Raw genomic sequence first — 50,902 nt, forward strand, 5'->3', positions numbered from 1 at the left:
ATGAAAGATGTTATATTCTGTGAGAATAATGAAACTACAAGATAAGGTTATATTATTCCTTTGGGAATGAAATAATATCTGTAGATTCCTCCAAATTTTCAGTTTTCTCTAACTCTATTCTGTTTAAGTTACTACTGTGCAATTTTTTACCCAGTCATAAGAAATGTCCTTATTTCTATGAAAAGTATCTATCAGCGTCAATGCACCGTAAAATAATTTGTAGAATAATTAGTACGCCACCCATTTTTGACACAACTGATGATGGCTCTTCTAGGCGGGCAACAAACTCTCAGATTTTCAATGTTACAAATAAATTGTTAATATGAAGAAGCACAACTTAGAGTATTGAAGCTGTTCTAGGATATAATTAAAAAAGGAGAAGATTCTTCCAACGAGATAAGAGAGAATACATAAATTGCTAGAACTTAAATGTTTTATTTTCAGCCACATTTTTCACATTTACAGTAAAATCTCAAATGCAATAAATTAAATAAATAATGAGCAAATGTACAAAAGGTTTATTTACAACAACTTTAAAAGAGGAGGTATCATGAGAATCAGTCTTTTCACCCGAAGTTGACCAAAACTCAACTCGTATCCATTAATTTTATTTTAAGTCATTTTTACTTCAACTTTTACTTCATCTGGAATTCCTTATTTCGTTCTTAAACTTATATAATTTGCATACAATTATTTAAAATCAATAAAAAAATTAATACCTCCGTCTCTAAAAAAAAAAACGAAGAAAGCCTCTTTTTAAGGATTTACAATTTTTGACAAAATTCAGTTTTGAAAATATCTAGTGAAATATTGAACTATTTTTAGAGTCTCTGTCATAAATTTGTGCTTTTAGGCAATTTCAGAACCACTCCGCTGGTGGGAAGAGCGGTACAAGGACATTAAGCAGATTATTTTTTATTCTTCCTGATAATCTCTTCGCTAAAAAAGTACTTTATTAATCGTGTGTTTAAAAATCACAGTTATAAATACTGCGAGTAAAAATCAGTCAACTTCAGGGAAACAGCACTCTGATCATAACCTATGGGTGCTAGGTTAAAGACGATCTCTTACTTTACAAATTATTGAATTTTGGTAAATCTTTACACTAGAGCTTTCTTTGGGAACAACATTGAACTAACTTTGGAATCCATCATGAACCACCAAAGTTTCAAGGATAGAGCAATCACAAGGGTCGAAATTTTAGGAAGCAGTTTCAAGAGGTAAAGAGGCTGAATACAAATCAGTATGCCCAATTTTTTCCAAAAAATATGTCGAGTTTCTAAGTCAAAAGCCCGCTCTAAAAACTTTGCATGTTGAAATGATTAAAACAGTCGAAAATTAAGTATAAAATAAAATTTGAGCTTTTTCTGTATTATTAACTATTTTTTCTGACGTGGTGATAATTAAATAGTAAATATTTCACTTAGAAGATAACTGCGAGCTTTTCAATGCTGGAGTTACACAACTAAGAGCCAAAATTCAGACTTCATCTCTCAGGTGGTAAAATTAAAATCGAGACCCTTGTGCTGGAGACCGTAGAAAGTTTACCCGTTAGTATTTGGTTGAACTGGAGGAGCTGGCGCCGATGGTCGAGTAGGCGTTATATGCTACTTGGTGAGGGTCGTATACCCTCGAGTATTGGTTGTTGCTAGCGGAGGGGGCAGGCTCCCAAGACGAGGGGGCCTGGTCGTAAGAGGAACTGGAGCCAGCCGGTGAGGAGGAGGCAGGCGATCCGTAGGAATTCGAGGGCGGCGCCCCGTACGAATTCATCGGAGCCGTTGGCGGGGGCCCGTAGGCGCTCGAGGGGGGCCCGTAGGCGGATGAGGGCGCTGGCTCTACTGACATGGCGCCCATTCCGGGAGGCATCATCATCCCTGTGAAAAAATGGAGAATTATCAATCCGGCGAGTCGGAATAGGCTCGTAAAGCCCAATTCTCACTTTCAAACTTTTTATTCGACTCTTGAATGCAACTTGTCGTGATGAAAAATTGGATAGTGTGATGCTGCGAAAAAACAACGCTTTGATGAAAAATTGAATGGAAATTTGAATGCGATGGCACATTCAACTTTTTGTTTTTCGGCGGTCTGTTTTCGTTGCTCAAGTCTTCAACTTTTGGCGGTGCAAATTGGATGGAAAGTTGACCGGAGAGTAATGGAATCAAATTTTTTTGCGTTGACCTTTCCGTCCAACTTTTCGCTCAATTATGTTGGATGAAAAGTTTGATAGTGTGAATTGGGCTTAACGGAATTTTTGTTTGAGAAATATTTAGCCAGAAATCAAATGACTCAAACACACGCAGAAAAATTGAGTAGTTCTTACCATAAAAAGGAGAGATGGCAATCGAGCCACAAGCCAAGAAAAAAAGAAATTACACATATTTATGAAACACAAATTTTTGAATACACATTTTTTTTGGCTTGTAGCTCGATTATCATCTTTCTTTCTTATTTGATAGCTTAGCCAGCCAATTGGCATTCAAATTGGATCTTACCATACTTCAACTTGAGTTTTTACGCAATAGTGGGATTTGATAATTTCCACCTAAACTGTTATTATAGTAACGAGAGTTTAGTTGAGAAAGCAAAATTGAACATAGCTACTCAATAGGGTGGCTCGTTGTTGCACCCTTCCGTAACTAAAAAAACGGGTAGTGAAAAGTTGGTGCCCCCCAACCGTCCTGATAAAAAAACCTTTCTACGGATTTTAAAAATATTGATATTTATAGGTCCCACAAGAGTGCCCCTCGCCCCTGTTTTGGCACATTTTTCAGTATCGATTGGCATAGTAGATTCTTCAATTTCGTAAAAGGAAAAGGACAGTATATTTGCGAAAATTCCATGTATTCAAAGGAAAGAAATGTATTCAAAGGAAACCGTACCTAAATTTAATTATGAGATTTATAATGCTAACTCAAAGTTCAAGTCCACATGTCAAATCATTCTTACCGTGTTTTTTACAAAGCTGCATGAAGAGGAAGACTCCGACTAGAAGAATTGCTACTTTGCTGAGCACGAGGGCTTTCATAGCTTTCATACCAACCATCATCATGATGACAGGAGTGATCATTTTCGACATCATCTTCATCATCATGAGAAACGGCATAACCATCTTGTGCTGCATGTCCTCGCGAGCTGAAACAATTACAAACCCAGTAACTCTTCAGTGTCACTACATTTTTATACCGTTCCACGAAAGGGCAACCCTTTCTCCACAGACTCAAGAATTGAAATAAAAGGGGTACGACTTGCAGCCTTTGAAATCTCCTTACATTGAACATTCTCAACCTTAAAGCAATTTTGTCCGATTATGAAGTGGGTGCTCAATTTGGAGCAAGTAACGTCTGACCGATTATTAAAAGATCATTTACCTATGAAACATATCCAAAAGGATCAAATTTCTAGAGGTTACATTTGCTTTTCCATTTCATATTTGGAAACCAGGACGAGATCTCTAAAATAGATAGCCTCCGGAACTAATCATTCTTGAATCGATATCTACCTATACAACGCAAATGTTAATTCGGCATAAGTGGAATATTTTGAATATTCTTTTGTTTTTAATGCAGAAAAATGTATCATCTTTTCAGAATATTCTCAAAAAACTTCTTTTTCAACTTTATTGAATTCTCGTTCGTCCTCACACGCACTAAAGATCATCCCGAAAAGGACTTGCAACAATTTTACTGTTATCAGTTATAGGCAAAATTAAACATTTTAAATTGAATTAACACGTTCTAACTTTAAAAAAATTGTTGACTGCTTCTCCAGCAGTCAAATTATGTGCTCCCCTCTGCATGCCCACTCAGGAAATGTTGATCTTGTCCTCAAATTTTCCAACCAAGCACTACCGTCCGTCCCGCAGAAATCATTCCCAAAATGTTTGCAGTCTCAGAACTCTGTTTTGTCGCGATAGTTTCCTTACACAAATTCAAAATTGAAAATTGCCTCCCTGCTTTCAAAGTTCAAAGCTTTTTAAGAAAATCGGCTAAAGAGGAAAAATAAATCATGTCCACTTTAATCCCACTAACGAGGCGACGACGCGACGGGAGAAAATCCTGTCGAAGGACACAAGTATTTCACTTCGAGTTGAATTTTTCAAAAGTGAAATAATTCTGTATAATTGAAGAAAATTTGGATATTGACACGAAATGGCAAGATACTCCCACCACGGCTTACATACTAACTGGGATTATTCTTCTTAAAGACATTGTAATACTTTAAACCTTCAAAATGCAAAAAAAGAAGCCAACTAATGGGGACTAAGCCTTAAGCTCTGCCATTAATTAATACGTCTATGAGAGCAAGCGTATATCAGCCGTTGTAATGAGCTCAAGAACGAAGTATATACCAGGATTGCGTTCGGTGAACTTATGAATGCAATTTCCTCGAGCCCAATGAGTAGCGGAACTAATTTAATCGAGAAATCAGCGTCAAACTCATCATTGATCTGAAGAGCTCTTGTACACACACAAAGGCTTTCTTTCATATCATTCCAAGCTTTAAAATGTGCCCCATTATTAAAATGCATCGTGGACAAACACATACACAAGCTAACTTGCATTTTAGTTAAGATGAATGCGCTAACGGCAAGATATGAAGTATTACAACGTCTTTGGTTATTTTGCAGAAGACGAAATGAGGGGCTTGGAGGACAAGGCGCGTAAGTGCAGTTTTTGAAAAAATTGAGATAATCAAGAAGTCAACTAAAACTTGTTTGAAAGCATATTCTGTGAAAAATTCACAACTAAAATCCAACTTTAAGGCATCCAAAAAAGAGTTTACACTTCCTTTCCGCCATAAGGCTCGATGTAAATTTGAAACTTCAAACACGCATTTCTCGAAATGGCAAAAACTTCACTTATGCGCCTTGTCCTCCAAGCCCCTGAAATATCAAACACTTGAACATACCTTGAGAAATAGCTCGGCTTTCGTTTTCGCTGGGAGGCGGGAACTCGACGTCGAAGTCGGTGAGCGCCCTGGAGGCGGGCTTGAAGACGAGGGTGGCCCTCTGGAAGAACAAGTCGGGCATGTGGAGTTTGAAGTCGTGCGAGGTGATGTACTTCTTCACCCTGTGGACGATGGCGCTGTCGAGTTCCTCGTCGGAAACCTCGTCCTCCGCCTCGAGCGACCTCTTCCCGCCGTTCAGACTGACGTCCAGGTAGTCGAGGACCCTGATCTTGAGACACCGCACCACACTCTGATCGCCGGCGAGGCAATCGTTGACCACCGCGTTCACGAGTTCGTCCCCGGAGCCGATGTAGCGGCCGCCGCCGGAGGTCGGGATGCTGTTGTCGAGCTCCGAGCCCAGACACAGCCCCAGGAAACCGAGGATCACGAGTCGTCTCATCTTCGTCTGATCGGTCAGTCGTCAGTGCGCCATTTGTCGCGGCTCGAATTATAGTGAATGACCTCTGGTCACTGGGGAAGGGTTTTATACGACGAGGCGTTTTGACTCTCGGGAGCAGCGGCCCGGCCCGGCCTGGGGTGGAATATTAATCGTGGGTGCTCGCGCGCGCGCGGCCCACTTCGCCGGCGCACGTACCCGCATTGTGTTTCACCCGGCGTAGCGCCCCGGTGCCGCTACCGGTGCGCGGTGTCTCCCCGGCTTCCGATTCTACTCACCGTAAGGTCCGGTTCGAAAATGCAAGTATCCAAGTCTTTCGTCGCCCCAAAGGAGAGGAGGGCGAGGGCGAGGGGGAGGAGGAGGGGAGGAGGGCGGACTTTTGGCGGGACTCGACCTTATGATTTTGGAGTACAACCAACCTGAGCCACGCTGAGCTTACACACTTTCACTTCATCTGTTGATTCTATCGATGGGAATGGCTTAGTCAGTCAGAAGCCAACCAAAGAGCCTTGCAAAAAGTTGCCTCTTTTCTCGGGATATGGACCTCTAGGTAAGGTTCACTGGAAAAAGAACACATTGAATCTAGATTCCAGACTCTTGAAAACATTGACAAGAAAAAGGACTCTTGATTCAATCAGATTTAAGCTAAAATCAAAAGGAAATCCGCTCAAATTAAGAAGCTTGGTTCTTGATTTAAGCTAAAATCGGATTGAATCAAGAGTATATTTTCTTGTCGATGTTTTTAAGAGTCTGGACTCTTGATCCAATGTGTTTTTTTCCAGTGTTAAGAACGAAGCATCGCAGAACTAGAGATTTCATTGAAATTTTTCGCAAAACACAATGAGCATACTTATAATATTTAGCTCAAGATTTTGCTTTTGGTGATACGGAAATCCGATTAATTTTAAATGTTAAAAAAAATAACATCTTGAGCACAAATCCAAGCATTTTTAAATGCTAAATGAAATATAATTTGCAATACTGTATCACCAAAAACATTTGTAATCACTGGTGGCGGTAACTACCTTGCGGACAAAGTCCAAACAGAGCAGCAATGGATTCAGGCTGAAGCTTCAACTAGGGACTTGTATCATCAATCATCATAAGGTTTCATTTTGGCCACGTTTCAAAAAAGTTTCCAGGTTTCCCGGCGAGGGGCAATGGGAGTCTCATTTTTTAATGGATCATTATTCGCATCCATACATTTACACACCAAAAAAAAAAAAAAAAAAAAAAAAAAAAAAAAAAAAAAAAAACCAATCTTTTCAGGAGTTTAAAGACTGGAAACTCAAAAACTTCAAGAATTGGTAGTTTTCTTTTTTATGCACGAAGACTTATACCAATAATCGGAAACTTTGTATGAAGGTTTAACACTAATCACTACTTTTCTTTTTTAAAAAAAATCTCAATACATTCAATAAATTAAAAAAAAAAAAAAAAAAAAAAAAAAAAAAAAAATCTTTAGTTATGACCTTAAAATCTCAGTTTCCAGTTCCTACGAAGCTTTGTAGAAACTTTTTCTTTAAAGAACTCACAATAATTATTTGAATATCGACGGTGAAACTACCAAACCACGTATCTCGGTTTGCGACGTCGCAGACTTCCGGTCATACTTTATTTTTTAAATGAAAAACTACTTAACTTCCAGTCTTGAAAATTTCTGTGATTTTTCCTCTTTGTGCGGAGAAAATTCCGTGAAAATTTCAAGGAATGATATTGATTTGGTCTATTTCAAAAAAATAAAATGTGAGCGTAGATTTTTAAGCACCGCAAACGAGATACGTGGTTTGGTAGTTTCACCGTCGATATGCTCTGATTCGACCTTATGCTACACTACTTTTTGCAGAATAGCACATTATAGACAATTCGCAAACTCAGATTACGCAGTAAACAGGTAGCTTTCTCTTGTATTAGAAAACAAAAGTTGATTTCACGTCGCTGGATCAGATCCAATCTTCGCGTGAGCGTACACGTCAGTCCGTCCTTACTAAAATCAATTGAATTTCCATTGGACTCGACTGACTTTCCTTTAAAGTCACAAACGAAGAGTTTAAATCCACGTTGAAGATGGAATGGCAATATGTAAACGTAGCGCATTTATCTCCAGACTTCAAAGTATTTATTCGAAAATGTTGCAATTTTGGTGATAAACTGTAAAATAATGCATACTCAAACCAATCGCTTTTTCGTTTTTTCTTGGAAGACCGAGGAATATTTGCATTTGACTGAATGGGTCAGCTGCGCTGGTCACAGAATCGTGTTTTGATGCTTAAATCTTGTAGATCAGCTAAAATAAGATCCGTCCAAACAGCAATTCTCAAAGTTCAATAAGAACCGAGATATCGCAGTTTGAAAAAGTTGGTTTATGACGTCATCCACCGCGGTAGTGACACCCTTGGTTTCCTCGACCTTGCTCTCATCTGAGTAACGCACTGGAAAAAAAAAACATTAGATCTAGAGTCAAGACTCTTAAAAACAGCGACAAGAAAAAATACTCTTGATTCAATCAGATTTAAGCTTAAATCAAGATCTCAGCCTCTTAATTTGAGCGGATTTCCTTTTGATTTAAGCTTAAATCTGATTGAATCAAGAATATTTTTTCTTGTCAATGTTTTCAAGAGTCTAGACTCTAGATCCAATGTGGTTTTTTTCCATAGAGTACATAGAGTCGTAATGTAAATGGGAGAGCTGGCGCCATATTCTGCTCGACGAATTCCGAGCCCGGTGTGCGCCGAGTTCGGGTCGCTTTTTCGATACATTTTCGATCCAAAATGGCGGTGTGGAATACGTGTAATTCCTATCTCCTCTGTTGTTGTTGTTGTTTTCATCGGATGGCCGGGTACCCATGTATCGCAAACAATCGATTATGTATCGAAAAAGTGACCCGGCGTCACACAGGAGTCTCGGAATTCGGGACATGGAAAATGCTTAAAAGTGGCGCCAGCTCTCCCACTTACATTACGACTCTATGTACTCTATGTTTTTTTCCAGTGCAGGAGTAACACGTTGAGTAATCAGAACGAATGAGTGTTTCCCTGACTGATAAAAGCAAGGTGGAAGCAACCTAGGGTGTAGACGTTATAAACCGATTTTTTTCAAATCGCGATATTTCGGTTCATGTTGAACTTTGAAAGTTGCTGTTAGGGTAGATCTTATTATTCTTAGGTGATCTAAAAAATCAAGCATCAAAACACGATTCTATGACCAGCGCAACTGACCCATTGAATCTGATGTAACATGCAAAATGTTACTTTTTTGCTAGTCGTTTTATTCTGTGTACATTTGTACCGTCTTATGTATATCTTTTGATCAGAAAATGGTAAAATAGTGTTGAGTCCGCACCATTTTACAGGAAAAGCAAGACCAGAAAGTTCAAAATTTCAATCAGAGTAAAGGGGGTTGAGCTGTGATGAGTATACAAGACTAAGGGTGGGGAGTGTTCAGCTAAAGCAGATACATTGTTTTCTAGCATTGTGCTTTCGGCGCAAAATAGCGTGGACCCAGCACTGTTTCACTATTTTGTCACATACAGTTTCATACAGTTCGGGTCATAGTTTTAGCGTTATTTTCATTTGAGATAACATGTTATCGGGTTTTGTCTTTTAACCTCACCAGTTATCGATTGACAGTCTTTTTCAGCGACTGAAACGCAGCATCAAGAAAGTGAGCCGTAGATGTATGACAGCCCGTAGTTTATGGATGGTTTGATTCATTAATTTCAAAAACATACTATTGTATACCTATTATCTGCATAAGTTTCCTCAGCCTTACTACTTCCTATTGATTGATGAAAGAAAAGAAAAAACTTTCCATTAATTGCAAAAACATACTATTGTACCTATTATCTGCATAAGTTTCCTCAGCCTTACTACTTCCTATTGATTGATAAAAGAAAAGAAAAAAACTTTCCATTAATTGCAAAAACATACTATTGTACCTACTATCTGCATAAGTTTCCTCAGCCTTACTACTTCCTATTGTTTGATAAAAGAAAAGAAAAAAACTTTCCACTCGAAAATATTCAGAGGATCCGTATTCAGATTTCGAGAGTCGGCATAGCTTTCTGTTGTGGTGTGGGTCCTAATTTTAATTACCGATTTTTACAGTTAGGCCGATTCGGTTGACCCTAACCTTCATACCTCAAACGGATCCACGCCGGCCGCTGCCCCGTCATGAATATCAATCGATTGATCGGCAATAATCCATGATGCCTATTATAATCCTTATCTATCGGCTCAAATATGTACTTCACAATGAGCACGAGATGACCCGTTTCACTTTTTCGATCCCACTTTCTGAAGTCAGCTCTTAGGTGTGGGTGACAGTTCTGCCGTGCTTAGGAAAAACTCATGTATTTCTCACTTCAATACTGCTGCGGCGGCCGCGTTGACTTCCGACCGGGGAACTTCCCAGAAAAGCAATAAAAAAACAATTTAAAAAGCGGGTAACAAGGCTGAAATTTCACATACACAAAACCAAAACGTTTCGGCTGAAAATTCAGCTATCCTCAGTTGGATAAATCAAAATAAAAATGGTTACAAATCTAAAATAGTACCTGATAAGTACCTGATTTTATTTTGATTTATCCAACTGAGGATGGCTGAATTTTCAGCCGAAACGTTTTGGTTTTGTGTATGTGAAATTTTAGCCTTCTTACCCGCTTTTTAAATTGTTTTTTTTATTGTATATCTTGTCCCAAAAAAGCGCAGAATGACAGAAATAGAAGGAGAAGACTGCCGTGCTAAGGAAAAACGCCGTATGAACTTTCAGGCGTTCCCAAATTTCCTTTGATAAAACGCGAATTTCCTGGTAAACTTATGAATATTTTCCTCCCAATTTTTCAGATAATTGTGTTCGCAATTTCACTTAAAGATTCTGAAAATTTAAGGGCAAAATACTCTTAATTTTCCTCAAAAATAAACATTCTATCGAGGGAAATTGGGCAACTCTCGAATGTTCATACGGCGTTTTTCCTTAGCACGGCAGAGTTGACATTCAACTGTAACCGTAGAGTAATTTAAATGCTGTTTATTTGACGCTCAAATGCGGCTACTTTGGACAAATGCCGTTTTTTTGGTGACACGAACCCAATAAAAAATTGTAATCTACTTTTAAGTACTTGAAATTCAAAATCTGATTATATTATCTATTGACTGAAGTCTGACTGCCAAGCTTCTTGCATAATATAAAAAGTGTAAATTAAACTGAATATTTTCCCAAATTGGAAAGAGTTCTACGTTTGTCGAAAACATGTCTTAGTTAGCCATCAGTATTTTACGAAAATTAAAGACTATTAGATTTAGATTGGCGGAATACCTTTAGTGTCACAAGTAGAGACATAATATAACGCACGTTAATTATGCGCCACGAACATAAGTTTTACTTACTTTCATTTTTCATCAATCACTGAGAACTATTTAAACGAGTCTAACTATAGGTTTTGAAGGTTAATACTTTTCAAATTTTGTGAAAATATATATAAACTAACCTAAAAACTGTACCAATGTCCTTTATTGGAGCCGCATTGTTCTGGAAAAAATTGTGATGTCTACTTTTTTACCATGAAGAACATAATTTTCTCCCTATATATGCGCCTTATCAGTAATGCGCGCAAAACTGATCCAGCATTATTGCTACGTAAACAAAGATATCGGGTGCACCAAATCGGTAGATGGAGCTCTACCCAATTTGTATTTCAAATACGATGTTCACGCTCATTAATAAAGCTGAAACGAAGAATTTGAGCTATATTTTTTTATCATCAGCCAAACGCAGCCCATCAGGCACAATCTCCAAAATGAGATTTTTATAATGAGTGCAACTGATTTTTGGAATATATTCTCATTTATTTAACGGTTTCAATGGATAATGTAACTTTTGGTTTTATTCTAATTTTATTGATAACGATGGCTTAAACCGAAGAAAAATCTAAATTAAAGTTTTCATTGCGAGGCATTAGAAATTGAGGAATATTTTGTACTTTCCAATATTGTGATGGCATTTCAAAACTAATTTAGAAAAGCTAAGAAATTCACTTGCATATTTTTCATCATATTTTTCTTATGAAAAACGAACGTACGCAAGTTGCGTATGAGTTGACACACTGAAGGTTGAATATGATATACCTTGGAGCGCATGCGCAAAGCAGAGCTATCTTTGGTCAAGGCCTGCTACCATGAATGATGTATCCAAAAAGGTTACTAACATTTTCATTAAAAATTCTACAATGATACCTTAAGTCCTTGTTTAGTATTTAGGGGGGCTTCGTCACTAAAAAGCTCGAAGTCCAGTGCAAAATCACTGTCACGTAATTTGACATCGTTCTTTGTCTTTTATTCCTTTTTTCCTCCTTCTCCCAACAACTCAATTTGTAAAGAGACAAGGATCCAATGCAAAATTCCAGACAACTGCTGAGTGCTAAGAGGACTTTTTTAAAATGTTTGTTTATTTTAATTTTAAAATATCTGGATTTGTCCTTAAGTCTTGGTTTGAAACCAAGACTTAACCGAAGACCTTGAAGGTTTGACCTTGAAAACAGAAACATTTGAATAGCTATGGTGTTTGTTGAATTAGTGTGAACGATGCGGAATATACATTAATAACAAGAGATATAAGAGGAATTAATTTAATTACATAAATACATCAAACTATATTTGTTACATATGTATGCATTTAGGACCTTTTTCTGTCGATAAATTTGAATGCTCCACATCAAAGGAAGGATATGTTCCATTTTTATAGTTTTTGTATTTTCTTTCCTTTACTTAAATAAGACTTTAAATCTAGAATTGAAAATATTAAGTTCCTTTAAATATTTTCCAGGTTTTTCATTTCATTTTCTCCTATCAGTTTTTCAATATTTCATTTCTTTTTATAGCGCCAATTTTTGTCAACTTCTCTCTCGCACCCAATTAAAATAATTAAAGCATATTTCTAATGCACGAGTGGAAAAAGAACATAATTTGCTTAGGGAAATTTTCAGCTCCTGAAATTAGGTAAAAGTGGCTGCCATTAAAATTCTCTAAAGTCTTCAAATTGGTAGATTTCATAATTACCGAAAACCTGAACAATATTTCAGGGAGGGATTAATTTAATCACCTCGAAATTTTACTTGATTATGCAAATCTTTTATGTTTTAAAAGAAGAAATATTTTCAACAGGAATTATTTTGCAGCAAACTCTCATCAAATGAAAAAAAGAATATCTTGGACATCTTACGCACCACAGAAGGTGTCCATTTTGTTACCAATATCTCGCGTGGATCACAATGGATTCATTGAATTAATCCAATTCTAACTGAGATTTTACCGTTAATTGCATTTATTAGTTTAAATTTGAAATCGCTAAACATTCGAAGTATACTTTAGTTAAATTTTTTACGAAATAAATTTTGATACTTTTTGCCATAAATCATAGAATTCCATTGTGCTGAATTAATCTTGACAAATTCAGAGGCACTGTTAAAACACTGCCGGTGTTCGAAGAAAGAAGAATATTTTTGTGAAACCAAACTCTAATTATTCGCTGGACGTACTATAGTTCGTTATCAGTAACCGCCTCAAGCTACATTGTTTTTTTTTTTTTTTTTTTTTTTTTTTTTTTTTTTTTCGTAATCTGGAGGTCAGATCAAGGGCGCACTAACAAGTTGATTTTGGATATTTTGAACAAGTTTAATTCATTTTTTTGAGAAAACCTTTTCATGTTACTTCAATTCTTATCACCACTAGTTGTTCATTCTCAAATCAAATGGACCATGAATTAATATTTTATGAGCACTTTGAATAAAAGAAAAAAATATTTGCAGAAATGACGAATTTTACAAATTTTAAATTTTATTGCAATAAATTAATGTACAATAATATTACAGGACAAGTAAATAACACAGAATGTCGCCGGTCTTTGGTCAGGAATTGTCGAGCCGTCGGTGGCGTCGCGTCGATACGGTGAGTCGAAGAAACAAGAGGAAATAAATTAAATGTCTTTGTACAAAGTTTTGGTAAAATCAGTCACAGGGCCCAATGTGGGTACAAATCTTCCTATCCCGCCGTTTAGGAGGTTCTGAAACAAACAAAACACACAGAATACATAAAAATCTTATTCAAAACCTTACATTGAAATACTTTCACTCCGGTGTTAGGGCAGCTGTTTCAGAAGTGGGTTCAGTAAGATTTCTTCACTTTTTCAATGGGTATTAAGCTGGTCTCCAATGGTTTTTTCTTCAACTTGCAAGAGAAGGGATTGGTTTGATCAGCAGAGTTGTATTTTATCAAGCAAAGAAGAGAGAGAGTTCAGACAATTGTAGCACATTCTCTTGAATTTACTAAAATTGCTTAATACAAGAAAATTACATTTTTAGGCCCTTTGGAGAGGGTGCAGGCCCTGTCCTTCGATTTCGAGAAAAAACAAAAGGAAAGAAAAAATTTTCATTGAGCTTGAATTCCAGGTTTAAACACCTTTAAATTTCCCGTTCTTTAGCTATACCTTTCCCCCTTAGAAAAACCCGTATTGTAATTAGGACCCCGCCATTTCAAAACCCGCGCGATGACAGTGTTTTTAAAAGCGCACATCTTCTTCTTTTCTTTTAAAATACCTAATATATGTACAGTATTAATATTTACACAATTATGTTCATTTAAAATTCATAAGTTTTTGGTGGGAGGAAGAAACTATACGCTATTCTGAAGGAGTTTTTAGATAATTATTAACATTTTTACAACACTGTAATCGCGCTGGTTCCTATTTATTAAATGCGATCCATCTATGGACGACCCTTTACATAATACTCCTGAAATGATGTTGACTTACATCTCCTACGCGAGAGAGCGTTGTAGGCGTTGAAAGCTAGATCCTGAGCATCCGGGGAGGAAGCATCGGCTGCGGTCAGGGGTTGTTCGAGTTCCTCTGGGGTGAGGAAGAGATTCCGGGCGGCGGCGTAGTGGTCAGCCCACGGGTGAGCGGTCAGCTGAGGGATGGCGTTGTCGGCAGCGATCTTCTTACACAACTGGAAGATGGCCAGCGCCACGGACACGACGAAGGAGAAGAAGGACAGCTGGAGGGCGTTCCACGCCTTCAGACCCAGGACTCCGATCGCCAGAGGGATGAGGGTGAGAGCCTTCAGAAGGATGAAGACAAGGATTGGGATCAGGATTTTCTTCAGCTTGCTCTTCCGCCCTGCGAATACAAAAGATTTTGTAACATTGAAAAGGGTTTAAGGTTAGTTGTTTCCAAAATTTGCACAATGCCGCACAGTACCACACACGTAGAAAAGGTCGGACATGATATTCTTGACTAAAATTTCAAATTTTAATGTTTATTCCGTCTTAGATTAAATTCCAATGGACACTTCTGAGGGGTACTTCTAATTTTCTTCAGCTTGCTCGCACAGTACCACAAACGTAGAAAAGGTCGGACATGATATTCTTGACTAAAATTTCAAATTTTAATGTTTATTCCGTCTTAGATTAAATTCCAATGGACACTTCTGAGGGGTACTTCTAATTTTCTTCAGCTTGCTCTTCCACCCTACGAAATATAAAATTTTGTAACTTTGTAAAGCGCTTGGAATTAGTAGTTTTCAAAGTTTACACAACGCCGCACAATGGAACAAATTTAGAAGAGGTCCGACATGAAATTGTTGGCTATTTCTATTTTTCATGTTTATTCTGTCACAATTTCAATTTCAATGGGTATTTTTGAAGGTAAATTTCACGAAAAAGCCAATGGAACCACTTTTAAAAATTTTTGTTTCATAGTTTCGAAAATAAAAGTTTTCAAAGTTGTCAAATTTTGTACGACTTCTTCCAAGGACTCGGTCCAGTGTGCGCCGACGAGTGATGACTCCAATTTTCTCGAAGTCGCGATTTGTCATTCTCTCACATTGAAATTATTTCAAAAGGGTTAGTTCTTCCAACTTAAAGGTCATGAAAGGACATAAATGGAGAATTTCTTAATTGTGATGAATTTTTTTTCGTTTTTTCACGAATTGCTCTTGATCCTACAAGACAGGTGTGTACCACGTTCTATGAACTTTGTTCTATAACGAGAGGACGATATATTAATTTTCAGAGAAAGACACCGTTATACGGAGTATATTTTTGCCCATGAATTGCCTTCGCCTAACTAACTACTGCTGCCTTTTGTTATAGCCATGCAAGAATTATTTTTCATTCTGAAAAGTATTTGTGTTCAAAATAAAAATTTGAGTATCCATCCATATTTAAACCAGATCAACGTGCCAAAAATGTAAAACACATTGATGATTTTCATGCCTTTACGTTAAAAACGAACAAACGATTATGAATCTGTGAGGCTGCAAAGCCTAGTTTTAAATTTTAGGCACACCTGACAAAGTTTTAGAGCTGATTCTACGGGTAAGGATTCTCTTCAGATGGCTTAACTGAACCGTTGATAGAGCTAATATGTCGCAGCCAAATTTATGAGTCACCTCTACCTAAATTTATCGAATAATATTGCAATGAAATATATTTGTGGAACCGCCTGTTCCCTAGCCTTTAATGTTTATCTCTACCGTGCTGAGAAAAACCGCGTGCAAAGAATGACTAGCCAAATATTGCAGACATTTCTCCACTTAACATATTCACTTGCGAGAAACGTTATGAGAATTCCTCCCCGAAAGTTTTATAGACCTTCAATCAAGTTATTGTTAAAATTTTCAGAAAAATTGGAAGGAAAATATATCACAATTTTCAAGAAAATATAGGGTATATCGAATGAAATTTGACAACATCTAAAGGCTCTTACGGCGTATATCATGGGCATAACAGATCTGGACTGCATTTTGCAATAAAGAACTACTATTTCTGGCTAAGTTTAGAAAGAACGCAACGTGTTTAAGTATCATTAGGTTCCCTATGCATAGAGGTGTGTTTACAGATGATCCAGAAATTTTAGTTCCTAATTTCAAAATGAAGTCCGTCTAGACTCCATCATTTTGCACATACCGCAGATTTTACCACTCTTGATATCCTCGGAACTTGTTTTTCTTTTTCCAAAATAAAGAAAAAAGAAAAAGTAACCATTTAAAAGATGCAATCCTAAGAACTATAGTAAATATTACTAAGAAAAAGTGAAGGAAGTTCGAACTGACGTTTAATAATACCTCGGTCGGTTCCCAAGGCTGAGTTTTCCTCCGACGGGAGTTTCACGCTGAGGTTCAACTCGTCCTTGTCCAGATTCCTCGGTGAGAAGGTGAGCACTGTTCCTTTGAAGAGCGAGCCAGGGACTTGCACCTCTACATCGTGGTTCTGGATGTAGCTCTCGATTTGGTCGCTGAAGCCTCGGGACTCGGTCTCGGATGTGCTGTCACTCCCGCCGTTCTTCACAATTTTAATGTCATCGCCCACCTAATAAGACAGATCAGTGATGTTTTACTCAGAGCAAATGCACTGAAAAAAAAATCTTGGTGTATTTACTGAGAAAAGGGTAAAATTACCAAGAATTCAGGGTTCTATTTGAACCCAGTTTTTTCTTGGTAAAATTACCATTTATGGATTGGTAATTTTACCGAGAAATCTCGGTAAAATTATTGACTTTCTCGGTAATTTTACTGGACCCCGGTAAAAACGCCAATATCTTTTATCGACTGTGGTAGAATTAGGTACCGAGATAAAATGGCAAAGTTACCGGGAATTGATCACCAATAAAAGTGGTATTCTTACCTGAAAAAACAGTAAAAATACCGGTTTTTAGGTAAGCTTAACAGTCTGTCTTGGTAAAATTACCAATAATTGGTAAAGAAAGTGGGATGGTAAAGGTACCAACAGACCGTGGTAAAAACGCCGAGAAGTTTTTTCAGTGTGTTTGTGTAATTTCAATGTAACCATTGAACTGGATGAGCTTCTTTATAAAAAAAAATATCGCAAGTTCGTAGTTCACATATCGATGGCCAAAATGCGAAATCACGTATCTCCATCGCGGTGTTTGAAAATCGCCGTTCTTTAGTTACTTTAACGAAGAGGGCCCAGTCAGGTTTCTAGCTTGAAATGTATACTGAATATTCTGCTGACAGAGAAAAAAAATCTACGAAGTTTGCATTACATGTGAGGATGGTCGCTTTCAATTTATTTCCACACTAGCATCAACCACCGAGTAATATTTGATCCAAGGGGCTCTCAAAACTTGAAGAGTCGTCTGATCTCCTGAATTGTGATTTGAAATCCACCTGAATTGTTATCTCGATGGCTAAAGTGTGAAACCACACATCTTCGTTTGCGACGTTGCAGACTTCCGCTCATGCTTTATTTTATCTTCGGCTAACTAGTCAACGTAATTTCTTGAAAGTATCCTCGATTTTTCTTCTCGGGTAGCAGAATACTCCACAAAACTTTCAAGTTGTATATTTGAATTGTTTCACTTTACAAAAACAAGATGAGAGCAAAGATTTTGAAAAACCGTAATGGATATACGTAGTTTCACACTTGAGCCATCGATCTTACACCATGTCTCTCCCAAGTAGCATAGTGCAACGAAAATATTGAAATCAAATTGCGATTTGATTTCAATAAACTTGTAATTTTTGTACCATTAAATTGCAATATTTTTACATCATTTAGTCGATCTATGCCGATTTTGAAGAATCAACAAGGTGAGCTCCATGGGTCAGAAAGATAGGCAATAGGCAATGCAACGAAAAATTGCAAATTATTTCAATTTTACTGAAATGAGTTTCAATAAGTGGGGAAGGAGCTAGGGCCGTTCAAGTAGGAGCTGGGCAATATACACAATACTCAGTGGAATTGCAATATTTTTACTATGCAATTGCTACTTATTGAAATCGGTGCCACTTGGGCTCAATGATACTTGGACCATATTTTGCAATAAGGAACCACTATTTCTGGCTCATTTTAGAAACAACATATATGCCGTCGAGTTCCCTATGCAGATAGGTTCTTTTATGGAGGAGTCAAAGATAGTGGTTCCTTATTGCAAAGTGTAATCCACTTGATTAAAAATGAACACTTACTTTGAATGAGTCCTTCCTGAGGGCCTGGTCGAGGAGCCCGAGGACCTTGAACTTGATGCACGACACCCCGTCATTCTCCCGAGCGCACTCTAACCTCAAATCCTCGACGACGGCGTCCATGGGGGTCCCGCTCCAGACGGAGTTGCTCTGGGGGGCAGAGGGGAAGCCTTGCGCCGCCACGACCCCCAAACATAGGACCACCCAGCAGAAGCCTTTACGCACCGACATCGCGACAAAATCCAAAAGCCCTGCCTAACGTCAAAACACTGAATGAGTTCACCGCTGGGCGCGGGGGTTTTATAAGTGTTCGATTTAGTGCTCGGCGCTCCGCCCACCCGGCCCCCGGGCGCCTCCGCCTGAATCCCAATGAATCTGCAATTCCCGCACGTTGTGACCCACAATGCACCGCCGCCAGACGGACCCGCCGCTCGCCACCGGACGCGCGAGAAGGGGAAAGTTTTGGCACTGACCGTTGCGTTGTGCTTTTGGTTTTGGTTTTAATTGAGCCGCCGCTCCGTGAATTTGAATTCCGTCGCGCCGAACGGACAGCGACCGCGACCGTGGGGTGAAATGGGACCTCCAGCAAGGTCGCCGACGTAGGGTCGCTTCACGGCTGCCGAGACATTACCTTCCTTGGGGTACACTGGAAAAAAAACCACATTGGATCTAGAGTCCAGACTCATAAAAACATCGACAAGAAAAACATACCCTTGATTCAATCAGATTTAAGCTTAAATCAAGAACCGAGGCTCTTAATTTGAGCGGATTTTCTTTTAATTTAAGCTTAAATCTGATTGAATCAAGAGTGTTTTTTCTTGTCAATGTTTTCAAGAGTCTGGACTCTAGATCCAATGTGTTTTTTTGCCAGTGAATTTATTACTTTCTTAAAGGAAAGCAAATCGACATCCCTCCTTGAAGTTTTCGCAGAATTTTCTTCGCACAGAGAAGAAAAATCACGGCAGTTTTTAAGCAGTACCGTTGAGTGGTTTTCCATTTTAAAAAATAAAGTATGACAGGAAGTCTGCGACGTTGCAAACCGAGATACGTGGTTGCGGACTTTCACCGTCGAAATGTCGAAGACATCCAAAAGCGCAAATCGTCAATTCGTACTTTTTGATAGTGGCTCGTTCGCGCAAATGATAGTATGGTTTTGGGGCGTCAGAGAGGCACAGAAAGAAAGGAGAAAAAAATAAGAGGTCAATGTCTGGGCTAACCTGACACAAGATTAGGTTGGGTTAGGTTAGGTTGGTTTCCACGTTTGCGCTTTTGGACGAGTATTTAAGTTTGAATGTTGAGCTTTCGGGCACTAGCGCTTTTACATTGTATCCCGCAAATGTATACGTGGTATGATTGGTATGGTCATGTTCAGAGAATGATAGGAGACAGATTGTCGAAGGTGGTCTTGGATTGGGTCCCTCCTGGGAGAAGGCGCAGAGGGCGCCCATAAAGCAGGTGGAGGGATCAAAGAAAAATGTCAAGGTACTCGACTCTTGAAGGGTTGTGGTTCTGTAAGGACAATGGCGGTTAGGTGTCGTAAAACGCCAGGGACACACCTATAGAGCGACATGTGTATTGTATATGCAGATCGCAAATGTTCGACTCGGTGAAACAACTTGAGTCTATAAGGGAGTTACGTTGCAATCTGTTGCTACGACGAAAACAGGAGTTGCTTCTTGATCCCTCAAAAACCACGAGGGGTCATCCAAAAATGATATTAGGTACTTTTATTGACAAGAGTAGTCTGAACGTACCTTTTTTATTTATTTATTCATTTATTTTTTTAATTTTTACTTTGATGTGCTTTTACCCAAGGTGGTGTCTAAAAATGAGCCCGAGTCCTATCTTTTGGTCCAGCATGCGAGAGAATATGGCTGGAGGTACCCATTGAGTGTTAAAAATGATACTAGAGGTACATACCTGCTAGGTGTATGGTTCCGGAGGATGAGGAGGGTTAAAAAATTTTAAAAATCAGCTGAAGTTATTATATTGAATGACCCCTAATTAGTTTACTGGCAAAGTTTGTAATTAACCTTAAAATTTGCGTGGAAAATTCATCCTCTCTTTAGCTTTTCACCTTTATACGTAAATCTTTCAAAATATGAACCTGGTAACACAAAAATATGAGTGACCATTGTTCGAGGACTTGGCTCCAAACTGCCACCCTGCAAAGGAGCCCCAGCCTCTAAAATGGAAACTCATTTTTAAGATACTTCCTTTCATCAACCACCCATTGTTTCTTAATTTGCTGATTGCGTTTGATAAGAAAACATTTTTTGGGGAAGAGGGGGAGGGTGGTTAAGGCGCATAAAAAAATAGAGGCTATTTTAAGCTGTAAATAGCTTTTGAATTTGAAGAGGAGTTTTTACTCCTCTCATCATCAACTGACCCATTGATCAAAATGCTAGGAGAAACGAGTGTGCATCAAGTAAATTGAAAAAAATAAATTTATTATATGTAAAAATCATTAAAAAGTATTGTGCCAGACAATAATGAAACATGCAGGAGAAAAACACAACCTTCGTCGAGTTATATTGATGAAAGAATTTCACGCGTCTGTCATTTTCCGAAGAGTATGACTATGCATAAAATCTAATTCGCTTTAAAATCATTGAATTAAAATTATTTCTGAATCCGTACATCCGCGTGTTACGGGATTAAATCCTTATTGGTGGTTAAATTATCGGAAACAGCCTTCCTCATTTGTACTGAAATGAGCATGTACGTTGATGTGATACCGAGTACCTGAAATCAAAAAAGACTTTGAAAAGAAGGATTTTGAAACTATTTTAATTTCATTCGCTGCGCACAGACTTAGTGGGTACAAGTCTATACAGGAAAACATTCTCCCCAAGAATCTAGTGAGCGGCTCTAAAATCCTGGCAATAATAAAATAAATAATGAATAAATAAATAAATAAATAAATAAATAAATAATAATGGCATAATGTTCATCAGTCGCGTTTAATGCATCTTTATTATTTCTTGTGCATAGTAAAATCCCTGCATATCATTGCATTTATCTCCTAGTAAGTTTCTTTTACCACGCTGCTCACTGTGAACTTCTATGCGTGCGGAATTTGTTTTCAAAATTGAATTCGTGCCTCATTTCTTTTTTCTTTTTTATTTCCAATTTTAATAACTTAGAATTCAGTATAAAAGGGCCTGGTGCCGGTTTGAAATAATTAACTATAAAACTACTTCATCTTTCATTTACAGTAAGAGGGCAGGTCTTTTTGCTCTAAACCCATACCCATCTTTACACGAATCATGTCTTCAACGTGATTTAAACCAGGAGGCATAGAGAATAACCTTCGGAAAATTAATTTTGTCAAAACCTATCACGAGCTCAAAATGACGAATTTAATGTATATGTAATGTTCTTTAAGTTCAAAAGAACCACTGAGGAGTAAAGATTTATATTTTCTGCAAATGGTTTTAAAAAATTTTCATTGCAAGGCAACGCTAAGATGTAGAGTTTGTTTTGATAATGGCTCTTCAACGGTGGCGAAGCGTGAACGATCGACTATCGACATTTCCACATTTATAGCTGTAGTGCAGAATCGATTATGAAGGTGTTCGTTGTGAACACCCTGTTTATCGATCATTTTCCATAGGTTTAAATGGCGCATCAATCTATGTATCGCATAGCACGCCATGTCACCAGTCTTCAAATAGTCGACGGAGAGAAGACGAGAGCTCCCTAAAAATTTTGCGTTTGTTTATATTGGAACAAAAACTTCTTTAATTGAATACCTCTAAAAATACCCATAAGATTTTGTGTGTTTAAATATACGCACGGAGGTCAACAGAGATAGTCTCAGTTTCATGACATGCGTAGCTACAAAGTCGAGAATTGTAAGCTTTTGACGAAATACGAAAGTTTTCAACTGAAACATAATGTAAAAAATATTAGTTTCCAGTATTCACTCAACGAGTATTAAGATAATTGCACTCAGTATTTGCCTTTAGATGCCCAAGACTTCGTTCATACGCAAAGTGCCAGGTCAGGTCAAATTGATCCGTTACATACATTGATTTTGATACTTTTTGAAGTGTTATCTATGTCATCTCCATGTTTTTGAAGGAAATGAATACTTTATTGAAATTTCCGACTTCTTGGTAATTGACATACTGGCACTTTCTTACCCCCTCCTCATCCGCTGTATGTAACACGCCCTAAAAGATAATCGGGCCAATGCGACCAAGCTTAGGATTTTTAGGGGAACTCGTAAAAAAAATTCCCTGACTGCTCAACACGACTTTCGTGTAAATGCCAATTTTCAGACGTACGCCCCTTAGGGGGCTTGGGAGACATGTTTTCCTTTTTTTTCAAAATGATAATTATTTGGACACATCATAGCTTGTTTTAGCAAACCGAATCTTAACAAGTTTCAAATTTCAAATATAATGGACTCATTAACACGCGTGGATGACAGCGTAGAGATACAACTATTCGTGCTTGATGGATGCCCGTGTTGCGTCTGCAAAATTGAAGGCGCGATGCGTGAACTCGCATTACTCCATTCTTCGCAGGCAATAAAGTATCGCTCAGATTCAGAGCAAATGCTACAAAACGAGGCTCAAATATGTCTTTCCTGTCTATTCGGCTGTGTTGAAAATCGATTTTCTTCTTCTTTTTCTTTCAATTTGTTGCCTGGGTCTTTTCTCACGATGTTTTGTAGACCTAAATCTACAGATTATGTGGACCGGCCCCATACAGTACCCACGGGCTACGTGTTTTTTTTTGCATGTATTGTCTTGTCTCAAATTTGACCTGACTTCGGCAGCTAAAAGTGATGTCAGTCAACCGTTTAAAGAGAAACATACAAATCAATGTCTTTTCATCCTTAATTAGGAGAGGTGAATCAAAAAGGCATGTTTGGGCTGAAATGTCTAAATTCAGAAACTTTAGTGAGGTTCCTCCTCACTTCAGTATGATATTTATACTGAGGCATCGTTAAATAGTTGTAGTCTCTTAAGAAATTCTCGGTCCATTCGTGCGAGAGCAATCAATGGGACAGAGTTGCTGGGGTGGTAGGTTTCAATTAAAAGTTGGTATTATTTACTTTTGAATTTGAAGTTAATCTTTGGATTGAGGGATTCATAGAGTGCCCTCAAATGAAAGCCTTGAATACGACTAGTTAACAAATGTCAGACTCAAGAGCTTCTGTACCTCCTCCAAAAAATGTTCATCTATCCTCGGAGTGAATTGCTTGCACACGATCACGGCTGTTTTCTTACCCTACGATAAAACAAAGAAAACATAAGGTTTCATCAGTAAATGCGGCTTATTGTAAAAATTGACATAAACTGTGATAATATTCTGTGGCTTATCAAGAATCGTTTCAATTTGATACATGCAAACCCCTAACAAACTTTTCATTCGTATTTAATAACAGTTTTGCGCATCCAGTTGAACGATCAAAAAAAAACTTTTTTGAAAATAAAATCTACCTCGTAATTCCATTCTGCGATTCCCTTTACTCTGAATCGAATCATCGATCACAAAGATGAATTTTTACCCTGTTTGCTTCTCGGACATTCTCGTAATCGATGCAGATAAACGCATGCTGTACACTAACGTAATGGATTTACTAGTATCCATTGGACAAATGAAGCAATCCTATTGATGAAAGTGGGCGGTTGCAATGGACAAAGAAGGTAAGTAATAGAATAAGTAACGGCAACTCAAAAGGGACACCACTGTTAATCCATCATGTTCCCCTTAGTCTATAGAAACCTCTCGTTCCAACCAATAGGAGCGCTCAATTTTCCCTTTTTATTCTTTGTCTATCGCTTTGTCCATCATTTTCAATAAACAGCCCGCTGCCGGCTTAAGACTGCATGAGGTGCAGAGAGTGGCAAGTTTGGGACGCAGAAATGATTTAAAATCCTTGTTTGTGTCTCCAACGCAAATTGTTTTTTTTCCCCTAAGCCCGTGTCACGTTTATACAGTGATGGACAAAGCAATAGACAAAGAAGACATAAAAAGTATCGAGCGATCCTTTTTGGTTGAAATAGGTGGTTCTTATAGACTAAGGAGATAAATGATCGACTAACTATCGGGTCTATCGTGGGATGTCGTTAGTTAGTCTATTAACTACGTCGTTCTTCCGTTGAAACCACCCGCTTCCACCATTAAGATCCCTCCATATCCTTTTTGTCTTCTTTGTTTATCGCTTTGTCTATCAATTTCAACAATCAGCCCGCTGAGTGCCCTTGAACGTAGTGGGAAATAGATGTTACCTCAGCCGAAGCTAAAGCCGGTGGAACAACGAGAACAAAAAGCTGGCAAGTGAAATAAACCATCCACAGTGCATCGCACAGGAAGCACACGCTGAACTCGGATTGAAAAGAAGCCGGTGAGTTGATCATGTTTATGAGGATGTAGTGGGGTATTACGATGAGGTGGAAGGAGGTTAACATAAGTAGAGCGAAAATCAGGCCTCCGTAGGCCTCGTTCACCAACTGCACCCCTCGACAAATGTGCCAAAAGAGCTGAAAAAGCTCGCTCACTCTTCGCTTCGAGAGAGTTCTTGCTGAAATGAGAAATACAAGAATCGAGCTTCATGAAAAAAAAAGACCGATTAACGTTTCAATTTTTAATCCTTCGAATAAAGTCGTTTTAATCAATTTTTGCCGAGGTGGCATTCTGGGCGCAGGAATATTGGGCGACCCCGCCCAAAAACTGACGCTTTTAGGCGAGAAACGACGGGTGTTTTGGGCGAGGAGTAAACGACGAAATGAGGGAGGGGAACGGAGATGAAGGGGGGCTACTGGGCGAGGAGCTCTCGCCAACGCGGCAACGTTGCGTTGTCGCCTTATCACCATCAGAAATCAGAATTTAAAAAAATAAATAAGTAGTAAGTAATAAAACTCACCACATGTCTTGAGAGTTGAGCGTAAAAGTGGTAAAGACGTGAGAGTTGATCGTAAAATGTGTAAAAACGGTAAAAACTGTAAGAACGGTTAAAACGATAAAAAATGTATCTTCGAAATTTTTTTAAAAACTTCTCGTCAGAAGAATGAAAGACCTTAAATCTTTTTTGCTTGGTGCAAATATCCTATTTTTTTAATGTATTGGAAGCGACTTTCGTGTGTTCGAGGGCCCGCCTCTATACATGTTTTTCCGCGAAAAGTTTGAAACTTTGAGGATATGCGTAAATCCATCCTGCACGCTAATGTCCCGTCCGCCGCTCGAAAAGCACTAATCTCTGATAGACAATTGGAACCGTAGGTAACCAGTATGTAAACAAACTGATCGGCTGATCTCCTCATAATCAGATCAACGGACAGCAGGTGATGGTGATAAGGCGACAACGCAACGTTGCCGCGTTGGCGAGAGCTCCTCGCCCAGTAGCCCCCCTTCATCTCAATTCCCCTCCCTCATTTCGTCGTTTACTCCTCGCCCAAAAGTGCTCCTACTTTTTACCTGTGTTTTGGGCGACTCGCCCAAGGGGGTTGCGCCCGGAATTCTCTCCAAAACAATCAGAATTCTTGTGTTGAAAGCGAAAATCATATCTGGACCAATAAAATATAAATGTCCTGCAATTATAATTTCAGGCAACATTGGAATACAACCGAAATATTCACAGGATTCTCAGGGAGGAAAATGCCCCTCCGTTGTTCTTTTTTTTATGTACATGAATATGTTGCATTTTTATCTTGTGAAATTTTGTGGTCGTAAAGGCTGCAACAAAATGGAATTTAGCAAGGAAAGCTGTAAGTAAGCCAGTATGTAGACCTCAGAAATAGTACACACTTTGCTAACCTTGCACTGACCTGCACTCTGAGAGTGTTCTTAATACTGAAAACAAGCAAGCCACTCTTTTCTCAAAGTAAACTGTCCCCATTTTCGAAAAAATTTTCCCTTAAAAACTTACCCTGTACTACTCCCTGTTTTCGGACAACAAAAATATCGCGGGTGTCTCGCCGGAAATAGTTACGGAACTCGTGCTGAAGCTCTGCATTGATGCAGCGGAAGCGGTGGCGAATGCTGCAAGTGAAGTCCTCGTACTGGACCAAGACCATGATCAAAATCGATCGGCTGACGCCATTGGCGGCAAAGATCAACCACTCGGAAGTGGTGAAGCGCCACGCTCGGATGTCCATGCCCAGGAGGCAGAGGTTCAAGCAGAAAATCCCGGCGGCCACGTATTTGAATTTCCCGCGCTTGAGGGGCCAATACAACTGGCTGTCAACGTAGCACAGAATCCGGTGCAAACTCATGAGACGCTCGAAATTCCCCTTGGTCTTGATCACTCCGCAGACGGCCAGTGTCATCGAGGAGAAGATGAACGCCACGTACATCAGCATGTTCTCCGGCATGAAGTGGTCCGAGTTATCGTTCAGGACGTTTGTTTTCAGATCGAACGATTCCAATTCCTGTGCATTTTAATTAGACAAAATTTCGATGGTCAAAGTGCGGAACCACGTATCTTTATTTGCAACGTTGCATACTTCCTAATTTTTTTGTTTTTGTTTTTGATTTGTCATCTTGAGAAATTCGTTGATTTTTCTTCTTTGTCAGCAAAATATATATTCTTTAAAAATTTCAAGCTATGAAGCTGGCTCCTTTTTCTTAAAAAAAAAATAAAAAAGGAGTAGAGATTTTAAGAAACCGCAATGGAGATACGTGGTTTTGCACTTTGGCCATCGATTTATCATAAAATTTCAGCCGTCATGTAGACCACCTTCGACAATTTTGATCAATTTAAGGGCACTTTCCGAAATTTTAAGAAATTTTGAGCCCGGTCAGGGCTGGATTCACCTACTTGCCGCTCATGGGCCGCTTATATTTTGCCGTCCCCTTCTCATTCGTTTTGAAACATGAATAAAAACCATCAAGTAAACGTGCCGGAGGGGGAGGGATGCATACAACGCGTTAACTCGTGTTGGACACATTTTCTGAAAAAGCCCTGTCAACACTACTAGCAAAAGTTCACGGAACTTTGCGCGAAATTTAAGTTCCGTAAACCTATCTCTGTGTGGTCAAGGCCCTCCATTTATCAGAAATGAACGAAAAAATTTTGAAAGAGCAAACATAAATGTGGTTTAATGATTTTAACTTCCACCGCCGCGCCGCGGAGACCGCACTGTGTTTGGCGCAATGCGTGAAGTATTCACGCAAGCTTGTAGGCGCTATGCGTTTCACGCTGAGCGCATTGCGTTTGGCGCAATACGTGAGGTATTCATGCATTCTTGTAGGCGCTTTGCGTTTCACGCGGACCGCAGTGACCGCACTGTGTTTGATGCAAAGGGTGTGCATGCGTGCGTGCAATTGACCTAATTGTAAGCCGATGCTGATTAATTTTGATCAATTTCAGAATATTTTTCGAATGTATTTGCATTTTGTCCCCTATCAACATGTTTAACGACAAACTCAAGGTTTTCGATGAATTGCTCACAAAGTTTCACAATGAGCAACACTGCAAAGCTCATATGCGTTGTTCCCAACTATTCCGCAGATATTCCGAGTAAATGCTCGAGTACCTGGAAGCGCCAGTACATAGAAAGTGTTTCTCCAACCGCCAGTAAAATGACAAGAATGACATTGATGCAGTATTGGCCCTCATGGAATACGTATGATTTCTGTAATGTCTCAGGGTTATAGCTCACCCTTACTGGAGCCAGCAACAGGAACTGGCTCAGAAAATATAACGGTTTGAAGGAAGAGAAATGCACTGAAAATAAATAAAAGTTATTGTATTTTACATTATTCTTCAAAAGTGTTGGAGTCAGGGAAATTGCAATTGGTCAGTACAACGGAAAACTGATTTGAGGTCAGAAAAATTGATTTTTAAGTTTTTATTATAAAACTCATCGTGGTTTTATCATAGAGACTGATGGAAGCATAATTTTTATTATTCGTGATATTATAAGCTTTGGATATGAATCGTTTCTAAGGTTGATGACAGCGGATGTCGGGATTCTTTGACAGCGTTTTTCTGAAACTTCCCATGTTTCTCCTTCAAGTGTTTAATCGCACCCGAAGAGTCAATACCCACTTGAAATGGCTGCATTCCATTCTTTGCCCCCAGTGATGCAGGGTAAATACCTCTAATCTGTGGCATTGGTATTATTTTTTTCCCATTTTTCCCACCTAGTCTTCGGATATACGTATGGCAAGGTAATGACTTTGAAAGTTTTGGTTGTCAATTATCACTGGATTGGTAAATATCGTGTATGAAATTTAAACACCAGACGATATGTCTTCGTGTAAAAATTTGATGATAAATATGGAGTGCAGACTCGAAATTTCCAAACTTAACTAACGAAAGAGGAATTAGCGCTTTTAATTTACGTAAAACGTCTAAATTTTTGCCCTGAATTAGAGCACTGACATAACTTTCAAATGTGAAAATGCAGTTTACTTACACGTCATGTAGAGCTGAAGAGAGGAACGCTTTTGTAAGAAATTCCACGTCGTAAAAATATTTAAAGCTCCCTGTGTATTTAATTTATTCTCTTCTCATTGAATTACATATCTTATTCCGAAGTATTAAGCATATGAACAAACCAAAGATTAAGCCTGACAAAAATGGGAATAGTATTAAATCACTGAAGAATTGAGCATCCTCGACAAATGAATATATCATTTAATTTATTTTGAATTTGAAGAGCCACGTCTGTTTTCCCTCCACACTCTTCCACTCTTCGAAGAGTTAAAAATGAGTTGATTATAAATTTCTGAACACTTAAAGAAAGTTTCCATCAACTCTTGTCTAGATAAGTGAGATTTTTTTTTTCTTAACAGTATTTTAGGATTTTTCCCTTTAGTCTGGCATCATTGTAGAGGACCGTAGAAGAAAACCATTAATTTTAATCAAGTGAGGCTTGATTTTATTGAACTTCAGCATGATTAATAATAATTATGCGGACAGATTTGAATAAATAAATCAATCTTAGGAGCATCAAACACGTAGATAAGAACTAATTTCTCAAATTATTAACCTAAATTTTACCGGCTAAATTCCACGTTTGTTGTAAATTTTCCTCTACAAAAGCCAAAGAGACATAACTAATGACTGCGTAGCCTGTTCATAATACAGTTTGTTATGTTTATCCGTGCGTAGGCTTCAAGAGGGGAAACAAAAATAAAGTGTCATTTTCTTCGTAGGCAGTGTAATAACAAGTCACTTCTCCTGTATCAAACTTGATTGACGTTCCAACAATGTCGCTTGGTTCATACCGAATAACTTGGATGAGAGAAATATAGTTGAAAAGGAGTTTTATTTCTCATAGGTACCTACATACACGATATTTGTAAAAAAAAAAAAAAAAAAAAAAAAAAAAAAAAAAAAAAAAAATGATAATTACGTTACGGTATAAGAAAGGGGGGAGAGGTGAGGCTGCATGACGAATGCGTGACGGAGGAAGGGAGGGGTCATGACACTTTGTGACGTCACGCAACGATAGGCGCGGAGCGTTGATTATATTTTTAAATTTGTAAAAAGTTTTGATGTCCAGATCGAAAAAAATGCAAATTTTTGGCATAACTGACACTACTTCTAAAAAGACACTCCTACCATTATTTTCAAAAGAGTGGCGCAGAGCTGGTGCGTGGCGGTTGTGTGGCGAAAGGAGGGAATCTAAATTTCCAGATTTCAGCTTGTTGTAATATACGGACAACCATTTTTTTTTTATTGCTCTGAAAGTCTTTTCAATGCTGTTATGAAACTTTTGACAAAAAGATTGGTGCTTTGTTTTTTATTGAAGATTTTATTCGAGGTTTTCATATTACATCAAAAGAAGGGGAGTACAGCATGAAGTGATAATTGGATCTATTGGAAGTAAGTTTTTTCTCTTTTATTTTTTACATTTTATTCTAATTTATTTACAAAACGGAAACAGCGTTTCGAATTTGGATTGAGATCAACAAGTAAGTTGCTGACCACCCGAACACCTGGAACAAAACAGATATCCATGCAAAACTCGGAATATAAAATTTGATTGTTAGATATTGAATCCTAAATTTAACCAATTGTGGCAAATTCAGTTATAAATAGCCATTCATGAAACAGGTACTAGACGGACATCTATTTCAAAAGTGAATAGGAAAAACAATTTATAAAACTTATGCGTCAAGACAATAATTAAAACCAAGCAATTAGTCTCAAGCCTTAAGAAATATATACATTTTGAAGAATATTTTTTTCCAGACTACCAATTGAAAATAGTCAAGCAATTTTGAATCTTTAAAAAATCCCATTTTCCTATCTATTTTTTTAAATCCAATCTTTTCCACTTTTATTTTGAATCCTACGATCAAAATTTCAAAATTTCTACTGAATAATTCCTTTTTTAAAAGTGCTGGAAAATTTCATAAGGGATGTCCATCACTTCAATGACTCAAATAATATAAAAAAGTTTCTGCATTTAAAAAACATCGTTGACTTCAGATCTAGAGAAATTATTTTCCGCATAGAGGAGGCATTATTCTACTCAGAAAGTATAAAATGTGTTAGCATTATTAAAAATGTCAGCATTGTTTTCTGTTCTTCTGTTAAAAGAAAATCTGATTCAAAATTTCTACTTTGAAGAAATACGAACCGATGTCAGTAGAGGCAGTTTCAATTTTAAGATATCCGTTGCCACGAAGTCGAGGAGCAAACAATTTTGTCGGAATACGAAAGTTTTCAACTGAAAAAATAAAACAAGGGGTGTTTAAAAATAATTGTAACTTTGATATAATGGAATAATCTTGTACTTGATGATCGAAAACGAACTATTCAGCAGAGTAAAGGTATTAACAAGAAAATCGTATGCTTATACATGATTGCACTCAATGTGCACTACTGCTCATATTATTGATGCAGGCATAAGCTTAAGCGCCTGTAATGTTTTTACATTTACAAAATGGAAATCTATCTGTGCACAAATAGACGTATCCTCATAGTGTCCTTGATGCTGCACACAGATGTTAAGGAAAAACTAAGAATACGCAACATATCGATTTCTAAAGTGCGAAACCACGTATCTTTGTCTGCGACGTTGCAGACTTCCTGTCAAACTTTATTTTTTTCTTCGGAAAACCAATCAACGTTATTTCTTAAAAACCTCTTTGATTTTCCCTCCCTGTTAGCAGAATATCATGCATGCATTTTAAGCTGTAAAGTTGGCTTTTTCCTCTTCAATAAAATTTAATTGGAGCGGGAATTTTGGAAAATTGTAATGTGAATACGCGTATGTTCGAACTCTGGCGATCGATATGTATTTCCAAACGCATAGAATCAACTTACCTCCTCTAGAAAGTACTCCTCCGTGTTTGTGCTCAGAAACTTGCAAACAATCACCGCTGCCCTATTACCCTGTACACAAAAATACATCTAATGTTGGTTTTGAAATGTTTAGAAAATCAATGAAAAAACGACTCCACTTCCAAGACCGGTAGAGGAAAGGTAAAATTCTAAAAGTACAAACCTCTGAAAGCTCCTCAAAATTTTGCAAATAATTATTAGTAATAATATATTCCATCGGGGCCGTGAGCGACGAACACTAAACGAAGTTCATTATAACGCCTGGATACAACTATTTGGGCTCTATGGATGTCCATGTTGCATACGCCCAGAGATGAGGGCGTTTTGACTGTCCACGCACTGTAACCCGTCCGTAACGCACGGTCAGGCGGGCTGCACTGCACTGCGAGGATCCAAAATGACAGAGTGCCTTCAATTCTTCGTTTATAGTACGAAGAAATCTCTCAGGCAAGAATAGTAAAGTTGCACACATACGTAGGACAAGAATTTCTTCTCTGGTGAAATTTTGATTCCACGATGTGCTATGCATGATTTGTGGAGCAACTATTGGTACCTATGAGATATCTTCGCAGTAAAAACGAATAATTAAAAGCACTCAGTCATTTTGGATCCTCGCAGTCCAGCCCACCGCCGCGCTGCGCTGCGCCACGCTTGAAGCGTTGAGTGCCCGGAGAGTCAGAACGCCTTCATCTCCGTGCGTATGCAACACCGACATCAGGGTAGCCCGAATAGTTGCATCCAGGGATTGTAGTGAAAATCGTTTAAGTGTTCGTCGCACGTGATTTTAACTGAAGGCGTTTTGCTTAGTCCTCATATATACCTTATCTTGATTCCAGCGTCACCCATTGTGCTGATTATTAACTTTCATTGATTTTTATCGCGACATTGTAAATTTTCCAAAAAATGCATAGATTGTTGACATATACTCGCCTCTGTGGATGCCAGGGCCGGGGGTATGACGAGAACAGAGAGAGCAAAGCAGAAGCAGCACATCCACAAAAAGTCACAAAGAGCGCAAAGCTTGTGCTCAACCGAGAGCTTCGTCGTGTTGTCGAACATGGAGATCAGAAAATGAGGGATGCCGATGAGCTGGAATGAAGTCATCACTATCATTCCGAAAATCAGGCCCCCGAAGGCTTCGTTCACTAGTTTCACGCAGCGAGTCGTGTACCAGAAAAGCTGAAACAACTCGCCTACTCGTCGCCGCGCTATGGTACGAGCTGAAACTTAAAGCAGCTTTAAAGAGAGGACAATTTAATGGAGTGCAAGAAATATACTTCTATAAAAGGGACAACGACTCATTGTTAAGCGCTTAGCCGACCGGGAGCAGCTCTTTTCAAATTCAATGCGTTCAAATGACACATCGGCTCAGCAACAAGATGGCGGATAGGGGCCTCAAATATTTAGAATATCTAATCTATGTATGTGTATGTATAAGCCGCTTTTACGGCGCGCTAGGGCACTCTGCGACGCCTACCCCCCACAGGAATCTTTCATGATACAGGTCCTCCGGAAGCTGGCATCTCTTCATCTCTTCACGGATGCCTTCTACCTACCGTTTGACTGGACACCCTCTCCGTCGTCTACCTGCACGGAGAAAAAAACCTCGTGCGTGGGACCCGAAGTTTAGGTCATATATGGATCTCTGAAGTTTTCAGATTGAGCATCTGAACACTTAAGGTCTAGCTTTCGAGGCTCGGATCACACATCTGAGACTTCAGTTCTTACATCTGAAGTACTTCAGATGTGAGAACCGAAGTTCTTCGGATGTGAAAACCGAAGTACTTCAGACGTAAGAACTGAAGTTTCAGATGTGTGATCCAAATCTCAGAAGCTGGATTTTAAGCGTTCGGATGCTCAATCCGAAAACTTCAGAGATCCATATGACCTAAACTTCGGATCCCACGCACGAATTTTTTTTTCCGTGTGGAGGGACCCACTCCAACACCTTTTTCGGCAACCTGGTATCAGCCATCCTCTGCACATAGATTTATCTATTATACCCTTATTTAGTGCCTCTGATATCAATGCGCGAAGGATAATCATAGTTTTCCAATGATTTATTTTTGCAATGGTAGTGTACTTTTCTCAAAATTAATAGCTGAAATTTTGGTGAGGCGAGTTCTTTCGCTCGACGGTTTTCTCAGCAGTGCTCGTCTCCTTCGGGGAACTTAAAAACGCGCCTACATAGAAAACAGCTGACCGCTTCTCTAATACAAACGTGCAAGAGCTTTTGGGCTTGTTTAACTCTATACATAGCAATTTTTCGAACCTGGTAGCAAATTTTTCCGTCTACTAATGATCCAAATAATGTCTTGTCGAAAGTAATTGGCCAGCTCCTGGTGCAATGCAACATTGATGTGGCAAAATCTACTCCTTATACTGAGCACGATGTCCCCGTACTGGACCAAAATAGTGGTGCACATGAGTCGACTGAACAGGCACAATGAAAAGATGACCCTTTCGACCGTGGTGAATTTCCAGACACAGTAGTCCATGGCCAGGAGAGTCGCGTTTAAGAATATAAGGAAGGCAGCTATGTATTTGAATTTCCCGCGCTTAGAGGGTCGTTGCAGAAGACTGTCGATATGACACAAGGTTTTGTGGAGACTCAACAACCGGTTGAAGTTAGTTTTAGTCTTGACGACTCCCACGAGGGCCAGGATCATCGAGGAAAGTATGAACGCAGCGAAAATGATCATTTTATCAGGGATGAAGTGGTCGGAATCGGGATTTCCACTTCTTTTTCCGTTCGGATGAAGCTCCTGAAACCAGAAGAGCTCCGATTACAGATTAATAAAATTACACGGGCTTCACGAATCTCGCCTTTAAAAGTGAGCGACTTTAACAACGGTTATTTCAACTCTATTCAGTGGTCACAGGTCCTCAAATTAAATAATTTAAAAATTACTAAATTTAATCTATAAGTTACTTATCTAAAGTATTTCATATTATTATTATTTCAATTTAGTTTTAAGAATTTATTTAGATCCATCAACTTACGGCTAAAAAAAATGAACTTAAAACGCAGTGAAATAATTCATACCTTGTCTGGCGGACAATTGCTGATGTCGAGATCAAAAAATAACGGCTAATATAATGAACTTACCTGAAAGCGGTAATACATTGACACTATCTGGCCGATGGACATCAAACTGACAAGGAGCAGATTGACACGGAATTGATATTCGTGGAAAATGTATGACTTTTCCATCGTCTCTGGATTGTGAATCTCGCTCACCGGGGCTAGAAGCATCAGCTTGCTGAATAAGAATAATGGTTTGTAGAAGGAAAATAATACTGCAAAAAGACGCAAAGTATATTATTTTTTTCCAAATTTACGATGATGTAATTATATCTAATATTTCTGTAATTTTGCGAAAGAGCGCAGTTTTTTTTTTTTTTTTCTGTGCGAGTTTTTCCAAATAGTTTAATTTTTTTTCTCTAAAATTTGTAAGTCAGATTTTGCAATAAATAGGTCACTATCTAATTTCAATTACTTTGGCAGCCAAAACATGCCGGATTGAAGCAAACCCTGGTGCAAGAAATGCATTCATCTCCAAAAAATGCCACATTCCCAACCATTTGCAATTTTTTAGGACAGAATCAAGGTTTTTTCTTACTTACTTCAGCCTATATGTTTTAGAAATGGATGGCATAGTGCGAAACCACGTATTTTCGTTTGCGACGCTGCAGACTCCTTGTCATATTTTGTTTTTCTTCGGAAAACTGATCAGCGTAATTTGTTGAGAACTGCCCGTATTTTTCTTCTAAGTAAGCAGAATATTCTTCATGAATTTTAAGCTTTTAAGCTGGCTTGTTTCTCTCCGAATGAATAAAATGGGAGCGAAAATTTTGAAAAACAGCAATGGAGATACGTGGCTCCGCACCAAAGTCGCCGAAATGTATTTTCGGTTAAAACAATACTTAAAGCTACTATTCTGTATTATATTTAAACGTGTGCCCCTATACATTGTCTTAGAGACCTACAAAACATTCACAATAGAGAGGGAACATTTCAGTAAGTCTTACGTGTCATGTATGGTGATATAAATGAAACTACAAGGTTGGTATGTCCAGTTTCGCATATTATAAGTTGTGCGCATGCAGATCACAAGTTAGTGTATTTCGATGGCTGTATAGTTCAATTCCTGTATCATCTATGAAAAGAGTCCAAATTATGGTAAAGACCATTTAACCTAAAATATATGGTAACATTAGTACAGCTCAGCCATTGCTGGTGATTTTTCCAATTCTCAACCCTACGGAGTTAAAATTTACTCAATCTACTTCCTTAAGAATATTTACAAATCAACGTGTCTATGACAGAGGAAATCGTGCATGTTAATCACTCCTGGTAGAATTTTTTCAACTCAGTAAGCTAAACAATTGTTGCGAAGGCTAAAGAGTAATAAACGCTGATGATTAACAGTGCCGCAGACACACCATTCTAAAAAGTACACGTTTCAACCAAGTACACGCTTGACTAGCACAAATCTATATTCATTGCAGTAGGTATGTTGGAAACAAAGTTAGCTAGATACTCCAGCACCTCATACAAACCATGTCGAAAAAATTAGACTGAGCGGAAAGTCTTCGGAAAATTAAGGACAATCTTATGGTTATTTCAATTCTTTAGCATAATAATACATACATATAATAAAAGGGTAAATATGATTGTTCTTTAAAAAAAATGTCGTATCCATAGAGTTATTTATAAGAAGAAGGTGTCATTTCTCTGACAGACACGATTTAAAGGCACTGCTTTCAGTCATTAGTAATTCTTTTCGATATGAGACTGGGTGTTGTGTGACAAAAAAACAACATTGTAAAATAATGTTCGGTCATGACCTTTCTTTAAATCGTTGAACTGTGTTATTGTTGAGTCTACGTCTCATATTGAAACATCTAAATTTAGATATCGCCTTGTGGGACATAGAATAATAAAAAATATCGCCTCTGAAACGATTTGTTGTCAACAGAAGCTTCTCAGCACTTATATATAATTTATAGAGATGTAAGAGGAGGTGGAAAAAGGTCGTTGATCTGATTCATAAGTTAAGTTCGACATTTAAACATTAAATTAAGGTAAATATACCCTCGTTCTGTGAACAAATGACAAGGTAATTTTTGGCAAAGGGCGCTGCGGTGATCAAGCAGCAACTCCAAGGCAAATTCTGCTAGAGTCCTCTGTATAATACCTACAAATACTATAATGTGCTCTAAAAGTGTGATGCAATTTGAGAAAAAAATTGAAATTGAATTTTGATTTGATCCAAAACAGCCGAAGATTTCATACGCATAAAACAACAGGAGGAAGAGGTTTTGAGAAAATGTTTAAAATAAATGTAATATTATCAGCGGGGTTTTGTTTACGGAAAAAGTATTTATTAGTACTTCAAGAGTATCCTCTCGAGAACCAGCGGAATTTTTCTTGGTGTCTTTTGAAAGGTCAGATGCAGAATATGTCCTGGCAGGTGGGCAAGTGTATATTAATCCCATGCTGTTATTTTGTCAAAAGCACTCGGCTACTTTTATCGGATGCGCCCACACGAAATGAACATAGTCTAGTATTTTATTCACCTATCCTGGGAAAAAATAGCAACACTAGCTCAATGAGGATCATACAATTTTTACGGGTGATACTTAAAAACATCATGAATTAACAAATGAGTTATTTCGGAAAGCTATCCAAATGCCTTTTCCACCGAACGGTAAAAATAAATGCACCGTATAGTTCTGATGTGCATTCAACATTTGCTGCGATCAATGTTAACCACGGATTCTATCATTTCAATCGTTTGAAACATAAAAATAAAAAAATGAAAGAATTTTCATTTTTTGGTCTATCTTCATATTAGTGCATGTGTGTGTTGATTTACCGAAAAGGCGGTGAACCCACCCAGTAACTGTCTTGTCAAGTTTGATTGTACCCGCTGTCAGTTTTAGGGCAATCTTACTAGAAATTCGAAACGGCATTCCGAATTTGAACAGAAAATAGAAGATACGTCGTGACGATACCAATCACCTAAAACAAAACAAAAAATGAAAGTCATGTAATATACATACATCCACGCATACAAGTGGCAATATTATATGATTGATTATACATGTGAGCGTTTTTATGCACGCGATTTTCATGGACATATCAGGCCTGTAAATCAGGATGCCCCCAATTATTGAGGTTCAAACGTATCCATTGCGTAATGTCAAAAATTATTTTTATCCTTACGGTTTCTCAGTATTCACTTACGTGTTAATGGCATTAACTTAATGCATTCTTCACTTTAATATATGCTTATACATTAATTAATGCATATGTTAAAATACATGCAACAATTTCAGAAATAAATGTATTATTTATTTTTTTTATTTATTTATTCTTTTGCTTTTTGCACATTTGGCTTCACAAAAACGTCATTTTCTAAATAAAGGTACTGATATGTATAAACATATTTACATACAAATCGTCTTAAATTCATTCATTGACATTCAAAAATTCATTGATTGAGTACGGGCATTTTGCAATTAAATGCCTTGTGGCCAATGAATTATACCCATACGCACCGACGTTAATAACGGTAACTTCAATGCTAATATATACGTCGCATTAAATTCGAGGTGTGCACAATATTGCCGAAATGCAAATGTTTTCAGCTGTAACAAAAAGAGGTATATTTATTGAAACAGGAATATGTAAGATATGTAGAACAAATATTCGGAGAATTTTCAATTTCCTAACAGGAATCAAGATTCCAAAAAACTATCATGATCGACTTTTACTAAATTCCCCTTGTTGAAAGGTAAATAAATGCCGTATTCTATCGCTCAAAAAGTTACTGGCTTTTTTTACTTGTTTTTATCAATTTTTAAATCACTCTAGTGCAGAAAAGATTTTTTAGCTCAGAGCAGAAAATGTTCCTTTACTTAGTATACTGAAGCAGCAGATTTATGTATAGTTACCCTAGGCAAGGAACGTTCATTAGAGATAACAGTCTTCACGTTAGGATCAATTACGAACCATTTGTAACACAATTATAATTTTTTGCCGTTAATTTGATGCATACATTTAGAAACGATGATATAATTAATTAAAACCTAATTGGACTAAATGTAAGACAGTGTTTATTAGAGGTGTTCCCAACGAATTTGTGTAAAAAGGTTAATACATTTTCTTACATCCTGAAGAAAAGATGCCTCTGTGTCGGTGTTCAAATACTGGCAAACGATGGCCGCCGATTTATTTCCCTGTGAAAAATCCAATCGAATTAAAACAACACTATCAACATAAGCCGCGAAAAAAGAAACACACTGAAAGGTATGTGTTAAGGATGAGGTATGTATGGAGAGGATAATAAATTAAAGTTACTGTCAGTCAGTCAAAAGGTGAAAGATAATTACGATCACATGACACTCTGCTTCCAATAGCTTCGTCTCATGCAATGAACAAGATGAATTGTGTTCATAAAGCACCTTTTCTTCCGTCTATTTACCGTGTCCGTTTTGCTTTAAATTATTACTTCTATTTTTGCGCAACGTCTTGGACGGACAAATTTTGATTACTTTCTTCTTGTTCCATACATTATTCACAATTCTGTGAAAAATGTCATCGCATCAGCTACGCAAAAATTTGCACATATATTTTCCGTCCAATCAGCATCAGTGACTCTTTAAAGGTGACACTGAATGGTAAGAAAACAACAAAAAAGAGAGAAAAAACACCACAATCTGCGGAAATGGAATTCTCAGATACGTCTGCCATGCCAAGGAAGAACGCCGTATTAACATTCAAAGATTGTCAAATTCCTCCCAATTAAGGTTTTATGTATTAGGGAAGTTATGAGTATCATCTCTTCAAATTTTTAGACACTATAGATTAAATTGCGAATGAACTCCTCGCAGAAATTAAAACAAAAATATTCCCAAGTGTTTTGGAAAATTCGTAATTTATCTAAGAAGATTTCGCATGGAGGCGGATTAAGCAATTTGGCAACACCAGACTCCCCCCAATTTAAACGTATGTTAAATAATCGATTCTTGTCGGAGCACCTGGCCCCTCCAAGAATCGATACATTTCTATAGGTTTGAATGGAGAAATACAATGTTGCCAGTTTGCTGTAAGGTTCATGCGGCGTTATTCCTTAGCGCGGGAGTAGGCTGCAACCTTTGCATTAGGGTGGTTTCCGACCAACTTTAGGTCCTTTCTTACCTCGACTGACGCAAGAGCTGGCGGAACCACCAACACGATAAGCTCACAAGCAACGACGCACATCCATAGGGCATCGCAGAGAGCGCTGAGTTTCAGGAAAGTCGTGACAGTTTCGGTGGTGTAGAACAAGGGTATGATGAAGTACTGTGGTATGGCTATCAACTGGACGGAAGACATGAGGAGCATGGCGAGAATTATCCCACCGTAGGTCTCGTTCAACAGCTGCACACATCGGCATGTTAACCAGAAAAGCTTGAAAAGCTCGCAAACTCTCCGCCGGGAGAAAGCTCTGGCTGAGAAATACAGACGGAAGAAACTGAATTCTGTATGAAATCTAACCTAACCTAACATGACCTAACTATGCTACCTCGTGTTCTCTTATAAACTCTCCTTTTTAGCTTTTCCCACATACTTTGACTATTCTGAACGACATTCTACTGAGTATAAGTGCAGCTAAGCTCTAAATACAACACCCCCCTCCCTTCCGGGCCCTCACAGTAGAAGTAAGACGAATATTTAGCTTCATAAGGTCATAAAAGCTTTCTTAAAGATAACTGGAGTAGCTTTTTTCCATAAATACAAACCAATTGAGGGGCTTAGAGGACAAGGCACATAATTGCTGTATTTGAAAAATTGAGATTTTAATAATTTCAAGTAAAACTAGTCTTAATACATATACTGTGACAAATTCGCTCCCAAATCCCAATATTTAAGCATGAAAAAGTCAGTTTGAACTTTTCTGCCTCAAGGATCCATGTAATTTCGAAACCTCAAACGCGTATTTCTCGAAATAGCAAAAACTGCGCTCATGCGCCTCGCCTTGTCCTCCAAGCCCCTCAATTGTCAATAAGCAGTTTTTACTTCTTACTAACGGGAGCTGAAGTTACCTAAATGTGCATTCCGCCCCTAGACTTAGACCTATAACCATAACTAACCAAAAATTATTTAGTGAGGGTCTTCTTTAATTCTACTACATCAAAATCTGAAACAGTTCTGAAAATGTGACTTTATTTCGAGAGAAGCATTAGAACCCAACATAGGTTGCAGAACAACGAAATAAGCAGGGAGTAAGAATAAAACGCATGAGAAATTCTAAGACGTTTCAATTACCTCGTGTAAATTTTTCCTCGCGGTCAGATCGCAGAACCCTCACTGCTAGGGAAATCCTTGCGGTCAGGAAATGACCATGCTAAATACTTACAGCGAGAGTGGTGGCTAAACTTGGGACCTATAATAACCGCGAGGAAGGATGCTGACCTCTAGGGCATAACACCTTGCAGGTAAGATCCAGCCTTACCGTAAGGACCTCTCACCCAGCCGAGAGAAGCCGTGAGGCCTCAGAGAAAAGGTGCTTGCGGTTAGGTAGCTTCATTGGGTATGAAGTTCTCGCAGTAGAAATATTGGTTGCGTTTACCGCTTTTTGAAGGCACTTATGTATGTTTTAATTTCATCATATATTCTACTAACCTGGCAGCTTATCATACTCGTGTCTGGTGATAGTCCACAGGATATCTTGCCGAAAGTAATTGGCCAGCTCAAACTGTAGCTCTGCATTGACGCAGCGAAAACGGTCTTTGATATTACTGACCAGATCTCCGTACTGGACCAAGATCATCATGCACATCAATCGACTGATGTAATGCGACCAAAATGACCAGTCTTCGGAGTAGACCCTCCAAAAAACCAAATAATCCGCCGACATGAGGAAAAAATTGATGGCGATGAGGAAAATTGCAACGTACTTGAACGTCCCGTGCTTGGAAGGCCTTTCAAGCTGGTGATCAACGTGAATTAAGATTTCATGAAGACTCAGGAGTTTCCGAAAGTTGCTCTTGAACTTCACAACACCGAAGATGGCTATAATTATCGTGAAGATGATGAAAAAGTCAAATATGAACATATCATCTGCTAGGCCAGGATCAAAGTAAGGATCATCTTCATCTTTGGTTTGGTAGTAATTATGAACATTCTGGAATCATATCCGATAATATTTAATAATATTTTTGTTCAAAGATCAATTAGCCTGTTGAGAAATTCAACTAGAGCAAAGAGAAGAGTCATTTCTTGAAGAAAATGACTCAAAAATCACGATAAACGCACCGGAGAAGTCTGTTACACACTCTCAGGTGCAAAAAATATGCGTTTTTTTTAAGCTTCCCGCTTCAAATACGACACTACGGCACAGGTGAACATTTCGTTGAAAGAATCGTTCCATCCAACCCTCACGCACAAGGATGCTACGCAATATTCAACATGGCTGACGCCGACCCGCCAAAACATACATTAGGAGACGGGATTTTATCATCCGCCGTTTGTATATTTGCATCTTGCGTTGATGAAGACCATGGTGCCTCCTCACGATTTGCGCGCGAGAACGTCAGCCATGTTGAATGTTGTGTAGCACCCTAGTGCGGAAGAGTTAGTTGGATAGAATGACCCCTTTTACGAAATTTTCACTTGTGCCGTCGTAGTTCCATTATTGAAGCGGGAAGCTTAAAGAACGTATATTTCTTGCGCAGATTGTGAAGTTAGGAGTATATTTCAGACTTTTCCTAATGCGCTCATCGTGATTATTGAGCCTTTTTTTGTAAGTAACAATTTTTCAACAACATTTTTTATTTAGACATTTAAGTTGTAGAAACGGTGCACACATACCTGAAAGTGAAAATACATGAGAAATAACTCGCCGATAGCCATGAATACAACCAAAGCGATGTTAATGCGATGCTGCCACGGACAGAAAACAAAGGATTTTTCCATTGTTTCTGGATTGTAGACCACGCGTACAGGAGCCAGAAGCATCAATTTGCTGAATAAGTACAAAGGTTTATAGGAGGAAAAAAGAACTGCAACAAAAATTAAAAGGTCATGCAGGGATGCGGATTGGTTGACTTCTGGGGGCACCGGTACATGCAGAACGCCAACAAATGTATCCATTTGCAGTTCACGGGCTAGCATCATGAATCATTTTTGGAGGAAAGCACTAGCTGTGTTTCCCTCAGTGCTATCAAATGCAGAGGCACTCTCTATAAAATACTATGAGGGTCATCAAATTATTTTAAAATCCGTATCAACCTGAAAAAAATAAGACTGTTTTTCACAATATATTCGACTTATTGCGTTAGAAATAAATTGCACACTGCAATTCCACACCCACAAAAAAATTATCCGAGTCGAGGACTGTAAAAACTATGAACAAAGTTGAAAAATTTAAGACGCAATGCCGCGAAGCGTGAACTCGCAATACGTCACCCTGTACTGCTGATTACGTCTTGCTCAAATTCGGAAGAAAAGTTAAAAAACGAGGCCGAATTATATGTTTCTTATCTTCGGCTGTGTTACTCTGGTGGCCCTTGAAGCACCACTGCGAATGAGGAAAACGGAAAATGGAACCAACACAACATGGAAGTAGAGCAAGGGAAAAGATTGCGCGTTGATGACGGCGCGGAGATGCAACTATTCGTGCTTGATGGATGTCCGTGCTGCATCTGTAAAATTGAAGGCGCGATGGCGCGAGGCGTGTCGCTCGGGATAGGGAGAAAAGCTTTTAAAAGAGAGGTTCCTATACGTTTTTTCCGTCTGCGGTGAGCGGTTTTGCCACCCGATTTTTATCTTTTTTTCAATTTGATGTCTGATTCTTTTTTAGGATATATTTATAAAGCTCGTGTGTACCGGCACATTGCCTCTTTCAGATGAGATAATCGGGTCAGTTTGACCCGGTTTAGGACTTCCAGGAGTAGTTGTTGAAATAAATTTCTTGACACTCCATTTTTTTTTCTTTTCTTTCAATTTGATGTGTGACTCTACTTTTACGATGTATTTTTAGATCTATATCTAACGCTCATACAACCGGCCCCATACAACATGCGGGCCACCTGTTTTTAGCAAGCCTTAAGTCAATTTGACCCGGCTTGGACATCTATAGGGGTTAAAAATCTGCCAATTTCATTCCTTCATTAGATAATAGAACAACGTTGGCAAGAAGTTGCAAGCCACCACAGGAGACTAGAATTCTGCAAGAGTTAAGTTAGTCGATTAAAATTTACTTACGTGTCATGTTAAAAAATGAATGAAAGGAAGCGCTGAATCACCTCTTTAAAGCAAAATAATATTTCAAGTTTATCATTTTCTACCGTTCACAACATCAACTGCTTAAAATTATGAAGTGAAGGCTACTCGCCAGAAAGTTGAATTCTTTGACCATCAGACGAATCCAGCCTTGAAATACGACCAAGAATATGTTTCCATTTACCATGGTGTAAGGTGTTCGACTGCACCTGCGAGAGAGAAAAAAATCGTTTTGGATTGATATGCATTTTTTGATATGCAATTTTAACTCAAACATCTTTTTCCGCAAAAAGTACGCAGTTTTCAATTTTATATCCTTGAGCTGTAGCTGTAACTCTCTCTCTTCTCACTCATTACAGAGTAACGCAGACTCCAACCTCCTCACCCACCTCGTGCCAGATGTGGGTCGAGTAATATAACATACTTGAGCTCCGCCTTATATGAGAAAAGTTGCACACATTCTGGGCATCCTGGTTTTCAAAGTCAGTTTTACGATTGATTTTCATTCTTAATTAATGTAATCTTTGCACCAAAAAAAAGAGTTCCAACCTTTCAGTAAAATGTCCTAGTTAAAACAAACTACATCTAATCTTTTGCAGCGGTATTCAGGTAATCAGTCGAGTCACAGGAAAACGAAGATTTATCGTTCAATCTATACTTTAATCTACTGAATCGAAAGTAGTATTAAGAAATATGAAGGGGACAACATTATCACGCAAATTGTTCACATTAGAAGCTTTTTTCATGAACTTAGCAACATGAGCATAAAATAAACTGTGCATTGGGTGCACATCCTTTCCGAGGTGCATGTCATCGCTAATCGTGGGCAGTGAATGGAGGGTACCTATGTGAACTCAATGTTCGCTTTAAATATTACATCAAGTTAAACGCTTCATGAACAATGCAGCAGGAGTTGCTTGAACATCATTGGATTCTTGTTTTTAGAGTGAGTGCATGAAGTGAAGGACATAGGAGGACAAAATGAAGGGACCCTCCGTCCCCATATACATGCATGATTTCTATGTCAGCGGCTGAGATAAGAAATTTCATGGAAAATAAGAATACGAAATTTTGAGGTGCGATTTCAGAAAATTTTCCCTTTTTTCAGTTTATTGAATCCGTGCCGTCGTTTGGGCTGCAGCCGAGTTAGAACCGAATCAACTTTCATATTTAGGGAGTTACGTGCGTCTATGGTTAGCTGCCACCTTTTTCGTTCGGACGCCTTCCACTGTTGTCGAGTTTAGACTTTGTCCGGAGATGGCTACTGCCACCCATGATACAAGGTCATTTTCCATGAAATTTCAAAAACTTTTTGAAAATTCACGTGAAATTTCAAGACCAGTTTTAGGTCTAAGGTATTGTCAAATTTAGCTACTTAAGGTTTCAAAGACGTTTGTTCTCCTTGCTGAATTGATGTCGATTAAATTTAAGTAGATGTACGTTGCATTGCATTATTGATTTATCCCTTCAGGATCTTAGTAATTGCAGAAATGATTTTACTCTACTCATTTTCCTCCTCAGGTGCAAAGACAATTTAAAATGTGCGGTTGTCGGTACATCTACATAGAACCTAAAAATGATTAAATACTTTGCAAACTTTAACACAAACATAAAATGGGTTTTGATCTGATAAGAATGAATCACTTTTCTTCGTGAATGAATGCAATAATCATTGCGCTAGACAACACATAGACCTATGCGTATCATTTATTCCGGACGGATGTTAAGCTACCCGAAATTGTTTCCGTAGCTACAGTGACAGACACCATCTCTAAAACGGCAGTCATCGTAAATATTTCTATTTTTGAATTAGTTAATTACAATTGTCTCAATATTCAGCCAATAATCGATACAGTGAAAATATAATCAACCAGTCTCCTACCGTCCATTGGCACTTTTTAGTTTACCTTGTATAGATTCGGGGTCACATTTGCGAAGCGGCATTGCGAATTTGGATGGTAATCAGAATATATGTTGCCGTGATACCAATTACCTAGAAATTGAAATACCAAGATGATAAACTTATCTCTCACACCTGTCATTGCTGAAGTTACAGGAAGGAGCTGAAAATATTTTCATCGCTCCTCGTAAATTCAATTGGAAATCCTACAATTATTCCTTGTTGAATATTTTTAGAGCCCATGAAAGTAGAAATGGATGAAAGCAGATACTTAGTTAAAATCTTTGGCTATGTGAATATATTACGTGTATTTTTTGCCAAATATTTGCAAATAACGAAATTTATGTCTTTAATTTTTAAATCGTGCCGCCCTTCATTTCCCTTAAATTACAGTCAAGCTGAAAAAGTCTATTGTAAGGGTGCCTTGTGAGAAATTTTTTTCTGTTTTCAGTGTGTACAAGAAATTCAATGGTAAAAATTACGCACAGATGTTATCAAAGGTAGTTTTAGCTTCATTATGTTGGTTGCTTCAAAATCAAGAAGAGAGCAGTTTTGACGGAACACAAACATCTTCATCTGTAACAAAAACAGGTGAAATTACGAAAAAAATACGACCATAATTATCAAAATTCTTGCTCAATCATCCTTTTGGGATGTCAAGTGTAACAGAAATTCATCTCTTTTGTCACATTTTTATTCGAAAATCCAGAACCATCGTTTTTTATACTGTGAATGAATATTCGATTACCTATAGCATGGGTTATTATCATTTTATCATTTATCATTATTATACAAAAAAAATCTTATGTAACCATAAACTTGAGGCTCTCCTCCTCGTAAGACCCCAAGAGACAAGTCCAGACCCTCAACTCCCCTATGTGGCTTACGTGAAGGGTCCCTTGATGTAGGATCTCAGACATGCAAGATTGTGAACTATTCTGTGGTCAGTTTTTTCTCCTAATGCGGGGAGCTCAGGTTTTTTTCCTTCCGTGAAGTAGGCGGTCAATGATTTATTTTATGAAAAGAACCCAATCTTATAATGTGCCATGCTGTATATTAAGATACTAGGGGGCTACGCCCCCTGGCCGCTACGCGGCCCAACCTTCTGAAGGCGCTCCGCGCCATCAATGGGCCGCTTCGCGGCCCTATTTTTACCCTCCTATCGGTGTTAGTTTTATTTTTCCCCTAAAAAATTACGATATGAGATATACTTTAATTCTAAACATTACTTAAAATTACTTTAAAATTAAAAGGACGCGTTTTGGAATGACTGCTTGATGAAATATTGCAGTAAAACAATGCACAGTGATAGTCAAAGGTAATCATTAAGATTTCGTGGGTCGGGGATCGAACCCACACCGAGTTCAAAATGGACGCATTCGACGTCGTAGACGACTCGACCACCGCTCGACGTGTGGACACTGGCGCGAATCTTGTGTAGATAAGTGTAGAGCTGATGCGCAGGCTACACAGCTACTGCGCAACCTCCTTGACCACTGCGCATCCTCCCGCGCATAGCGGTAGCAGTACCGGAGCATTCTGTAAACTCACTCACTTTTATAACGTGATTTTAAAAAAACCTGGGTCCTTTTTCCAAAATCTGATTACAGCGGGCTCATCTAGGGCCTATTACCTGTCAATTTACGTAAAAATCATGGAAATCGGCCCGGTAGAACGCTCAAACGAACTATGACAAAAAATATAAATTTACATTGTTTAAATGGGAGAATTCGCAACTTTACCACTTAATATTAAAAAACCTAGGCCATATTTTGAAAATCTGAAAAGAGTTGGCTTATTTAGAGACAATTGCCCGTCGATAGCCGCAAAAATCATAAAAATCGGCCCGGTAGAACGCTGGAACTAAGCGTTACCAGTTTCGCAAAATTAGGAGGCTTGAGAGCTTATAGTATAGATAGATTACTCGTGGATTTATATTTAGTATAAATCGTTTATGTAATTTTATATTAATAAAACACAAAATATGCCATCCAACTTACCTCTCTCAAAAAATATTCCTCAACGTTCGTGTTCAGATGCTTGCAAACAATTTTTGCTGTCCTGTTACCCTAAATAATGACAACTCAAAATAAATTTGACGGATATTGCATAATGAAAATCTTTTATTTTTGCAACATTCTAGTTTCTTTTACATCAATCATTATATCAACCTATTAGGAGACTGAAAATTAAATTTAAAGTAGAAAGAAATAGTATTTTTATTCATAATCACAGGAGTTGTATTTTATTTACTTAAATGCGGGAATATATCCAAAAACTACGATGAAGTCTAGAATTATTGTTAAAAAACTTTAGACTTCATCGTAGTTTTTGGATTTAATCTTCGCTTTCACCACATTCTACGGATTTAAAACCGCATAATATGGTGAAATCAAATGATCGATCATCGATCAAATTTCTAATATAATTTATCACAACGACATTCATTCATCGGAACAAACAAATATGAAGACTTTTATGGTCTCAGAGTTTGTAAACGACGAACATGTAATACTAATATTTTGGTTAATTCAGTTTGCTTAGTTTTTGTTAATTTTTGGTAATGAAGGATATTTAATTGAAAAATATTGTCTAGGTATCTTATCAGTGTAGTGAAAGAAAAGAAACAATGAAACAAAAGAAGCGATGATTATGAATTATATGATGTAAGACTGTCACAAAAAAGCAATCACCCTTAGCAGAGCAATTGAGACCACCAGAAAAAATCCGAGGTCCTACAAGTAGAGGCGAATTCAGCGATTTGGCAACACTGGTTTTCCTCCAATTAAACCTGTATTGTACTATCGATTCTTGTTGAAAGACCTGACCCCACTAAAAATCGATATATTCCCAAAGATTCAATTGAGGAAACACCATTTTGCCAGGTTGCTAAATCCACCAGTGCCTACGGAGATCCTACCTCAGCTGACGCAAAAGCTGGAACGCTGACGAGGATGAAGATCTGGCATAAGAAGGCACACATCCACATGACGTCACAAAAGGCGCAGATTTTGTGGACGAGAGAGACAGTGTCCATCGTTTGGAACATGGGGATCAAAAAGTAGTGGGGTACGGCAACAAGCTGGAATGATGTCACTAGTACCATGCCAAATATCAAGCCTCCGTAAGCCTCATTCACCAACGGAACACACCGACATGTCAACCAGAATAGCTGGAATAGATCTTCCACCCGCCGACGTGACAGGTATTTCACTGAAGAAAAGCTCAAAGAAAAAATTGCATAGATATAAATGAGATATCTCCGACATACTTAATACATAAGTCGCAGGTAAATAGTCAAATCAATCATTTTCTTAAATGCCTAGGCACAGTGTCAATACTCACTCGGATTAAAAGTCTGACTCCTCTTCTAATTTTGGACAAAATAATTGTTTCTCTTCATACATAGGGATAATCTTTAAAAATTCGTATCATTCTATGGTTGCTGTGGTGGTTTTTAGCCCAGAAATGAACACTATTTAAATTATATTTTCATCATCTTATCGAATGGGCTCAAATATTCACACTACTAGAGACCGGAAATACCACAAATGGATGTATTTATGCTAAAAAGAACGATGCTACACGAAAACCTTATGCACGTAGTTCCTTTCAGCATGAAAACGTCCAAATACCGATCCAATAATCCGACCAAGGGTTCCAAAAATGGCGAAAAGAGCGATAGAGAATCAGCCAACCTGGTAGTATCCTATTACTCCGCCTGAACACAACTTGCAGATCTTCCTCGTTGGAAAAATTGGCTAGCTCCTGTTGAAGCTCCTCATTGATGGAGTAGAAGCGGCTCTTGATATTGCATACGATGTTCTCGTACTGCACCAGAATCGTGACGCACATGAGTCGACTCATGAAACTCGACGCGAAGACCCACCACTCGGTGATGGTGAACTTCCAGACCCAGCAATCCAGGGCCAGCAGGAAAGCGGTCTTACCGATGAGATAGGCAGCTACGTATTTGAATAGCCCGCCTTTTTCGGGCCGTCCTAGCTGATTATCGACGCGACAGAGGATGCGATGGACAGCCAGAAGTCTGTGGAAGTTGGTCTTAGTCTTGACGACGCCGAAAATTGAGAGTATCGTCGAGAAGAATATGACGATAGCGAAAATGATCATGTTGTCTGGGATAAAGTGGTCCGAGTCCGAGCGGATGGAGTTCGAGTTAGGAAACTGCTCCTGTAACTCCTGAAAACATTTTTTGGACAGTACAAAGTTGAACAAAGGCTTTTAAAAATAGGAAATAAATAGGAAATAGGAAAAAAGAGGGATAGCCTACAAAATGGCTACCAATCATAAAAACTCATTTTGTAAATACTTTTTTGCTTTTTTAATTTTTTTAAAACATTTTGATTGGTCTGTATAAGCCCGCACCAAAAACTCTAGTGTAGACATTTTCTCGCCTTTAGCACCGGACCGCGATTAGCAGAGAGGGACCAAGCCACATGAGCTATTGCCAAAAACTGGGCAATTTATTTTTTCACAAAAGAATGTCTGTGTGAACTTCGTTAAAAAATTTGAGGAATTTGCTTCGTAATATGCAGAAACACTGAAATTTTCACAAAAATCCGCACAACCGTTTTCATGTAACGAATTAAATTGCCCAATAAAATTTGGCAAAAGCTGATATGCCTTTCTGCTTATCGCGGTTCATTTTAAGATGAACTTTTGTCTTCGTAAAACTCCGCAGTGCACATGCTCTCCAGAGCTGACTTGATGATTCCTTCTGTCAGAGGAAGGACACTTTGAGGCTGAATGTTACCACAAAACTTAAAATCTCCCTCGAACTGACAGACCTAGCGATGCATCAACTTTCAAGTTACAGAATTATAACTCTTTTCATCCTTTCATTGGATTGCATTTTGCAAAAAAGAACCATGAGCATTTCAATATCGCTAAGACCGTGCAAAATTTTTTACTCTGCAAATATAAACTGATCATTTTAACAAGGTTTATCTTTATACTTCTAATAAACTATGAATTAAAGACGAAAATTACAATTGTAAATTTAATTGCCTACATGATTTTAGTAATTTTATTGCAACGAATGTAAGTTGCACAATCCCATCAACAAAGGAATGCTCTCGGTTCCTTCCAAAATGTAATCCCATTAATATTCTCTATTTACG

At 38.2% G+C, this 50,902-nt stretch overlaps 6 protein-coding genes and 1 long non-coding RNA gene across 8 annotated transcripts; all 7 read right to left on the reverse strand.

The window, feature by feature from the left end:
* Positions 1-415: 415 nt before the first annotated feature.
* Positions 416-6,470, reverse strand: Osi20 (DUF1676 domain-containing protein Osi20). The gene is made up of 3 exons (XM_019054223.2): positions 4,909-6,470; positions 2,947-3,132; positions 416-1,874 (listed from the first exon to the last, which is right to left on the reverse strand). The coding sequence occupies exons 1-3, from the start codon at positions 5,345-5,347 to the stop codon at positions 1,552-1,554; spliced, it is 948 nt and encodes a 315-aa protein (XP_018909768.2). The 5' UTR covers positions 5,348-6,470; the 3' UTR covers positions 416-1,551.
* Positions 6,471-13,158: 6,688 nt separating this feature from the next.
* Osi19 (DUF1676 domain-containing protein Osi19) lies at positions 13,159-18,863 on the reverse strand. Of its 2 annotated transcripts, none has more exons than XM_019054227.2 (4): positions 18,327-18,863; positions 16,452-16,707; positions 14,150-14,515; positions 13,159-13,402 (listed from the first exon to the last, which is right to left on the reverse strand). In XM_019054227.2, coding segments are annotated over exons 1-4 (852 nt in total). In that variant the 5' UTR covers positions 18,555-18,863; the 3' UTR covers positions 13,159-13,400. The 2 variants fall into 2 exon arrangements, with proteins under 2 accessions (XP_018909772.2, XP_018909773.2); XM_019054228.2 differs by having other exon boundaries at positions 16,464-16,707; positions 18,327-18,855.
* Positions 18,864-24,837: 5,974 nt separating this feature from the next.
* On the reverse strand, positions 24,838-29,572 carry LOC140224386 (uncharacterized). The gene is made up of 5 exons (XM_072299079.1): positions 28,703-29,572; positions 27,818-28,008; positions 26,209-26,710; positions 25,758-25,870; positions 24,838-24,864 (listed from the first exon to the last, which is right to left on the reverse strand). Exons 1-5 carry the CDS (start codon positions 28,707-28,709, stop codon positions 24,838-24,840), a joined length of 840 nt encoding a protein of 279 aa, XP_072155180.1. The 5' UTR covers positions 28,710-29,572.
* Positions 29,573-29,918: 346 nt separating this feature from the next.
* Positions 29,919-31,637, reverse strand: LOC109038965 (uncharacterized). Its single transcript, XR_002009657.2, has 3 exons — positions 31,567-31,637; positions 30,878-30,967; positions 29,919-30,230 (listed from the first exon to the last, which is right to left on the reverse strand). It is a non-coding gene; the product is annotated as an uncharacterized lncRNA (long non-coding RNA).
* Positions 31,638-32,448: 811 nt separating this feature from the next.
* Positions 32,449-35,018, reverse strand: LOC109038957 (uncharacterized). Its single transcript, XM_019054235.2, has 3 exons — positions 34,694-35,018; positions 33,857-34,349; positions 32,449-32,804 (listed from the first exon to the last, which is right to left on the reverse strand). Exons 1-3 carry the CDS (start codon positions 34,838-34,840, stop codon positions 32,449-32,451), a joined length of 996 nt encoding a protein of 331 aa, XP_018909780.2. The 5' UTR covers positions 34,841-35,018.
* Positions 35,019-38,712: 3,694 nt separating this feature from the next.
* Positions 38,713-41,792, reverse strand: LOC140224387 (uncharacterized). Its single transcript, XM_072299083.1, has 3 exons — positions 41,261-41,792; positions 39,794-40,086; positions 38,713-38,832 (listed from the first exon to the last, which is right to left on the reverse strand). The coding sequence occupies exons 1-3, from the start codon at positions 41,691-41,693 to the stop codon at positions 38,713-38,715; spliced, it is 846 nt and encodes a 281-aa protein (XP_072155184.1). The 5' UTR covers positions 41,694-41,792.
* A 6,893-nt stretch (positions 41,793-48,685) lies between these two features.
* Positions 48,686-50,043, reverse strand: LOC140224363 (uncharacterized). Its single transcript, XM_072299034.1, has 2 exons — positions 49,460-50,043; positions 48,686-48,985 (listed from the first exon to the last, which is right to left on the reverse strand). The coding sequence occupies exons 1-2, from the start codon at positions 49,890-49,892 to the stop codon at positions 48,972-48,974; spliced, it is 447 nt and encodes a 148-aa protein (XP_072155135.1). The 5' UTR covers positions 49,893-50,043; the 3' UTR covers positions 48,686-48,971.
* Between the last annotated feature and the right edge of the window lie 859 nt (positions 50,044-50,902).

This window comes from Bemisia tabaci, chromosome 4 (assembly GCF_918797505.1).
Source record: "Bemisia tabaci chromosome 4, PGI_BMITA_v3".
In the NCBI taxonomy this organism is placed as follows: Eukaryota; Metazoa; Arthropoda; class Insecta; order Hemiptera; family Aleyrodidae; genus Bemisia; species Bemisia tabaci.

What these genes read in the sequence shown, in the direction of transcription:
- Osi20 (XM_019054223.2), bottom strand. Translation starts at nt 5,347, where the DNA reads ATGAGACGACTCGTGATCCTCGGTTTCCTGGGGCTGTGTCTGGGCTCG. An exon ending in AAGCCGAGCTATTTCTCAAG is followed by an intron (nt 3,133 to 4,908) that starts GTATGTTCAAGT and finishes TAATTGTTTCAG; the next exon opens with CTCGCGAGGACATGCAGCAC. An exon ending in GCAGCTTTGTAAAAAACACG is followed by an intron (nt 1,875 to 2,946) that starts GTAAGAATGATT and finishes ATTTTTTCACAG; the next exon opens with GGATGATGATGCCTCCCGGA.
- Osi19 (XM_019054227.2), bottom strand. Translation starts at nt 18,554, where the DNA reads ATGTCGGTGCGTAAAGGCTTCTGCTGGGTGGTCCTATGTTTGGGGGTC. An exon ending in TCAGGAAGGACTCATTCAAA is followed by an intron (nt 16,708 to 18,326) that starts GTAAGTGTTCAT and finishes CTGTCTTATTAG; the next exon opens with GTGGGCGATGACATTAAAAT. An exon ending in CGACCGAGGTATTATTAAAC is followed by an intron (nt 14,516 to 16,451) that starts GTCAGTTCGAAC and finishes TTGTATTCGCAG; the next exon opens with GGCGGAAGAGCAAGCTGAAG.
- LOC140224386 (XM_072299079.1), bottom strand. An exon ending in CTATGTACTGGCGCTTCCAG is followed by an intron (nt 26,711 to 27,817) that starts GTACTCGAGCAT and finishes TAAAATGCACAG; the next exon opens with GAATTGGAATCGTTCGATCT. An exon ending in GCGAGTCGCCCAAAACACAG is followed by an intron (nt 24,865 to 25,757) that starts GTAAAAAGTAGG and finishes TTCTCATTTCAG; the next exon opens with CAAGAACTCTCTCGAAGCGA.
- LOC109038957 (XM_019054235.2), bottom strand. Translation starts at nt 34,840, where the DNA reads ATGCTTCTAGCCCCGGTGAGCGAGATTCACAATCCAGAGACGATGGAA. An exon ending in CAATGTATTACCGCTTTCAG is followed by an intron (nt 34,350 to 34,693) that starts GTAAGTTCATTA and finishes TTCTGGTTTCAG; the next exon opens with GAGCTTCATCCGAACGGAAA. An exon ending in ACGGAAAAATTTGCTACCAG is followed by an intron (nt 32,805 to 33,856) that starts GTTCGAAAAATT and finishes TTTAAGTTTCAG; the next exon opens with CTCGTACCATAGCGCGGCGA.
- LOC140224387 (XM_072299083.1), bottom strand. Translation starts at nt 41,693, where the DNA reads ATGTTCATATTTGACTTTTTCATCATCTTCACGATAATTATAGCCATC. An exon ending in CGAGTATGATAAGCTGCCAG is followed by an intron (nt 40,087 to 41,260) that starts GTTAGTAGAATA and finishes TGTATTTCTCAG; the next exon opens with CCAGAGCTTTCTCCCGGCGG. An exon ending in CAGCTCTTGCGTCAGTCGAG is followed by an intron (nt 38,833 to 39,793) that starts GTAAGAAAGGAC and finishes GATTTTTCACAG; the next exon opens with GGAAATAAATCGGCGGCCAT.
- LOC140224363 (XM_072299034.1), bottom strand. Translation starts at nt 49,892, where the DNA reads ATGATCATTTTCGCTATCGTCATATTCTTCTCGACGATACTCTCAATT.